Raw genomic sequence first — 60,948 nt, forward strand, 5'->3', positions numbered from 1 at the left:
TAAATATTAACAACTTTATACTAAAATATGTATACAAGTATTCTTAAATTGTGCGGCAATCAATTCCAACAGAAAATAAGGGGACACTTTTGAAGTCAAGGACACCTTTGAAGTCTTAACACACGTGTATTGTACCATGGATGTACTACGAGTACGTCCATGATTATATATAATTCATTACAAAACGCATTAAACAAGTTAAATGACTACTGCTATAAATGAAATCTCCATGTTAATCTCACAAAAACAAAAGTAATAATTTTCAGAAAAGAATCAATGAAGAGCAGAGATGCATTTTATTACCAAGCTTGGTATCTCTATTCAATGTAATGGTAAATTGAATGAAACCAGAAAATATCTATCAGATAAAGCTATTTGAGCTATATATGTGTTATTGAATTCATCACCCAAAGAGGCTAACTGTAGAACATATCTACACTTATTTCAAGCATGTTTAAAGCCAATACTGTAATATGGTTGTGACGTTTGGGGTGGTGACATTTTGGAAAACTCAAAATGGGACAAAACAAGTATTGAACAAATACACATAAAATTTTGCAAAAGTTATTGGGGGTAAATAAGCTCTCTTCAAATGCAGCAAGTAGAGCTGAACTTTGTGAATTCCCACTGTTGATTGATATTAAGGGAAATCTTATAAAATACTGGTCTCCTATCAAAGAGCTTCCAGAACACAATCTCACAAAACAAGCCTTTCATGAACAGAAGAACTTAAACTTGCCATGGAGGAATTCTGTTGAAAAGTGATAAAAAAAAATATCTCGATGAATAACCAGTCAGACTTATCAGCCAGGGATATTAAACTTATTACCAACAACATCAAAGAAAAATTCATGGATTGGTGGAAAGTAACCATAAGCAACCAAAATGGCAAACTTCGGACATATGCAAAACTAAAACAAACATACACCCATGAAAAATATTTAGACACTCTTAATTTAAAACAAAAACATTGCATGTCCAGATTTAGAATTATCAACCATCCATTAGCAATAGAGAAAGGTGGACATGCTCAACCAAAGACACCCCTAGAAAACAGATTATGTATACATTGTTCAGAGAACAAAATAGAAAATGAGGTACATTTTTTTCATGGAATGTCCAAAATATTACAATAACAGGCAAAAACTATTGAGAGATGTAATAATTCCAAACACAGCCCACAACATTAATCAGAAATTTATATACCTGATGAGTTGCAATGATGTTGAAATTATAAGACAAGTGGGTGAATATGTATATGCCACATTTGACATTAGAACAGAACATCCAATTAAAAGATAATTCTTACTTTTATCACTTTTTTTCTTTCTTTTGTGTATTTTTCATTTTTTCATGTATTTCATTGTTATTGCTTTTAACTGATGAAAATTCATTTCAAGGATGCAATAACTTTAGTTATTATTATTATTATTATTATTATTATTATTATTATTATTATTATTATTATTATTATTATTATTATTAACATAATTCATAATTCGCGTGAGATCTTCATCATCGCCATTCACACACTTGCAATACCATCATGATCTTCAGCTCAGTAGGTAAACAGAGTTTGAAAACATCGTTTGAAAATCACTCAAAATCCGGCGCTGATCCACGTATTATTTTAACAACCGTTTGTTTGTGTCAGCGACAACTCAACGTAGCTCTAAACTGAGTCACATTCATTTAAATTAACGGCAGTTTTGTACAAGTTCGTGCTCGTCACACTTTCCCTATTTTGATTGGCTGATGACTCACTAGGTCAAGGGTCATTAAATTCTCGCTTTTTGACAACATTGAAAGGAACAACTACAAGTCATTTATCACACGACATTGCTACCTTGTACGACCGAATATCGGGCTTTAGCACTGCCATTGACGATCGAAGAATTAGCTTTGTAATATCAGGACAACAAAGAAGACACGGTGAAAAAAATCGACTCAATTTAGAGGGCGCTGTGCTCAATTGTGCTTACAATGAGCAAAACAAAGGTGAAAAATCGTTGTTACTCTATCGCTATTATTGCCTGCTAACCGTATACATTTTGGGTGTTCATGCGATCACAAAGATTCTGTATTTTAGTATGATGGTCAATATTTTGTCTTCCACCATGTTTTAGCCCGATAACTCAGGTAAATGCCACTCTTTTGGAGATTCACTGTTATAAAATGATCGTCTGTTCGATTCAATTTCAGCCAGAAAAGGTCATCGACCGTATTACTATGTCATTCATTCGTTACCGGGGTCCGCATATCATTAATTATCTCGTATTGTGTTATCACAGTAAAACGCAGTTGCGTATGTCCTCGTTGCCATTAATGTTAATTACAATATTATGTTAATTTTAGTGTCATATCCATTTTTCGAATGCTAGAATGGAAATTGGAACGACCTCATTCTTATTTTAGTTGCGCCTATATGCACAGCAATGTAGCTATTAAACCTGTACATTGTATTATACTATACTGTGTTATGTTTATATAATTCAGACAGATATATGTATTATTGTAACAGAGGGTATCATAATTGTATTGCTAGTGCTACTGTAAAACATGTTTAAATAGCTACATGCCATTTTAGCGAATATGACTCCATACATGAATTAACGGAATCTTAATTTAGCTAATGTGTTAATAATCTCATTGTGAGAATATACTTTATTTTAAATTAGTGACATCTTGAATTAGCGAAATTACAGATTAGCTAAATTAGCTAAAATAAAATGCAAGCTAAAAAGACGTGTTTTACAGTAAACAGGTACTGGTATCACCGTTTTGCACACAGCCATTGTCCTAGAATTAACAAGCTAGGTTTGAACATGGAAGGTACTAACAGTTGCTAATAATTAAAACATGCGAAATACGGGAAGTCAAACATTCATCTGTTGAATTTCCGGCTGTGAAATACGTATTTTGACCTTTCACACCTAAACAAACCAAGTATGCATGTGTGATGACCGTAGTTTCATGATGCGCATACATTTTATGGTCACATTTAAAAATCGGCAAGGTTGTATCATATTCCGCTAACTCTTTACTTGTGTAAACAATCGCAAACTATCATCGACATCAAAGATGAGCAAGACAATGTCCTCATCAGAATTAACTTGGGTTGAAACAAAAGAAAATAAGCCTGTTAAAAAGCTTAAGTGGCCACCTGAGAAGCGTCGTGGCTCCTTTCGTTAGTACCTTCCATGGTTTGAGGATGTAATCAGTAATGATGCTCTCAGAGCCAATGTAGTTTAGTGCGATCATGGAACTATATGTAATTGTATCTGTAGTTCCATGGTAGGATCACAGTACAATCTTATATAAGCCTTCTGGGACGTGATCAGAGCTACATGCATGCTTGCTCTTGCTTAATCAGGATATGAAAATAAAATTGATTTGCCAATTACATCTAGTAATTTTTCTAATTTCTGAGACTGTGGTTACATTTATGTAAATATTTTTATATTCTTGGGGAGCAGCGATTTTTTACCAAACCGAAAAGTCCCGGGCCTAACGTCGCAGTTCAAAATTAAGTTACAAAACGATTGAAACTCGATGTAGATAAAGGTTCCCAAGGAAAAGTACTTTAAATTATTTTTTATTATAAATTTATTTATTTATGAATCAGTGAAAATAAAATCCAATAAAATTACCTTTTTTTCTATAATTTACATTTAATTCATCCAAAATCTGTGAAAATGAAATTCATAAAAACAACCAAGATGTCTTTTCACCAAAAAATTATTATTTTAAAGTATACCCCTGTATATTGTTTTAAACTACTATATATCAGCAATTCTATTTTCCAGTGTATCAGTATCATGAACACGTTATGATTGGACGAGACAAGATTTATGTGAACTGTGGTTAAAAATAGACATGACTGATACAAATAATAAAAACATTGTTTAAATATTAGATGTCATCATTTGAAGCGTAAAGAAAGCAGTATACTGGTACTGTTATCCTAGCTGGATCAACAGTTTTTACATTTTACTGTTTTATGTGGTGCAACAATAATTTCCACATATTTTTTGGGGGTTACTGCCTACTAATGAACAATTCCCCACCTGATACAGATATTGATGTGTACATAGGGTTGTACAAGTAAGATTTATCAGACGGTGTTCTCTACGTGCTGGCTTTCTTCTGTTTTATGCTGGAAAAATGAACTAAAATGATGAATAAAAGGGGAAATCATTTTATTGAAAAAAAAAAAGGCGAATCCAGTATAATATACTGTTGCCTGCATTGGTTGATACAGTGAGCATCACGGCTGTTAATAAATTCACTGTTCCTGTGTGATGTAAAATGGAAAAACTTTTATTCTTTCTCTACAGGAATATGTTCGTGTAAAATTGTAGCTATTTCTGTTCCATAGCTTTGTATTAAAGTAATACAATCGTGATAGGTGGGATCCATGTGACAACTACAATGCATGTAACTTAATTGTTTGTTTTACTAAATTTAAATGAGCACAGCATGATGAATTTGCTGCTTTTGTTATCACCTCCAACACCATTTTATCTTAAAGTGCTCACTTCAATATGGTTTGTAAATTTGGAATTTGTTCTGAGAAATCCAGGAGATCATTCTCCTTATTGCACACAAAAATTATCAAATTATTGATGTTTATTTTTAGGACAAAGCTGAGAGTGAGCACGCTGTACATCCACCGCCACCGAAGCGTACCCGAGGAGCCGGACCGGGAGGTGATAACGAAACCATGAAAGACAAGTGTGCAGTAGTAGAACATGGCACACCGTTAGATCTCACGCTTACGAAAAACTCAAACCACGGTGGAAACTCTGAGACGCAGCTTTCTAGGACAGATACCGAGAAAACAGCGATATTGCTTTCAAGGACAGACACAGATACCTCAGCAATGGACATATCTATTCTATCATCTCAAGAATCATTCATGCAAATATCGCAACAGAGCATCCCTCGACTTGACCCCAGCTCTGAAGAAGAAAGCGACTCAGAAGAATCTGAAACAAGTTCTGTTAAAATTAATTTAACGCAAGCGACAACCAAGGACTTAGAAGCTGAGGAGACATTGTTAAAACCGAACATTGATAGGTTTGTCGTTTTCCCAATAAAATATCAGGATATTTGGAAATATTATAAAAAAGCCCAAGGTGAGTACCGGTAATACATGCTTAAAATGATAAACGGGGAGGAGTAAACGAGTCCCTCCCTGATCTAGCAATTTTTTAGTTCTCCCTTTTGATGAACAAACGGATCCAACAGCCCTTGTAATCTGATAAAAGAGGCCCTCCAACTTATTGACAAATATGTGCATGCTAGTCATATTATTATTCTGTTCTCCACCAACTTATAAGGTTAATTTTTTATATTAATATTATTTTGTTTTCCACCAACTTATATTGTTATAATTTTTTTCTTCTCACTTGACAGCATCGTTTTGGACAGTAGAGGAGGTGGACCTTGGTAAAGATTTGCCAGACTGGGTAAAACTAAAAGTAAGTAATATCTACTGAATGTGAGAAATAAGTTTGCGAGAAAATTAATAAGTGAGAAATCAGTTTGTGAGAAATTGTAAGATTTACATATATCACATGTGAAATCAGTTTGTGAGAAATTGTAAGATTTACATATATCACATGTGAAATCAGTTTGTGAGAAATTGGAAGATTTACATATATCACATGTGAAATCAGTTTGTGAGAAATTGTAAGCTTTACATATATCACATGAGAAATCAGTTTGTGAGAAATTGTAAGATTTACATATATATCACATGTGAAATCAGTTTGTGAGAAAATGTAAGATTTACATATATCACATGTGAAATCAGTTTGTGAGAAATTGTAAGATTTACATATATCACATGAGAAATCAGTTTGTGAGGAATTGTAAGATTTACATATGTCACATGTGAAATCAGTTTGTGAAAAATTGTAAGATTTACATATATATCACATGTGAAATCAGTTTGTGAGAAATTGTAAGATTTACATATATCACATGTGAAATCAGTTTGTGAGAAATTGTAAGATTTACATATATCACATGTGAAATCAGTTTGTGAGAAATTGTAAGATTTACATATATCACATGAGAAATCAGTTTGTGAGAAATTGTAAGATTTACATATATATCACATGTGAAATCAGTTTGTGAGAAATTGTAAGATTTACATATATCACATGTGAAATCAGTTTGTGAGAAATTGTAAGATTTACATATATCACATGAGAAATCAGTTTGTGAGGAATTGTAAGATTTACATATGTCACATGTGAAATCAGTTTGTGAGAAATTGTAAGATTTACATATATATCACATGTGAAATCAGTTTGTGAGAAATTGTAAGTTATACATATATCACATGAGAAATCAGTTGTGAGAAATTGTAAGATTTACATATATCACATGAGAAATCAGTTTGTGAGAAATTGTAAGATTTACATATATCACATGAGAAATCAGTTTGTGAGAAATTGTAAGATTTACATATATCACATGTGAAATCAGTTTGTGAGAAATTGTAAGATTTACATATATATCACATGTGAAATCAGTTTGTGAGAAATTGGAAGATATACATATTTCACATGAGAAATCAGTTGTGAGAAATTGTAAGATTTACATATATATCACATGTGAAATCAGTTTGTGAGAAATTGTAAGATATTCATATATCACATGAGAAATCAGTTGTGAGAAATTGTAAGATTTACATATATCACATGTGAAATCAGTTTGTGAGAAATTGTAAGATTTACATATATCACATGTGAAATCAGTTTGTGAGAAATTGTAAGATTTACATATATCACATGTGAAATCAGTTTGTGAGAAATTGTAAGATTTACATATATCACATGAAAAATCAGTTTGAGAGAATTTTACATGTAGCACATTCAACATCTATTCTGTTATTGTTTCTAGGAAGAAGAAAGACGCTTCATATCGCATGTATTAGCATTCTTTGCTGCCAGTGATGGTATAGTGCTTGAGAACCTGGTACAGAGGTTCAGTCAAGAAGTCCAAGTCGCTGAGGCACGGTGTTTCTATGGTTTCCAGATTGCAATGGAGGTACTGTCAACATCCCCATACACATATAGACTTAACAATCACTATTAGATTTGAAGGAATTTTTGTTTGTTTGTTTGTGGGGGTAGGGAGGGGGAGGGGCTGGGGATTCAAATTGTATTATGGGTCACTCTATTAAATTTTTCTTCTATGTTTGTACGTATTTTATCTTCTACGTTTATGAGATATAGACACTTGATAAAGACAGGCCATTGGTTGAGTGATATCTGTACGTTACATACTTAACGTGGGGGGAGTCGTCACCTGCGCATGGTTCAGATGGTCATAGCGTGTCACTGTTTACAAACAAGCGTCTACACATTTTGCATTTTTTGCATGTATTGTTATCAACGCTTGGTACTCAATTTCCGCGTGTGCGCAGGTGACTCTCCCGCTTCATTATACATGCAATCAAACCTGTGTTTAGTGACCACCCAAGGGACTTCATTAAAATAGGCACGTGGTCTTTATATAGAGGTCAGATTTTTTTTTTTATGAATCGCCAATTTATTACTTTTACATAATATTTATTCTGTTGCAAGAAAAAATACATTCCAGTTGGTCAAAATCGAATAAGTTTGACTTTGAAATTAAAAATTGTGTCATAAACAGAATGCTAATTATTGTTTTGGTTTTTGAACAAAAGACTATCTGCACAAGTACTCCGGTTATGCATATTTTATGCTATGGGACTGCATAAAATTGGTCACTATAAGCAGGTGGTTTTTATACAGAGGTGGTCACTAACACAGGTTTGACTTTAGTATATATACCGGTATTAAAGTTTATTTCATGAAGAGAGTTAAGTAGTAATTGTAACAGGTTATCTGTGCTTGGAATTGTTTGTTAAATGAGCTGATAATATTCAAAAAGAGTTGATACATTAATTTACATATTCCCTTAGAGAGTGTCATTGTTTTCCCTACTCTAAAAATGTACTTTTTAACGTTTTCAGAATGTGCATTCTGAAATGTACAGTTTACTGATCGACGCATACATCAAGGAACAAGAAGAAAAAACTCGACTGTTCCATGCAATAGACAATAGTAAGTGCTTAATGTATTGCTGTGATTGTATAGAATTTTATAATAATATGATGTTATTTTGAGGATACATCAAAGTATGCACGAAGACAGTACAGCAGGAATATTGGCCGACGTGCAATGGAGGTCGATGTGAAAGCGTACTGTGTTAGTGCATACTTTGAGGTATCCTCGTAATAACCTTATTATTATACATCTTTTCCTTCCAAGGATACATCATGGGAATGCCGAAAGCCAAAATGTTTAGAACAGAATCAGCGAACTTCTTTGTGTGGAGTCCGGTCAAACTCTGGTGGCAGCCATGTTTGTTTTTATTATTAGAGGACGCTTACACACGTAATCATTCCATATTTGGAATTTGCATTTCCTTATATGGTAGGATAAAAGTACCCCGTAAAATACCGCAAAATTGTGGCATGCTGTAACTTATGGCGTTACGGTGACAGATGTAGAATAATAATATTTATTGTTATCATATCCTCCTGTGCATCTTAATAAAATGGAACATTAAAGTAGATAAAAAAACAACAGAAAATATCAAATAAAGCAAATATTGTTCTCACTGTTCTCCTAATTTCTAAATATTCAAAATTCAAAGAAATTATCATAGTTACATGTATGGAGCATGACTTAAGGTAGCAACAGGGAAAATACGAGTCAAAATTAATCAGTGATTAAAACATTTTCTAAAAGTTACTAAGCATGTTACCATAACAACCAATGCATCTTAGCTTAGGTAGTGCAGATACCAAACCTATGTTTGCCTAGGTGGTTATCTAAAAGCCGATTTTGTAGGTTAAATAATTTTAAAGTGGTTTCATGCTTCGCAGAGAAAAGCACACATAAAATTTAATGAAAATATATATTTATTTTTTACTCAGTGCCTTGTGTTAAAAAAAAAGCTGATTGGGCTATAGAGTGGATCCAGTCGGAAGAGAGCAGTTTTGGTGAAAGACTTGTGGCATTTGCTGCAGTGGAAGGAATCTTCTTTTCAGGAGCTTTTGCATCAATATTCTGGTTCAAAAAAAGGTTAGTACTTATTTTTGCTATACTGTAGAATACTTTATTTTCGCTTGGAATTTATTTTCGCTATTTTCGATGAAGTGATGATTCCAAGAAAATAAAATCCAGCGAATATACTTTTTTTCCTATATTTCACATTAAACTCATCAAAAATCAGTGAAAATAAATTCCATACAAAATGCTCAAAAAGCCTTTTCAGCGAAAATTAATTCCAGCGAAAATAAAGTATTCCACAGTATTGATATCTATTCATATACATACTGTATTGTGTAGAATAACCACATTAATCCGTTCTCTGCTGATTCAACCAGGGTGTGTTATAACCATCATGAATTTCTTATTAAATTAATTAATAGGAATACTCAATAAAACTTCAAATTCCAGAGTTCATACCATCATGTAATTGGGGTGCCCGAATTGATAGCATTTGTGCGTTCAGCGTTTGTGCGCTTGCACATACATGTATTGCGTGACCTGGGGGTCAACAAGCCGGAAGGTAGGACAGATTTTGGACGTTCTGAAGCACACAGAGTTGCAGTGCACCGAACTGAAACTGAAACTGCCATCATCTTTCAACTAACTCATACCAGCCTTTGAAAATTTGCACACTGTTCTGCCTATTAAAGCAAGAATAACGAGCATGCAAATTATCTTTGGCTATAGCGTAATATTTTTTGTGAGAATTGTAAAACTATGTCACTGTCATATTTTACTCTGTTACACATACAAGAACCATCTCTATTTCAGACCATTTTCTCTAAAAAATCATCTTTTTCAACTGGAAATCCACATTTCTCAGCTGTCTTAAATAGTTCTTCTAGCTGCCCTCGTTTGTACCCACCCACATTCACTCTGCTATCTTTAAAAAACTGTTTAAAATATGCCGGTGCTCTTTTGACTTCTTATATTTTTGTCCTACCCTCGCCCTTCGCATGTAGGTTACGCATGTGCAAATAGAATTACATTGCATCTGATGGTAATTCGGAAATCAGGAATTTTGATTACTAAATATTATGAATATGTATGAAGACATGTTAGCAGAGGTTGATGCTATACTAGCTTTGTGGCATTCATATGGTACCCGGTAATCTTACTGTAAACGCATTAATTATTTGCTGGATTTTAATTCTGATATTTTAGCTGATAACTGAGTTTGCTAATCCATGTGAGCATGTACAATAACAATACCGGTACAACTCATTGTTTGCCTGCCAAGTTCATACACTTAAAACCCAGTGAAATACTGTGGAATACTTTATTTTCGCTGGAATTAATTTTCGCTGAAAAGGCTTTTTGGGTGTTTTGTGTGGAATTTATTTTCACTGATTTTTGACTCCCATGTGCGAAGCACAAAATGGGAGTCTTTGCAGTTAGTGTGTGTGGGTGTGTGTGTGTGTGTATGTGTGTATGTGTGTCCGACTGTTCCACTGCTATCTCAAGAACCATACATCGGTTTTTGATGAAACTTGTTGCATAGATGCTCTGGGCCAATGCGCAGATTTGATTAGGTTTTGGTAAAAATCCATGCTCGTTAATTACCTAATTTGCATGATAATTAGCTAATTTTTAGCTGTTCTATGACTGTTCCACTGATATCTAAAGAACCACTCATTGGATTTTGATGAAACTTGGTACATAGATGCTCTGAACATATGCGCAGATTTGATTAGTTTTTGGTAAAAATCCGTGCATATTAATTACCTAATTTGCATGATAATTAGCTAATTTTTAGCGGCTCCATGACTGTTCCACTGATATCTAAACAACCACTCATTGGATTTTGATGAAACTTTGTACATACATGCTCTGAACTAATGCTAGGTTATGATTAGTTTTTGGTAATAATCCGTGGATACTAATTACCTAATTTGCATAATGATTAGTCAATTTTCGGTTTTTCCACTGATATCTCAAGTACTAATCATCACATTTCAATGAAACTTGGTACATAGATGTCATATGACACTGCACAGACCTGATAGTTTTTATGGTAATATCAGTACATATAATTACCTAATTTGCATAATTAATTAATTTTCAGCTTTTGATATAAGTAGTGAGCATTACATTTCAATGAAACTTGGTACTTACATACTCAAGGACTATGCAGAGATTGATTGTTTCGGATAAATATTTGTGTATATTAATCACCTAATTTGCATAATTAGTTAATTTTCAGCTTTTCCACAGGTATCTCAAGTACTAATCATCGCATTTCAATGAAACTTGGTACATAGATCCTTTAGGACTATGCAGAGACCTGATTAGTTTCAGGGTAAATAATTGTGCATATTAATTACCTAATTTGCATAATTAATTTTCAGCTTTTCTACTGATATCTAAAGTACTAATCATCACATTTCAATGAATCTAGAATTATGCAGATACCCAATTAGTTTTTGGTAAATATTTGTGCATATTAATCACCTAATTTGCATAATTAACCAATTTACAACTTTCACACTGATATCTTGGGTACTAATCATCACATATCAATGAATGTTTATACATGGATGCTGTAGGACAATAGACAGACCTGGATAATTGTGGGTTAAAATCTGTACATATTAATTACCCAATTTGCATAATTAACCAATTTTAAGCTTTCACACTGATATCTAAAGTACTAATTTCCATTTTAATGAAACTTAGTACAAAGATGCTCTAGGATAATGTACAAACCTAATTAGTTTGGGGTAAAACTCTGTTCATATTTCCCTAATTAGCATAATAATTCATAATTTTTTGGTTCTAATCACATTTCAATTAACCTTGGTACATAGAGTTTTTGTTACATTGCGCAGACCTCATTAGTTTTACAATCAAATCTGTTCATGTTAATTTTCTGATTTGCATAATTAGTTTTCAGCTAAGTAATTTCAAATTATATTTAATGTGTCTCCAATACTCTCAGCACATGGGAGTTCTTTCTAAGCTTTCTTTGATTGATGAGTTTAATGTAAAATATAGGAAAAAAAGTATATTCGCTGGATTTTATTTTCACGGAAACATCCCTTCAGCGAAAAAAAAGCGAAAATAAATTCCAAGCGAAAATAAAGTATTCTACAATAGTTCAAAGCATAAAAATGGTGAAATTAAATGCCATTAAAAATAATATGACAGAACCCCACACCCTCCCCGTGGCTTTCGTTGCGTATGGAAGTTATTTTCACGAGTGATGCGGTGTATCCTGCGGCCGTACTTTCACGAGCGAAGCGAGTGAAAGTACAGCAGAACACACCGCATCTCGAGTGAAAATAACTTCCATACGCAACGAAAGCCACGGGGAGGGTGTGGGGTTCTGTTATTATTACATATGTTCCATACTTGATTATTTCGTATTAAAGAAAGAACGTGCAAACCGGGATGGAATTTAGGTCGGGGAACCCCCATTGCCCATTAATATGTTCCAATATAAGTGTTACGCCCTAGCAGCGCGTGTCAGTGTAGAACGCGCCCGGAAAACGCGTGTCACTGTTTGTTTGAAATTAAAATAATCAGACGTCTAATCTGAATCACTGTCCAAATAAATAACTCGTTGACGTTTAGTTGGGACCACGGCAGAACCAGAACTTGAACTGGACAACTATGATACACAGTTTATGTTGAAGTTAAAAGTGCCGCCACAGAATTGTGCATTGGCAAACATGCCGTGCAACTGCGATACTCCACAGACGGGATGACTTTCGTCGACAGCGGTTGTCGCTTAGCTGCACCACAGTCCTTCGTTGAGGGACTGTGGCTGCGCTACACCTTGGTGTGTGATGTTGCTTGCTGGTCGTGGATTGACTGAGTCTTGATTACCAGATAAAATGTTGCTCTTTTGGCGTTGGTAATTTTTATTTGGAAATGAGTAACGACGCAACGTCGCCAGCAGAAACCTGGTATCTCGATGCTGATGGTTGCGGCTGCATAGTAATCGCTGATTTTACTGCTGGTGGATCTTCTGAGAGCCCTTCAAGGTTTATAAAACTCAGTTTCCAGGTGGTCAACACACATTAAGTTCTCCCAATCGTAGTATTCTATGTGATGTACACCTGACATGCCAAAAATGTTGTTGAACGATCTGAACTGGATAAAAATAGCAGACGAAAATGTGTTTACAAAATAAAAATAGTTCGGTAGCCAATAAAAATACCATGTTCATTTGCATATCGACCGTGAAAATATCGAAAACATTATTGCACGGGTGATATGCAAATTAGTTTGGGCCAAAATAAGTGACTGCCTAAAAGTACCATTACTGTTGTTCAAATTTCATGTCACTCGGCAAGTATATTCATGTACCCCAAGAGGAAAATATCGTACTTCTAAATATTGTTTATTCCGAAAAACTGTACTCCTGAAGGGACTACTTTGTTTGCTCTTGGACCTCATTTGCATATGGGTTGTGGAAATACCGATTTTGATTTCAGGGACGAATCAAAATAAACTGCAGTACATATGTAATAAATAGTTTTACAGTATACATGCTGGAAAAGAATTTCTACCTGTCCAGACATTCACCCGATTAATAGGATTCTATTCACACACAATGCTATATTCTTGCCATGTACCATGTACTGGAGAAATAGGATGTTAATGTCATGATTTTAATTACCCCAAATAATAGAAGTATGGTTTTTTACTGAATGCTAAATCCTGTTGTGTACAATGGTATAGATGTGTAGTATGAGGAAAGATAGTAACTGAAATATATTATAGAAAAAGATTTTGAAATTTTTTGATTCTTGAGTTTTTATAAAGTTTCAAAGATTTGTTTTAAACCTAATTGTATGGGTTGTTTTTTCTTAGTTTTTATTAATTTTGAATGCACAAAAGTCAATTACAATGCTTTATGCTTTACATGTACCCGCCAAGGCACATCTCGCCACTTTTTTAGCATTTTGTTATTGTTCTATAACAGGCTTAATCATACCTTAAATTGTTAAGTGCAGGGATGTTTTTAAACAAGGGAACAGGAGAGCAGCGCCCTCATGCCATGACCATGCGTCCCTTACCCTAGGAAGCAGATCCTCAGGCAACTATAAAATTCTGATTGACCAGGGATCACATGTGGCCACAGTCTTCAATTGTGACCTGCCTGATAGTAATTTTGACCCTAAGGAAGCTATAGAATGCTCCATTTTAACTTAGAATTATCAAAAACTCCACACCCTGGTGGGAAGAACCCTATCTCCCCCACTTGGTGGTGCCGCTGAATTGCACTGCTCCCTCTTGCAGTTTTTTTGTGGAAAAACCCCTGTGCATGCATGCATTGCGAGATATGTACACACAACTTTTCAAAGATTTTCATTATCTCTGAATGTTGGTGCCTGCTCTGGCTTACCATTTTTGACTTCCGTGTGCAAAACACGCAATGGGAGTCTTTGTGGTTAGTGCGTCTGCGTGTGTGTCTGTTCCACTGATATGATCTCGAGTAGTATTAAACAGATTTTTAATGAAACTTGGTACATAGTTGTTCTGGGACAACGTGCACACCTGATCAGTTTTGGTTAAAATTCTGTGCATATTAATTATCTAATTTGAATTGCAGTGCTCCTTGTTTTTCTAGCATAACCCCTGGAGTGCATTCAGTTACAACTACTTGTATTGGTTTTGGAAAATAATTGAGAAATTTGCACTCATACTATAAGGGGCTAAAATTTCAGTATGTGAATGCACGCAATTTCAAGTGCAAAAAATTACTGAAGGTCATCAATGCATTCAGATCTAAGCAATTGTCTCCATTGGCTTTGTGAATTTCGAGCTTTGTAGTGTATTTGTTTCTCGTAAAATAATCTCATGTGCATGTATGTCCATTAGCAGTCAAGGCCTATTGCATCATTTTTATATTATTATTGTTACTTTTACAGAGGTCTGCTGCCAGGGTTGACGTTTTCCAATGAACTCATCAGTCGCGACGAAGGCTTACACTGTGACTTTGCTTGTTTAATTTTTTCACACTTGACGTACAAACCAAGTAAAGAGAGAATAAGAAATATCATAACCCAGGCGGTTGATATCGAGAAAGAATTCTGGAACGAGGCATTGCCAGTAGGCTTGATTGGCATGAATGTGACGTTAATGAATTACTATGTAGAGTTTGTAGCAGACAGGCTACTGCTAGAATTGAACTGTGACAAGGTGAGTGTCTGTCATTGTCATTGTAATTATAATTATTAATTTTTATTACTGGAATTGTTTTTTTAGAATTAAATGAATTATGTACAGATATAAAGGCTGCATCTTAGCAGTTAAGGCCAGACTTTATTTATTCCTTGTTTCTCGAGTTTTTATAAGGCAATTTTTTTGAGGAGGGCGGAAAAAAATAAAATTAATTCTTTTTCCATTAGATTTGTGTGATTCTCAAAGAACTGTAAGTGAGATCATTGATCAGAGTGAAGAAATGAAATAGAATTTTATTCCATGTATAACCTTGTTTCTCAACTGCGCGAGACTTCAGTATTTTGATCATGATACTCCCACGAAAATGGCGGAAAAAAATAGCTTTTAGCAAGTCGCTGAAATAAAATTTCATTTTTATTTCATTTTCGGCTCCTGTTTATCGGCGGGTTCGCAAAACAAGGGATAATATGTCTGGCCTAACTCTACAGATGTGTTTCCAATACTGCCAGTGCATGTGATTGGGGAGAGGTACCGGTAAAATGATCATTTAAAGAAATGCTTGCTTTAATTTCACGAGACATATTTTCATGAATATCATGATAATTTTGTAGCAGTCAAAATTTCTTCAAGATTCTACAATATGGAGTGTCAGTGACAATCATGAAATTTTGTCTTTACGATTGGCTTAGAATCATCAAATAGTGAAAATTCCTAGCAGTGCTTTCATACAAGGGTTTTTCTCCCTAATTTGTTATAGTTGCATTAGTAAGTGAATGAACGTCTGCTAGGTCTGTATGGGTTTCTTTGCAAGACAACTATCTAGTCTTGTCCAAGATGTAACATTGTACTAATTGCAATAAATTTAAGGAAAACAATTCAGATACGACTGACTTTAATAAGTCTTTTAATTAATAAAATCTTCAGTGACACCATGGCACTCAGCTCATTCATTGTATGAATCTATTGTCTTCTCAGGTATATCACAGAGAGAATCCATTTGATTTTATGGAAAACATATCGCTGGAAGGAAAGACCAACTTCTTTGAGAAGAGAGTCGGGGAGTATCAGAAAGCAAATGTGATGTCAACGGTGAATCAAAGGCAGGAGTTCACGCTTGATGCGGATTTTTAGTGAGAATCAAGTCATCATAAAACATGTAAAATTTTAACAGAATGATCACGAATATATGAGCAGTACTGAACTATGTTACCCACAACCCTTCTATACTGTCGGTGTTTTTTCGTATTATTATTTTTAGAACATAATTGATATTTGGCTGCGTTTTTCTGCGAATTTCTTTTTCAATTTGTTAATTTTTATACTGTGCTGAAAATCCAAGCAACAATACCCAACTATAATCCAAACAATCAATGTCAAAAGGCAATATTTACAAATCTGAGAACACACAGGCGACACACAAACAAAACAAACAACACACTGCCAAATTGGTAAGAGAGATACATGGACCTCGAGGCACAAACCAAGAGGTGATGTCAGGTGTTTCGAAAAGAGTGAGCACATCCTGCTCCACATGTGGCACCCGCCATATATCTCTCTGAGTCACAATCGTGAATTTTAGGTCATCCTCGTGCAAGACAATTAACCTTTGTACTCCTATGTTTGGAAAGTAAAATTTTGTACAAATTTATTTCCAGCTATTCTCCATTAATAAATAAATGCAATTTGACAACAGAAATGTTACCCTTGGTGCGACATTGGTAAATTTGACTCAGTAACTCATGGATTGAGAAATGTAGGAGGGTGTATGCTAGACTTAGTTCACTGTATTTGCTCTATTAGTATACCCCGGAACACATAAATTACTAAGCTGTTTCTATGGTCAAAATAAGTAATAATTTAACGATTAACGAAGTGTACAACAACAAATGCGATTTAACTGTTGGAAATGTGTTATAGCGCAAATACAGCATTCGCAATCGAGGCTGGTCATTTTACTTCTAAACTTGTTCTGTGGTTTGCAATAATTTCAGTGAAATCAACATCAATAATATGTTACCTTTGGTTGTGTAATGTACTAGTGGTAAAATGTTCCCAACCTTTATAGTTGTATTTTTAGTCGAAATCTTTATGAACATGTAATTACATATTAACATATGTTCTGTAAAATACTTTATTTTCACTTAGAATTTATTTTCACGAAAGAGCTGAATCAGTGAAAATAAAAATACCTTTTTGCAAATGTTTCAAATTCAACTCATCAAATAAATGTCATACAAAACAGCCAAAATACATTATTTTGTATTTTTGACTGAGCATCTATCTCATTTGTTACAATAAAAGGCTTGATCAATATTTTAGGGCAAATATGAAAGACTAAATATGAAGAAAATGATTTTTTATTGAAGCGGAAAACTAAATCTTGTTTGCCAGTTTAATTAAACAAAGACATGGCTCTGATGATTATGACTGTTTTTATTTTCTGTCAGAAATTTCTATTGTTTCTTTTTTTATTAATTCTCATTATTAGTGACTTTACTGTCAGTAATTGGGATGTTCTTAATAATAGTTACAATTTATCATTCATTATTCAAAAATATATTGTTAAAATTTTACATTTAAAAAACACAAATATGTCTGTTATTTTCTGATATAGAGTTACCGGGTAATTCCAAACCAAATGCTAAATATTAGATAAAGTAGACAGAAGTAGATACCGGGTAATAGATAAAGTGAATACCGTTAATAGCCAAGGTGGTTTATGTTAAGATGCATAATAATTAATGTGGATAATAGTTAGCTGATTAAGTTAAGAGAAATAAGATTAATAATAGCTGAGCTGATTAGGATAAGGGAATTGAGGTTGATAATAGCTGAGATGAATAATAAGTTGGATCATCAATCTAATACGCAACTGTATCTCTACTATTCATGCATAGACATATGCAACAAACAAAATTCCAGAACTTTTGGTCATTCTATGTGATTTCAGTTTCAATTGTGCATGTCAGGGGAACTTGTACTAGTACACCAGTCACTAATAAAAGGTCGTGGTCGATGGGTTTTGCGTACACTGCTATATGCAATACAGCATCAAGCGAAGAAGTGAAAGGTCTTAACTAGTATTATCATCTTTAAAGAACCAGGAAAAAAAAATAGTCAATATTTTGTATTTACCAACTTGCTTATAAATGTAAAAACCAAGCTTTCTTATCTGCTGTCTAAAAATGCCCAATTTCTGAACATTTGTGTTGTGGTGAGTCTCACTCATTGTTAACATGTGTCATGCCAGTTGACTTGCCGCAATGTTGTATAAATTAGATCTGAAAATCCTGCGGATCTCCGTCACATGTCATCCCAACTGTGAACCCTTTTTTTTATCCACCTTTGAATACATGCAAATATCCAAAGTTTTCAGGTCAAATAAATTAAGTTAACACACAGTCATCTATTGTACTTTCTATAACCATAATATTATTTAAACCTTTCAACAGGCAATTTTTATCTGCCCAGTTTTTGTTCCAAGTGTTTTCTGTAATTTAATAGGTGTATGCAAAATGTCCTGTGTGTGTATCATGTATGTATAATTCTGCTAATAAGATTTACATAATTAGGCTTAATTTTATTTAGAGTTGTCAGGTATTGTTTACATTGTTCAGTTTTAAATTTATGAACTTTTCTTATTTATTGTGTGCCAACATTGAAATATAGATGTACTGAATTGTATTTCTTTGAATAAATAAAGTACCAGTGCTGATATGTTTTAAATGAGTTTGTGTTACTTTTAAACCTGTCTGTCTTTATTTTGAGGGTAAGTTTTTGTGTGAATACTGGTAATAAATGTTTCCAAGTGCATACTTAAATATCAAATATGGGTGATGCACCTTGCGATGTCTGGATAGTACGACATAGATGTATACAGTGAACCAGTTAAATTTCAAGAAAGACGAAATTTAGTGGGACTCTGGAAAACTGAATCAATTTGTAGTATTGAAGATTTCAATGGGATTTTTAGAACAGTAAGTCTTTTGCTAACACTTAAAATTATTTCTATCTGTGAAAGTTTATTCTTCCAGTTTAACGACCTTATCATTTCCATCCAAAATATTTGACAGCCCTTAAACGTTTTTGGGGATTCATACGGTTAATTACTAAAAAATTTGATCATTTTGAAAACACAAATTCTTGATATTTTGCTGAGTGAAAAGTTCTGTAATATAAATGACAAAGAACAAATAGAAATTGTGAAAAACCAAACTTGTTTCCATGGAAACAATCACTTTGCTATCTCATTGTAGCATTAAACCCAAATTTGATGTCCATTTTGGATTGGAAAATTAGCATAATACATACCGTACATTTCATGATTCAAAAAATAGTTTTTTCATCTGAATTGAAAACAGCCAATAAAAAAATAATTAAGCAAATTCTCAGGAATTTCACTTTCCAAGTTGGGGATAACCTGATCCCCCCATCCTTAACCTGTTGGACTCAAATAATAGTAGCGGTGGCGTCGCAAGTGCAGAGGGGGTGGTCGCCCACCCAAAACATTTTTTGGGGCCGTCGCCCCCCCAAAAATCAAGTTGAAACCCTTTGTGTCAGCAAAATTTGACCCTCAAAATGGAGGAAACAGTGACTCAGAGGGTCAAGATTTCGGATCTAGCCCCCTCATGTAAAATTTTGTCTTGCCGCCTCTGAATATCATTTGTCTAACGCATGTCCTATAGAATAAATTCTAATAGAATTTCTTGTTTTTCAGGCATAACAAGTGTAACATAATATTCAAAGATTTATTAAATATGTGAATGACCTCATCAAACCTTATTAATTATTTACATAACCATGTCAAATACTATTTTTTGGACTAAAAATATATGATATTTAAACAAAGTGAATTTTTTGGAACAACAGACATCTCTCATAAACTTGAGAACATAATTGTTAGAATAGTTTAAGACACACATTCCCCCCAATTTTTTTGTTGTTGAAATTTTAGTGTTGAAATACATACAATATGTGTGTTATATGCGTTCATAAAAACAGTATGATCTTTGCGCATCTGTCTGCATGGTAAACCTAAAAAAAATAAATAGAAACCAGCTTGATAAAGCAGTCAAAACTAGATTTTGTATTTTAGTATCTATGAAATGAACAACACAGTTGTTCTTGAGATACATTGGCATGTCGTATCATTATCATAAAACTTCAAAAACGATAAAAACAAACACCAATAGCAAATTAACATTCATCTATAATACAATGATCCTTTTCTGTCATTTTCTATCGTAGAAATACAAAGTAATATGGTAGTACGTCCGTATGTTTAGCACGGTAGAATAAAAACGAAGTAGAACCCAGTCTTCTGATTGAGGGCACATTTTTAAAACCCGGAAGCACACCTGATACTGAGGGATTATGGGAATTTAAGGTCAACGATCAACAACATGGCGGAAGCATTTGGAGAGGATATATTTAGCGTTTTCGAAGAAGATGGTCCATCAAAACAAGATAAAAGTAAACGTTGCAAAGCAGAAGACGTGTAAGTTCATGCACATTGTACCCGATCGACTTAAAATAGTGCAAATTGCACAATGTAATTAATATACCTATGTGTAGAGTAATATAACAGAACAGAACAGAACAGGTACTTGTCGATTTCCGTTGAAATCACACGTGTTTGACTGCCTGTGTGTTGTTCAACACCTAGTGTATCTAAAAGCGGCATGTGAGATCATGTAATGATGCATTCCATTTTCCAATCACTCAACATGTTTACTTACTGTGAATCCGACCAGCAATATTGCTGTATAGCTCACTGTATTGCCGAGAGTCGGAATTACAGTAAGCATCTCTCGGTACAGAGTACAATGTACTAGTAGCTGTGTTGATGCTTACCATTACACACTTACATTTGAAATATCATTATTGTTATTTCGTTTGCAAAATAATGAGCTATATTGCCATGCAATACAGCTGGTTGGGTTGCTTCTTCATTCACAGTAATATGAGTGACTCGCTGTTGTGTTTTGTAGTTTTTGTACTGTGCTACGAGTAGGGATATGGTTGGAGTTATTAACTCCATTTTCATTTTTTTATTAACACACAACATCCCCCGAAGGAGATGAAAAGGGATACCAGCGATCATACAGTTTTTAAACTTAAATTTGTAAAAAAAAAAATTGAATTTAAAAAAAGGCAAATTTAATTTATAAAAATACCAGCTTGGAGAATTTTGATTGCTCTCTCAAATTTCACCAACGCCTTTCCTCCACATTACCAATATCTGTTGAATAAATCATAGCCCTTAAAATAAAGTATTTTAATGCCTACTAAAGCATACCAAAATAAACAACATTTACCAATTTTGAATGCAGGGATTTTTTTAAAACAAGAGAACTGGGGCACAGTGCCCTCATGCCATGGCCAAGCGCTTCCTCACCCTGGAGAGCAGATCCTCTGGCAACCATAAAATTCTGATTGACCAGGGATAACATGTGGCCACAGTCTTCAACTGTGACCTGTCTGAGAGTAATTTTGGCCCCAAGGAAGCCATAGAATGCTCCATTTTAACTCAGAATTATGAAAAACTCCACACCTGGTAGGGAGAACCCTATCTCTCCCACTTGGTGGCGCCACTGAATTGGAGTGCTCCCCTTGCATTTTTTTTCTAGAAAAACCCCTGTGTATGCGCCGGTCTATTGTATGGCCTCTTTAGAATTGTATCATGTACAGTGAATGAACCAGCATGCATGGAGTGAATTAATTAGTTGCCCTCTACTTGCAACCTAGGCGTCGCATATTTGATTATAATTCCTGTGCTGAGTGGGCTACCTGTAAATTTAAATTTTGTTTTGTTTATTTGCCACCAGTTTTGAATAATGTATCAACGTGCATGGATTCACGTTAATTTACCTCTGTTTTCAATTACAACGGTAGCGACCCACAATAATTCATGTGCAAACCCAGGAATTCTCAAATATGTCCTTTAATTTATTCATGCTATTGAAATGTTTTACATAAAAATATTATAATAACTGTATGTTTCAGTAGTTCATCCCATGCTCATGTCGGCAATGTGGTTGCCAATTCTTCTGGCCTGAAAAGAGAGTTACAGTCATCCGGGGAAAGTGAAAGTAAAAAGCCAAGACTAGCATCAGCACTGTGCATAGCTGAAGATTTAAAGTAAGTCCTTGCTCTTTCCTGTCATGTTTGTATCAGTAAATTTTTATGATATTACATTTGACTGTAAATTCATTGTTTCTGTTTCATGGTCATATGTATAGGTGTATCCTTGCTGTATTTTCGTTTGCAAGAATTCATGAAAGTGTTGGGTTCAGGGATGCACACCCAATTATGTATCAAACAGAACAATATGTTACCGGTGGTTAACTTGTGACGATAACTTGTGCATTTACATGCTGTTTTAGTAACAGTCATGACAAAATCGTGTTGGAAATGTATGGACTTGGTGGCGTTGTTTCATTTTTTTGTACATACATACTGTTATCCTACAAGACTGAATTTTGTTAATGAAATGCTTCCAGAAGAAGATCATAGGATTGTTGTGACTCTTTGTTATCATTGTGATCAAAGTTAATTTTTGTCATTTCTTTTTTTCCTTTAGTCAATCGGAAATTTTGCCTCGAGTGAAAGTATTGCCAGTTGAAACACTAGAAGCATGTACCCATGAAGTAGCTGTGCCGCATGACGCTGAATACGAACCATTGAAACCAACGGGTAAAAAAGCTGCTAAGGTAACTATGGTAACCCACATATTTGTGTCTAATTTACACACATTGCTTACTGGTAATAGTTGCCAGTGATCGAGTAAGTCTAGCCATTTTTCACGCACATATAACTTTTAATTTTAAATAAACATCAAATATAATTTTCAGGGATCTCGCCATAATTATAATTTATAAAAGCATAAAAAATGAAATTTAACAGGTTGCAGTATTTTTGTCCAAAAATGAAGATATCATTTTGTCATAAGATAAACAAATATGAGAAAGTACCTGACTGAACTGCAAATCAGATTTGTGGTTTTTAAGTAGAATTGTAAAGTTGGTGGGCACGTGATAATGGATGATGGTTTCCACGTAAGTCTTAATTTGAAGCTCAATATGCATACAAATATTCTTAATTTGCTTGTTTTGTAGGAATATCCTTTTATTTTAGATCCTTTCCAGAAAGAGGCTTTGAAATGTCTGGAAAACAACCAATCAGTGCTGGTGTCTGCGCATACATCAGCTGGCAAGACTGTGGTGGCCGAGTAAGTACAAGCAAGGGTTGATAAATTAAAGGGCTTGGATACATTTGGGTGTTTCATTGTGTGACTCTCCTCTCATCTATTCTCTACCTTTAATCACTATACTTGCCATTTAGATAATCAATATAATGATTACTAATCATGATTGTGTCGATCGAGGAATTATAAACAATGTATTTAAATGAATGAAATGTGTCCCAGACAGAATTGACACTTCCTTTGATTAAACTTATCTCAGGTACGCGATAGCCATGTCATTACGTGATAAACAGAGAGTGATTTATACGACACCGATCAAAGCTCTGAGTAATCAGAAATACAGAGAGTTATACGAAGAATTCCAAGATGTCGGTTTGATGACGGGAGATGTGACGATAAATCCAACAGCCAGCTGTCTTGTCATGACAACAGAAGTAAGTGTTTAGTTTCAAATAACCACTAACCTGATAAGGTTTGTTATCTTGATTTGTGAGAATTTTGAAAACTAATGGATTGTTTTGCCATATCTTCAGTCATCGATGTGCAATGCCTCTCACTGCATCCGGACAAATTACTTTGCAAATTAATCTCAACCTGATAAGATTTCCCAACCAATCAAAGCTTGCCTTACAAGACAGTCTGGCTTGGTTATTTTGTCGAATTTAGCGAGAGGGTGGTGTATACTGATATATGAGACACTGGGACTTCTACCAAAGTAGGGCTATTTTGCTTATTGTCCATTTCACAATTTTAACCCGCAAACTCAGTTGTATCACTTTCAAACTTATTCAAAATACTACCAAACATGTTGATGACATTTGAAAACAATGACCTTAACATTGTAAGTATATATTTTCCCCGTAGATTCTTCGTAGTATGTTATACCGAGGTTCTGAGATTATGCGAGAAGTTGCGTGGGTGGTCTTTGATGAGATTCATTACATGCGAGATAAAGGTATGCTATTGACACATGTACAGCAGAGTGACATACTGTCATGTTGTATCACTGTCACAAAGTTTTCTGGAAGAAAGCGTCACTATTTTACAGTTTATACATAGTGCTTAGTTCTAATAGTACATAATAATCTAACTTTTACTTCCAGAACGTGGTGTGGTTTGGGAAGAGACAATTATTCTGCTTCCAGACAATGTACATTACGTATTCTTATCTGCTACAATACCTAATGCTAAACAGTTTGCTGAATGGATTTGTCATTTACACAAGCAGGTAAGCCACATGTCACTCCATAGATTCAAACTGTGATTCCCGGTACATCTGATTCTGACTGCTCAATATATTGTCAAGTACTGTGAAATACTTTATTTTAGCTGGAATTAATTTTCGTTAAAAAGACTTGGATTGGGTGTTTTGTGTGGATTTTATTTTCACTGATTTTTGACAAGTTGAATGTAATAATAAAGGAATGTATACGAAAAAAGTATTTTCTTTTTACTAAATCATTCCTTCAGTGAAAATAGCGAAAATTAATTCCAAGCAAAATAAAGTATTTTACAGTACTAGTACTTGCTAATGCTATCTTATGATGTTACCCAATAGAACATTTTCCGTACACTGCGAGAATCACGCGTTATGCGTGAAATCGAACGTAAAAACAGGACAAACAAAGGTCATAGCGTCGTAGTGGCGTCAAACATTGTGTGGGATTCGACAAATGCAAAAGTATTTCGGGGACATTTCCATGCTTAATAATGTGCTGTCCACATTTGATGATAGGCAATTTTGATTAAGTAAGGGTATTCGGAAGCAATATTCCTCTGTCGAAGATCGGCCGGTCAATGTAAGCTACGAAATAAGGAATGCATCTTGTGAGATCTTGCAATCGTACGGAAAATCACCTATTCACATACTGTACTTTGTTTTTCTGGGATGGCAACAAAATAATAATGTCGTCCTAATCAAACTTTTTTTTAAAAACAGTTCATAAATTGATCATGTTTTGCTGTTTTATTTCACAGCCTTGTCATGTGGTATACACTGACTATCGTCCTGTACCATTGCAGCATTACATCTTTCCTTCTGGTGGTGATGGATTACATCTTGTTGTCGATGAAAATGTAGGTATATTTAGCCAGTATGAAGAAATTATAAATATTGTAAATTTATTGTAGCTGTTGATTAGAAACCTGGATGGCATTCGTGAAAAAAGAAGTTACTGAGAATGTGACAATAACTATCTTAAGAATTCCAAGAAAATGTTTACTACTACACAATTTAACAATTTTGTTTACAGTATTAGTGGGCACATGGTGCTGATCAGTGGTGGGCATTTACAGAACTTTTTTCAGTTCATGCATAACTTTTAAATTTTAAGCGTTACAATCGATTTCATCAATAATTTCTTATTCTTTGTAGCATTTTCCTAACTTACTGCTAATATACATACTTGTATGTAGGCTGATTACTCTCATAATTATGATGATGATGGTTTTAAAATCTATGCTAGTTTTAAGTCAGCTAAAATCTAGCTCATTATGTTACACTTTGATAGTACCTTACAACTGTAATCTCAAGTCCTGTAAATTATTGTACGTATGTTATTTATCTGAGATTTAGAACCCCCCCCCTCTCCTTTTATTTTGTAAGCATAGTACGGTATAATTAAGAAATCATATATTTAATTGCTGGTAATTAATTCAAGTTTGAGGTATTGTTTGAACGTCAAAGTTAAGCCCTTTTTCTTTTCATAATTTAGACTGATAAAAAATGGAATCAAATCTTTACGCTGTTAGAAATTACAGCATATTAATTTTGTTCAAAATTATGAAAAGAATTATAGAAATTATAGAACTATATTGTTAAAGCGAGGGAGTCATCACCTGCACATGCGTCAGCTTGCCATAGCGTGTCATTGTTTACAAACAAGCATCTACCCATAAGCCTTTGTGTTTTTAGCGTGTGTTGTTATTGTCGTTTGGGACTTAATTCCCGCGTATGTGCAGGTGACGGCCATCCCGCTTTAAAGAAAAATTTTACACTAAAATTTTGTTTACAAAAATGATGCTAAATGGATAATGTAATTGTATTTTGCATCCTCTGTTTCTTAGGGTGAGTTCCGTGATGATAACTTCAATGCGGCAATGGCCATCCTTCGTGATGGCGGGGACGCGGCAAAGGGAGACCAAGCTCTGAGAGGAAGGAAAGGTGGCACCAGAGGTCCATCAAACTGCTTCAAGATCGTCAAAATGATCATGGAGAGGAATTTTTCTCCCGTAATCGTGTTCAGTTTCAGTAAAAAAGAATGCGAGGCATATGCAATGCAGATGTCAAAGATAGAATTTAATACGTCCGCTGAGAAGAATTTGGTGGAAGAAGTATTCAGTAACGCTATTGATTGCTTGTCAGATGAAGATAAAAAGTTACCGCAGGTAAGTAATCCATGTGCTGGTTAGAGTTGTCAAACTTTCATGCCTTGGAGCAAATCAAGAACAATACTGTAAATGCATTAATCATTAAACTGCGTTTTAATTTCGCTATTTTCGCTGATACCTATAATCCGCAAATTTAAGTCTGCGTGAGCATGTAAAATAACAATGAAACTCATTGGTTTTTTGACAAATTCGTGAAACACCGTGAATATGCTCAAAATAGGGAACATCAAAATAGTGAAATTAAATGTCAGTGAAAATAAATAGTTTTACAGTAGACAGTTCTTTTTTAAATGTAAGAAACTTTGTAAAGATGAAGTAAAGCACCAACATTTCTACCAAATGGTCATCCTAACTAACTGTTGCAGTTCATTTTCAGCCACCATGTTGATAAGAAACTGGAAAATCACAAAAGTGGCACTGTTGACCTGTGCATGTGCATGTGGTACAATCAACTTTTCTCTTCACTGGTTGGTCTTTACTTACATCGTGCTGTTTGCATTAGGAACAGTTCAAGACAGACCTATAAGAATGCTTACAAAAAAACAAAACAAATATACATAACACATAATTTTAATGAGGACAACATGTGCTGACGTCAAGTCACTGACACATAATTTGAAGTCGCTTCTGGAATATATTTTTTATTGGTAATTAGTAACCATGGTGATTATTACAGGTTGAGAGCGTATTACCGCTCTTGAAACGAGGGATTGGTATACATCATTCTGGATTATTACCTATACTCAAGGAAACGATAGAAATCCTGTTTTCAGAAGGTTTGATCAAAGCACTGTTCGCTACGGAGACGTTTGCGATGGGTCTGAACATGCCTGCGAGGACTGTCTTGTTCACGAATGCAAGGAAGTTTGATGGTAAAGACTTCAGATGGGTAGGTGACTATTTACCTGAAAGTGTTCTCATTTATGTTTATTTCTTTGTGTTCTTAAGGATACAGTATAGGTTTTCTTGCTTTGAAACTCAAAATTCCACTTTTTTGTATTTTTCAATGCTGGGTTATAAGAAGCAAACGCTCAGTTAGTGTGAATACAAGGAACAAGGAAAACATAGAATTGGTCGTTTTATAGGGTGTAAAAATCTATTTTTATTAATTAAAAACAAACACACATGTCATTGTTTTGAAACCTATGTTTTAATTACTGGTAATCAACCAAAAACATAATAGACAGCTAATTAGCATTACAAACACCACCCATAGCAAATATACATAGTCTCTTGCATTTGTCCACAAATTTAATTTCTTTGAAATTCTCACTTTCCAACACACATGAAACATAGACGAAAGAAAACAAACAAGAACGTTGACAGTATGTAAAATCATTTCTTCAGGAAGTATTCAACAATTTAAATGGGGGGAGGGAGGGGGGGGGGTGAATTTATGCAGGTGTGATACTGTGTTGAGTGTATGCCGTGCAGTAATAGTTGATCTCAAAATTTAATGCATCAGATAAATGCATGTGAAATACTTTTTGTGACATGTAATTTGTTTGATACTTTTTGACAGTGAGAATTAAATATTTCTATTTCATTGGCTCAATAACATGTAATTATATTTTGATATGACTGAACAATAAATTTTTTATATATCATTGACTTTCTGGCGTATCTTATTTGCTCTAGCACATGTGCTTGTGTGAATTTGTTCATGGTTCAAATAATATATTTTGATCATTCTGTATATACTCAATACCATTCTTGGTTTATACATGTGTATTCTTCTATTGGAGATGTACTTGTAATGAAGCAATTGTATGCATGAGTTAATCTGACATATGTGTCATCGTTTATTGTAGATCACATCCGGTGAATACATTCAAATGAGTGGACGTGCTGGACGACGTGGTTTAGATGACCGGGGTATCGTCATAATGATGATTGATGAGAAAATGAGTGCGGGAGTCGGTAAAAACCTTCTACAGGTTAGTATTTCACTCAGTCTTTTTTTGTTGATGTTTTTCAAAAATTGTTGCCAAAAACACAGACTTTGTACAACCTCATTTTGTGAAAAATTAAATTGATTCTGTCAAGTCAGATCAGATTATAAACTGGCTTACAAATTTGCATAAATTAATGAATCATAGGTGCTCCACAAATAACGCGAGTATCATTCCTCAAATTTTAATGAAACTTGATACATAGGTGCTTTTGGATAATCTGCAGATCTGATTACTTCAGGATTGAAATTTATGCATATTAATTACTTATTAGAGAGGTACTACATGTGGACCTCTCTCAGATTTGTTTATTTTGTAATGATATCTTTAATTCTCTAATTTTGATGAATATTTTCGTAATTTTGGGTGAAAAGTGATATTTTTGAATTCTTGTTGAAAACAGCAAGTCCCATTGCTTTGATACTATACATATTGTTCATTTTCTAATGATATCTTCTGTTCTTTAATTGAAATGTGCATTGCTAACAGCGGAGCTATCTCAGCCGACTGGCTGCTTGTTTTTCATGCCTCCAATACCCGTAGCACACGGGGAGTTCTTTCTAAGCTTTTCTTGATTTTTATTATCGACAGGGTAAAGCGGATGCCCTGAACAGTGCGTTCCATTTAACGTACAATATGGTGTTGAATCTACTCAGAGTAGAAGAAATAAACCCAGAGTACATGCTAGAACGATCGTTTTATCAGTTTCAGAACTACGCAGCGATACCAGAAATGATAGACAGTGAGTATGGATATTGTTAAAAAAAATAATTACTTTGTTTATCTCATATTGATTGTTCTACTGAGAACTATGCTTTGTTCTAGAGCTGAGCTAATTAAATTTCATATTGGTGTGGTCTCAGAAAAAAAAATATAATTTTGATTTTTTTTGGTAGAATTAAAGAAACTAGAGAAAGATTATAATGGCGTGGTGATACCAAATGAAGACAGTGTTGAATCTTACTATAAAATAAGACAACAGTTAGATAAGTTAGGAAAAGAAGTCCAAAGGTTTATAAATCTTCCAAAGTATTGTCTGCCATATTTACAGCCTGGGAGGCTTGTCCGGGTTAGTATTTAATCATTATGATGTCGATTGCTATTTTTACAACGCTGCTACCTATTGGTTGGTAGATCTTGTTATGTTATTGTGTGTGTGTGTTATTAGCCAATCAGATGCGGTGTAACATACCAGTTTAAGGGTGTAAATGTATCTGTATGTATTAAGAAATGTATCTGCAGTGCACAGTTCTGTACGAATTATCAACACTTCTTCTACATTTTGACAAAAATGAGTACTTTGTGAAACCAAAAATTGATTCTATTGTCAGTGACAAAACATAGAATGTAATATCTTGTGTTTCCACCCAGTCAAAGATGGCTGACATGGAATATGGCTCTGTTTTTGGAGAAATGCCTAAAAAAAATAATATGTACCGGTATCTAACTTGTTACCATGAATGTGTTCTGTTTATAAAGCAGTTTTGCACATAATTGTGTTTTACTTGTCTGAAGATGGCTGACTGGTGGCCATTTTTTTAAAAATTAAATATAGTCAGATGTTTTTTTTTTTCGTAATAAAAATTGATAACTTTCATCATGAAACTGAATAATGATTTCATTTCCAAACACTACAAATATACATTTGTATCATCAGCACTTGTGTTAGTGACTCCTAGATATGAAGAAATAATAATATAATTTCAATTCACTTTCAGGTTAGAAACGACGATGAAGACTTCAGTTGGGGCGTTGTTGTTAATTTCCAAAAGAAAGCAAACCAATCAAACAAAAGTAATCCTAAAGAACCAGTATATGTTGCGGAAGTCTTGTTAGAGTGTTCAAAAGACAGCATCAAAAACTCTGCATCCGAGTCTGCCAAACCTCCAAAACCTAATGAAAAGGGAGAGATGGTGGTTGTCCCGGTGATGCTACACTTATTGATACAGATCAGCAGTATAAGACTTTATATTCCTAAAGATTTGCGGCCGTATGATAACAGGCAAAGTGTTCTCAAATCAATAAAGGTAGGTTTCGTTTTTCTCAATTTTAACTGCATGCCATGAGACTATCAATTACTTTTGGGTGAAGCTGGTTTCAACAAAATTGCGAACCAAATTTGTTTACTTACTAAGCAATGTATATACCACTAGACACGTTGGGACGATTCCAACTTAATTTAATAAATGTAGTGAAGAATTTTTAAAATAAAAAACTGTACTTTGGGTTAGTTTTTGAAACTCCTATAATAAAAACTACTCCTACATGTGCAACATGTATAAATTTGGTTGCTCAGGATTATTTGAGTTTGTGCTGTTTTCCTGACTTTAGAAACTGGCTTTTTGACTGGTGTTCCACAGCAGCTTGCATCTAGCTCATAGGAATACATGGTACAGTGGTGCACATCTTAGCACATAGAATGTTCTGTGATGTAGCTCCGCCCACATGTATAAAGCAGAAACCAAAATCCTAAATGGCCAAAATAATGATGAAAATCTTGGTTTTGCATTTCCATACTTCACCCCATGTATGTGTAAGGCTTAGTAAAACGTTAACCGTAGGGGCACCGTCCTTCTTCATCAAAATGTTAATTGAAGAAATACAAAAGACAGTAGCGATGATTATAATTCTATTGTTGTTCAGCTACCAATATGAGAACCTGGTTGTTCACATAAAAATATAGTTGTCCACAACTATATTTGAATACAACTTTGAAGCCAACTTCATCCCAAAAAATTTAAATAATTTTTTTGGCTTTTTCAACATCAGTCAACCATGTTAGCATCTGGCTTTTCAAATAACTCCTCAAAAAAGTTGAAAACTGCTTTTATGTTCAACAAAAACATAGTTACCATGGTGATATTACATTGTGCACTGTAATAGTGTGATTTTTGTATTTATTTTTTTTGATTTGTCCAAATGAGCAACCAGTTTTCATATGTGGTTGCCTTGTGATAAAGCCGTTGCCAAGGACGATCAGACAATTGCCAGTTATGTAATGATTCACAATAAAGAATTTCTACTACCAGCTGGCTATTCATGAATATTCATGAGCTGATTTGAATAATTTTTGTTTTAATTCCAGGAAGTTCGAAAAAGGTTTCCAGATGGTGTACCGTTATTAGATCCTATAGATGACATGGGAATAAAAGAGTCTGGGCTGAAAAAAGTCATTGAGGTAAAATAATGATTATTCGCAGATAATGGCCAAAACATGCGAGTCGTCACCTACGCATGCATCAGGTGGCCATAGCATGTCATTATTTACAAACAAGTGTCTACCCATGAGCCTTTGCGTTCTTAGTGTGTAATGTTATCATCACTTGGGACAGTATTCCCGCGCTTGCGCAGGTGACGATCCTCTCGCTTTAATATGAATTTTAGCATGCTTAGTAATGCAGGGATAAAATATCAATGTATCAGTTGTTCTTGTTCCATGTTAATATTGATGCTGTTCTCCATTGCTGTTATTAAACGACAGTAGTCATTGTGGTACTCATGCTACTGATTTGTGTCAATAATCTTGATGCACGTCATTGTATTTTCAGATTGTATTTAAAATGGCCAACTGGCAGCCATTTTGTTTTAATGAATGCAGTTCTCGTGCCATATCTCTGCCATTCTTTGACTGATTATGTTCAAATTTTATATATTCATAGACATAGATATATTGCTTTGACTATTTGATTCAAAATGGCCAAATGGCAGCCATTTTAGCCATATTGGCGTTGTTCGCCATTGCTGTTATTAAACGGCAGTGGTCATTGTGGTTCGCATACTACAGATTTGTGTCAATAAACATATTGATTTTTTGCACAAGTCACTGTGCTCTATTTAACAATTCAATATGGGCGAAATACTCAGTGGATTGTGTGTACATAAACCTTGGTATTGTCTCTTTTCTTGTACACTCAAATTTGGACTGCTAATGTGTGCTAATTGTGTTGAGATAAATATTGTCAAGAATCTTGTTCATGTAGAAATCATATCTAGTGCATGTGATTAGCGATAACTGTCAATCGTTAAATATACATGTATGTGTCCAGGCTAATAAAACAGCGCATGGTCAGTGTTGTCATAGTTGATTATGCAATACTTCCAATTCATGTGCGATATTTTTTAACTGACATGCAACGCTGGATGGCAACAATGTTAACTTAGTATTTACTGTGATTTTTGTATTCACTTGGACTACAGAATAATTTAGTAGTTTTGTTCTTTTTTTTGGACAGAAAATTGAGGCGTTTGAGCATCGTATGTATTCCCACTCACTGCATAATGATCCCCAATTAGAGAAGCTGTATGATATGTATGAAAAGAAAGCACAGGTATGTAACACCTTTTGTGATTGGCTGGTTTAATCACATACAACAATTTGTCCACATACATATACTGTAATATTTATTACAGCTTCATTTCACATACAACAAACTAATTTCATATGACAGTATTACTTTTCATTTTCAAATATGATTTTAAATATGCTCACAAAATTGCTTTCAAATAAAAATTAAAAATTTTTCTGTTCATTGGTACTTTGCTTTGATGGCTGCTGTGTGTTAGTTACTAACTAGTTACCTTTAAAGTAAAACAAAAATAATAATATTAAATGTTTAATTTATTATATTATAGTGATTTAAGTTAAGTTATGTCAATGCATTATCACATTGTCATCTTCACCTGTAGCTTGCGTCAGAAGTGAAAGCAGTGAAACAAGAATTGAGGAAAGCCAAAACAGTTCTTCAGATGGATGAATTGAAATGTCGGAAGAGGGTGTTGAGGAGGCTGGGATATGCCACCGTATCTGATGTGATTGAAATGAAGGGGAGGGTAGCATGTGAAATCAGTAGGTGAGTTTGATTTCCATTTTCATTCCGAAGAAGACAAAAAAAATGTAGGGGCATCACTATTACCTGGAATCTCTAACATTATTATGACAGAGGCCCCATACTCTGAATATCTTATATTACATATGTAAAATATTCAGTTTGCTCTATTAGTAATGCATGTTTGTTAATTACAGAGGTGTTTCTATGGTCAACATACGAAGGCATCAGTATGTTGTTCATATCATGGATGATTATTGTATTAATTGAGCATCCCATACATGCTTATACAAACACACATTTTATACATTTTTTAAAGCAATTAGCATTGTTTTTCTTCAATTGAAACTATGTTTATCTTTTCGTTTTCTAGTGGAGATGAGTTACTTTTAACAGAGATGATATTCAATGGTGTCTTCAATGAATTGAAGTGTGAGCAAATCATAGCATTGTTGTCAGTGTTTGTATTTCAAGAGAAAGCTAACGAGATGCCAAAATTGACGGAAGAACTTTCTGGACCACTTCGGCAAATGCAGGTGTGTATTAAAATGTATTATTAATTATTAATTGTTGTAATCACTGAAGGTCACTTTATTCTATTTAGAAATTCTTCTTAATTCAATTTCAAAACCCAAAGCCCAACTGTACAAAACCTTCCTTATGATGAGCTCGAGAGAGGTTCTCTGCACATACATGGAGGGAATATTTAAATAAATGTGTACTTATTATGTTTGGTTGAGTAGTTGATTTATTTTATTCTGTAGTCAGTAGAATAAAAAATGTCAAAGCTAATTTGAAACTAGAAAAATGTTTAATATAAAAAAAAAACACAGATTAAAAAGTTTAGCTAGTTTTATTTTTTTTAAGAGAATGATTGATAGCATTTGAAATTGTAATTTTCGTGCCACGTTGTTGAATCGTTAGAGAGAAATTATAAATTATTATTGTAGAAAATATCTGGTGGTTGTCTTAAAGCAGGGGAGTCGTCACCTGCACATGTGTCAGGCGGCCATAGCGTGTCATTGTTTACAAACAAGTGTCTACCCATGAGCCTTTGTGTTTGTTGTTATCATCGCTTGGGACTCAATTCCCGCACGTGCGCAGGTGACGACCCTCTCGCTTTAATTGAGAGGGGTCCAACTCATTGAATGTCTACAGTACTTCCTGTTTGTACAGTACTTCCTGTTTGTTGAATTATTATAGGAATCTGCTCGTAGAATTGCCAAAGTGAGTTCTGAAGCCAAACTTGAAGTTGATGAAGAAGACTACATAGAATCGTTTCGTCCTCATCTAATGGATGTGTGCTATGCCTGGGCCAATGGTGCCTCGTTTTTACAGATTTGTCAAATGACAGACGTATATGAAGGTAACAAACAAGTACATTTCATTTGATGTTGCATTTCTAATAGAGGAAGTCTTATTCATCCTAAAGTATATAAATCTTGCCAGTTGAGTGTAACAAAGCAGTGTAATAATTTTCTATAACTATGGAATAACAATCACCTTAATTATTCTTCATATGTATTGATGTAACAGACTCAAGTTGAGTGGACAAAGACCAGGAGTTAGAAGTTCATCTGTATCCATTAGAATGCACACAGATTAAACTAGTGTAGTAATTTTCATTTGTTCCAAGCATTTTTTCATTTGTTTCTCTTCAAGCTGAATTGGTAAAATTACCTTTTATGGGTACTCACAATGCTGATGGATAACAAAAAGTAATTTGTAACAATCAATTCAATATTTAAAGGTCGGCAGTTGTCGCGCTGCGCATGTGCGACATTTGTGTTGATACACATTAATTTTCCCACAATCCAAACGGAAATCACGAGTATTAGGTTTGATCTGTGTGAGACTTGCAGTAATTACCGCCAGTGACTCCGGTGATACCTTTCAATCACCTGAAAAAACCTAATTACAATTTGGTAATGTCTCAGTTTGTACCTGTCGATCTGCGCAACAGTCAAAGTCGCCATCTTTATTTATATGAGACCCATATATCTTGTGCATTCATGGCGCGATGACTACCGCCTTTTAAACTTCATGGTAGTTTTCCATAAGACTTGTCACTGTTGTTTTATCATTGTTTAGCAACAATCATGGTTAACTACCCTATTTGCTCCATTAGAATCACATCTCCAATAGAAATGCATAAAAAACAAAAATCACATTTTCTGAATCATTAAGATATTAATTATTTTGACCATAAACACACCTCTAATTAGTCACGTAAGTGCATATGCTACTAATAGAGCAAATAAAGTGAAAACTTATTTTCATGACTCAACCCACAACATGATTTGAAATTTACATCCCAAAACACACACTTATTTTAATAGTATCATCTTTAGACAATTGTTTTCAACACTTTTGATGTTTGGTTTCACAGGCAGTATTATTCGATGTATGCGGCGATTGGAAGAACTCCTTCGTGAGATGTGTCAGGCTGCCAAGGCAATCGGTAATACAGACCTTGAGAACAAGTTTGCCGAAGGTAAGTTGACACCCCTGCTAGCGCAATGGTTTATTCCACAGAGTGCATGGTTCCAGTCAAGCTTCATGCAAAATCATCTCTGTTATAGGGCTCTCAATGCTGAACACATCTACAGGTTAAATTGAACACCTGTGTAAAAAAAAATGTTGCGTCTGTGCTGTCAATACTATAACTGGCTTCAATTTCTCAAGATAAATTTTCAGTAATTTGGGGAAAATCAGTCAAAGTTTCTGATAATTAGGACATTTTGTAGCAGTGAAAATTAAGTGGTTCACAGTATTTTGTGTTGACATAGCAACTGGCTCTGTATTCAGTGACATGCCTTGATGGGTACGCCTTTCTATCATAATCTTGGAGTATAATTTCAGCTACCTGTGAATAAATAAAGCCTAAACCATAACACAATACCTGCTGGGAATTGGGAACACAAATGGAAAATTGAATGTTCTTTTGTTTTCCTGATTAATTCCTTTTAAATTCTGAGAGACCAAATTAACCTGTTTTCTTATCTTTACTTTTTTTCAGGCATCACAAAAATCAAGAGAGACATAGTATTCGCAGCAAGTCTATACTTATAATCTGGGAAGAAGCCGTCTATTGATTAATAATGTGAATAAAGCAATCATTCCATTAGCCTGACACGTGCTTTCTACAAACTTTGTTACCTTCATATACAGTTATATTGTATTCATTATGTTTTGCTTTTGGGATAAGTTTGGATGACTTGAACATGCATCATGCTAAAATAAAAACACCATGTGTGATTGCTAGGTATGCATTATCTGTATTTGTGTTTAATATTCATATTTAAATGCTGGATTAAGTTTTATTGCCACCTAAAATATTGTTTTTGTCTTGTTCAAAATTTACAAATTTAAAGCATGTGCTCCCTCTCCCTACTGGTGAAAATTGTCTCTAATTTGAATCGGAACAATGTTCACAGGGTTGATTTGTTTAGATTTGTGCTCATCTACCAACAAAAATAGTTTTTCATTCAATATTTAAAACAACAACATCGTAACCAGAGTTGTCTTTCTGACATTGTCATATTCGCTAGGCACCTTAATGGAAACTTGTATTTTATATTTTACTCTATCATAGAACAAAATGCCTTAGTGTGTTGAAGCAAGAAGTGTTTTTTACTTTACAATGAATCACAATGCAATGCTTATGTCATTTTGCAACATTCAACAAAAGTATTTTAAAATTAATAACATTCTACCAGTGAATTATGCCAAATTGTGACTCAATGAACAAACCAAAGTTTTCATGACAATGTAATAGCTTACAACATGCTTCTACTGTCATATGAATTGATTTACTACCATATGTAAAACTTTAATTTTAGTTGGGAGGGGGGGGGGGGCACTTATGCCAAGAAGACCTGTTTCTCTTGTTGACAATGCAGTTATAATCTTTGTACATTTCACTTAGATTTTCTTAGTGTAAAGAGATTATGGATGAGTGTTCTAATGAATGAATGTTTATCTGTGCATTTGTTTTGAATTTTATTGAAAAGGATAGGGGAATGGGTTGCATTGTGTTTATTGAGAGTGTGATCCTACTTATGTCTCTGATCGTTGTAACGATGTACAGATACAGGTCAATTTGTTTTAACTTTTTGTTCTGATATTTTTGAATAAAACTCTTTTTTTAAACATTGCCACTATGAGGAGTCTTTATGTCTGTTTTTGTGACTATTGTAAAGGGGTTAATTTTGCTTATTTCGCTGACTGGAAAATGCGCTAAATTTAAACCCAGTGAATATGTAAAATTTACCATAGAACACATTATCTAAATGATAAAACCGAGAATTTAAAACCCACTGAATATGCCTGAAACAACAAATCAGCGAAATTTGAATCCAGTGAAAATTATTCATTTTACAGAAATAAATGAAGGGCCCAATAAACTCAGTCTCCATATCTTCGAGTTGTATGGCTTAACTACGGGGATAAAAGTCCTGTAATTTGAGCATACATGCTCAGGGTTGAAGCAGGAAGTGAAATGGGTTAATTATAGATATAGACTACAGTATTACCGCAAATAAGAATTATGGCAAGTGTTACTGTAAAATACTTTGAATTAATTTTCACTGGAATGATTTAGTGAAAAAATAAGAATTTCCAGCGAATGTAGCGAATTTATAATACTAGAATTGCCCTGGCAAAATGAAAATTGATCTTTTGTGCATGCCAGGTTGACCATGGTCTGATAGTTAAACCCATTTTAAATGTTATTTCGGTTCATAAAAAAAATACCACATTCTCAAAACATAAAAAGGATGTTCTTGTGGCTGCTGCACAATTTGGTTTGCTGATATTCAGTACTTGAGAATCCAATTAAAACTGATTAAAAATTGAGAGTTAAAAAAGACTTTCTCCCAGCTCAGACTACCGGGTAATATTCTATATTAGTCTGAGCTCCCAGTGATGTATAAAAGAAAGGCATTAATATCTTGCCGTTGGCGGCGTTATTACTGAGGTTGCAAGATGATTGGAAATGTTTCGTTTAATTTACACGAACTGCGTCCATTTAAAAATGTATATAGATACCGTCAATACATTTATGAAATTTTATTCAACAAGTTTGTCTGGGTTCAGCGTTTTCTCTACCTTTCGGTAAGCATGACGTCACTGTGTAATAGGACCGCAAAACTGTGACGTACCACGCATGTCCGCCATTTTGGATAATTTGGGCTCTGGGCAGTTTTGGGTTTTCGTGAAAATAGTTTATTTTCATCTACTTGGTATCACACGTACCAGTAATATTTATATAGGTAGTCTTACACATTTGTTATCAATATGTTGGAGCCAATATTGAGGTAAGAAACTCCACCTACACGGTCATGTGTAACAAAACCGACGACCTCGGTTAGCTGCCATTAGTTTGTTTATGTTGACATGGTAATAGGGACAGCTGTGGGATCAACTTTTCTTCGCTGATTTCGTCTTGTAGCTTTCACAAATTTCAAGCTATTGATGCTTGACTATCTAAGTATGGTTGCTTGTCCACGTCTAGCAGGAAATATTGCTTAGAAATGATAAAAAAAGATCCGAAATTACTGCTACCACGATATATGCAGGGGTCCTGCACTGAATGAATTTACTATAAATCATTTCGGAGCAATATTTTCTACTTAGACAGCCAGCCGCATACTTAGGTCGTCACACGATATGAATAGGTTTGTTTCCTATATGCTCAGCGATTTATGTTTGTTTTATTAACATTATGATGCATGGTGGGTTCAACCACAGTCGCCTGTAGTGTAAAATGTATTGAAATGTATCACAAGCATGGCCGTATCATTGCCATAAAGTCATCCATATTGTGTAATAATTTGATCTTCGACATTTGATCCTTGCCGGTGTATGGATCAGTTACACAAACAGCAAGTATCATAAAAACCCAAACGTTATTCTTGAGGCGTAGATGATGTGATCAAGCAGGACATCTGTGGTGTACAATAAACTGTTCATACAACTGAAACAAACAATATAAACACAAACAAAATATTTATTATTTAAAAGCAAAATTTGATTGGACTGAACTGTAATTATTATGCTATATTAAATTTGAAGTCATGCTTAAATGACAAAAATCTGCATGTTGCTTCTGACGTGTGCTACTAAGCCATCACATTCTTAGTAATATATCTGTAATAAAACAAGCAAATGATTGTCAATGACCACAATGATCAGATCTGAATGGTATAACATGAACGTCAACAAGATGGCTTAACAAACTTACGTATGCACGCTAAGTGTGTGCACTGTTTGTTGTCTGGATTTTTGTGTGCGTACTGGGTGAGTTAGTAGTGGACTTTGGATAAATAAACTTGTGGGACGAATCAACATGGGACAAATCAACTTATGGGACAAATCAACTTGGGACAAATCGACTTGCGGCTGAATCAACTTGGGACAAATGTGTTTTGGGATGAATCAACGCCCACCATGTTGCCAGTACGCTATGCCTCTGTCTTTAGAAATTAAACACATATGGAGACACAACCAATTTCTGCATGTAGTATAATCCAAAAGAGGAATTAAAGCATGGCTACAAGAACATTTGACTATTTGTGGTATACCCAACTTTCACTTATTTGAAATTTGTGTGTTTATTTGCCAGATTAAATGAAATAGAAATTCACTTCTTTGTTTTCATGCACAGTGTCAAACATGGTGTGTAACCCAAGCAGAAATGGTGTGCATGGTATAAGGTAAATGCAAAAGATTTAACACTTTATCGTCCATGACCTAGTATGTGTTGGTAGTTTCAAAATCAAACACTTTTTTTGCTGTGGACATTCTACGGCAATGAGCGACATACCACCGTATGACCTTCAGGCATATCAGCCTCCTCCATCACTATGGAAACTAGTTGAAGAAAATGTATCTCCTGAAGAACGGGAAGAAATTCAAGAAATTCTTGGTGATAGTTTGATTGAACAAAGTTTAGAACTTCATTCTGAGGTGAGTCTGATTTTCATGAGTTGATGAGACCCAGGAATGGATAATTTTGTTTGCCTTGTTTCGAGTATATAAAATAAAGGAAAACATATTTATTGTAAAGTCGATTTGTCATAGTCACTAGATGACAACTTTTTGCAAATGCACAATGCTATAAAAGAAGAAAAATTGGATGTGGTTTTGCTTGGATATTCACTATGTTTTGAATTCAAATTTTTGAATTCAAATTCAAGTTTTTAATCTGTTGTATTTCGCCTGCATTAAATAATTAAGGTTTTTACTATTTATAATATGTGGTGAGAAACAAACAAAAACATGTTGTGAACTCAGTGAAAATTCATTGCTTTGTTTTTTTAGCTCCGCTGTTCATATTACTGATTGTCCGTTGTCGTCAACTTTACAATTTCAACTTCTTCTTCGAAACCGAAAGTCAGAATGTTCTCAAATTTAATATGCAAGGACCTTGGATTGTTCTTTCTCAGATTTGTTCATTTCCTGATGATATCTTGAATTCTCTAATTTTGGTGAATATTTTTGTTTTGGTAAAAAGTGATATTTTCGACTTCTTGTTAAAAACCGCAAGTCCAATTGCTTTAATATTACATATATAGATACTACATGTGAACCTTTCTCAGATTTGTTCATTTTGTGATGACATCTTAGATTCTCTAATTTTGGTGAATATTTTTGTAATTTTTAGTAAAAAGTGATATTTTCGACTTCTTGTTGAAAATCGTAAGTGTGATTGCTTTGATACTATGCATATAGGTACCTCAGGTAAACCTCTCTCAGATTTGTTCATTTCGTAATGATATCTTCAATTATCTAATTTTGATGAATATTTTTGTCATTTTTGGTAAAAAGTAACATTTTTGAATTCTTGTTGAAACAGCAAGTCCGATTGCTATACATACTATACATATTGTTCATTTTCTAATGATATCTTCAGTTCTTTAATTGAAATGTGACTGCTAACAGCGGAGCTATCTCAGCCAACAGGCTGCATGTTTAAATTGTCCCTGACTTGTGATTTTCGTGAAAATATACCTCATAAATAAAGCTTGTTAAATAATTACCTTGGCAGTCACGTTCCAAGCATGGTGACTCAATATGAAGGCATGATGGCTAGTTCTCACAGCATGATCGCATTGCCATGCTATTGTATACTTTAGGAGAACCCTATCCTAACTGCACAAACAGAAGAGGTTACGCTTGATGGTCAGTTAAATTGTACTTCACTCACTATGTTTTGGTGATTCCATTCACAGGTAGACACATTGATAGACATATGGAGAGAATTCAGAGAAGAAACAAATAGTATTGTGCCAAAAAGTAATCCCTTACCAGAGCCGCCACGGGTTCGAGAAAGCCTGGTAAATCATATACGTCTACTACTTGGTAGTTTAAAAGATAAAAGAGATGGTGGAAGGTAAGATGACCAATGTTCTCTAATAATTAAGTCAATATTGAGGATGGGATCATGGAAGATTTTGATATAATATTTGGAATGTAACATTTCTTGATTTTTGTTAGATGTTGAATGTTAATTTTCTGACATAACTGTCTTGATTAGAAGTTTGCTAACATTGATAAATTATCTACATAAATAAAACTATAATTATCTTAATGATGGAAATGTTTAATGTTTATTTCTAGGGATTCTGGTGTAGTCTTAGCAGATTGTAATATTGATGTTTTAGACTATGTATTACATGACACAACTAGTTCAGGTGAGTACAGTCTAAGTGTTCAGCGAAAATTGATCAATATCATTGAAAAAAAAAATTTTGATTTTGTTTTATCGTGAGATACAAGTAGGTAGGTATATGGTCATAGTAGAATAGCATGGTATGTTTTTTAGAAAAAATATTAACTTTTGTGAGCATCACCGCCATCATTAAGTTTGCCATGCCTGTGTGATGTAGTAATGTGTGTGATATTTTTCGGCAACTACATTTTTTTCCAAAATTTGGTTTTACTTTATCAAATCTGAAGTATTCAAAAATAAAAACATAATTAAAACTACCACAGGTTAGAATTGATGCTACTGTAAAATCTGTATTAGAAGCTGCCGCTTCTATTAAAATAGTACAATACAACAGAGGGGATGCGGCTTCTATTAAAACATCTACACATGAAAACGGTGAATTTTTGGTTCTCAATAGTGCAAAAAGAATGGGTGCGACCTCTATTAGGGATGCGGCTTCTAATACAGATTTTATGGCAGTATTTGTATCAAAACATTAAAATGATGATTCCAGTGCCTATTCTACTATGGATCAGGAATGTTATTAATTTTACAGTGAATTTTGTAAATGAATATTATTGGTAAACCATTTAATTTTTGCGGCTATAAATTTGATTTTCATTCCTGGAAACAAAATTATGTGAATGCCACTGACTCCCAAAATTTGCAAAAATTAATTTTTTTACAAAATTGAAGTGATTCACAGTAGGTCATTAGTATATGTACATGTAGTAATAAACCTTTTTTTTTATTTATTTATTTCACCAGTTACATAGGAAATTAAATAAATACTAATGTACAGAAATGATGATTTCTGGCCAGTTACATTACCTGGCCAGTTATACAATTTAATATGTGTATTGCAAATAAGCACCAATCCTTGTACATATTTGTCATATTTCTGTGAAAATACTATTGCCTGATTAATTATCTGTTTTATTTGATGTATGTACTTTGTTTGGTATTACTTTGCAGGCTCTAGTGCTAGTAGTACACCTAAACGACCATCAACAGCTGCCAGTGTGAGAGATGGTCGAGAGACGCCGCTTAGAATCACTCCATGTAGTGATGCAGATATGTAAGTACTAGAGTTGAAGTGTTTACATAATTCTCAGTAGACATATGCAGTGTGTGTTATGTATCAGTAGACTGCAGAGTCATGATATCATTGTTTGATATACATCTACATACGTTTATTATTACTTTATTATAATAATAATAATAATAATACGTTTATTCATTCTGAAATAAGAAGTAAGAAATACATTATTGTCTATGTCACAGAAAATGGGTGAAAAGGGCTTCAGAAAATAGCTAAAGCTAGTCTAGTCTGAGCCCAGCCTTTGTAAACAAAACTAAGTATATGAGGGACTTGCAGTATTTTAGGTAATAAGTGAATTAATAAATGAAAGAATGAAGGAATGAATGAATAAAATAAATAAATAATGGCTATTATGTGAGTTATCACCTGCGCATGCATGCTTAAGTGTCTTTTTTAGCATGTGTTGTTATCATCACTTAGGACTTAAATCCTGTATGTGCGCACGTTACAACCCCTTTAAGATACTGAAAATGACTAAAAAAAATTGGAACAAATTTGTTAGAAACAAAAGTAAAAAAATGTTCAAAATTTGCATTTTTGCAATGGTTTCTATGGTGAGATTATTCCAAGATTTGTAATATTATTCACAGTTCAAAGCAATTTATATTTTATAATACACAAGCGCAGTATCATGCTTAGGCAGTAGTGCAAAATTCAAATTGGGCTCAAACTCCCTTAAAATCAACATAAAATGTCATTTTGGATCATCTCTGTCTATTGTTGACATTTTGATTATCCAAATCACTTCCACCTCCCCCTCTCCCCTCTCCTCTCCATTGACATACTAATTACTCATGGTATACAATCGTTTTTTAATTTCTGCAGGTTGTCAATGACGTCAACAGTCAGTGATCAAGTAGAAGCTGTTAAAGATCATTTGAATATTCTTCAGATAGATGAAGTAGTGCAACAACTCAGGTAGGTATTACACTCTTTGTAATCCTGGTTACCTTTGTATTATATCATTGGTCCCAACTGCTAGTTGCCACAGAGACAAAAGTGTAACTGACCTATTTATTCTGACATTAGAATAAATTTATTTGATTAATGAGCAAAATGAAGGTAATATTTCGAGTATGGGAAGGCCGAAGGACCCAAGAAATAATAGAAAGGTAACCAGGCGAATTCCTTGTAGTCGCTACTATCGTAAAATCTGTATTAGAAGCCTCATCTCTAATAGAAGTCGCACCCATTCCTTTTGAATAATTGAAAATCAAAAATTCATCAGTGTAGATGTTCTAATAGAAGCCGCACCCCCTCTGTTGCATTGTACTGTTTTAATAGAAGCCGCGGCTTCTAATAATACAGATTTTACAGTACTAACTGAAATTTGTATGTATTTTTTCTACTATTTCTTTGTTAATTTTGAACCAAATGGAGAAAATTTCTTTTTAGCTTTAGGTCTTTTGATTATTGGAGACGTATTTCAATGGACTTGATTTGTGGTCATGTGGTAATGACGTAAACATTGACTCTCCAGTTTAGGCGAACTTGTCTTTCTATACTCAGGTTTTCGAAATATATACGCTAAATTACGGTTCTGAATGAGACAATAAACAGAGAATGCTTTAATCAAAAACGTCATCAAACCCTTCTTGCTACCTTAAGACAAAATTTTGAAGTAAAAAGAAATTATGCGAGTCTAATCTGTGAAAGCTGACAAATATTTACTTTGCTATTTAAAGGGTCAAGGGTTGAAAAGGTTAATGTTAGTTGATGTTGGAATTCAGATATTTACAAAAGTATTTTGCACAAATAGAGGGAAAAACAGCACCTTAACTAACATATGCTTTGTCTGTACATTTAAATTTAGAATGGCATGTACCGTAAAATCTGTATTAGAAGCCGCATACCTAATAGAAGTCGCACCCATTCTTTTTGAATAATTGAGAATCTAAAATTCACCATTTCTCATATGTGTATATGCTCTAATAGAAGCCGCATCCCCTCTGTTGCATTGTACCATTTTAATAGAAGCCGCGGCTTCTAATACAGATTTTACAGTAATCAAACTGATTTTAATTTTCAGAAAAGCTTTGGAAGATGAGGTTGAAATGTTGCTGAGGGATATAACTTTTTTACAAAACTGTCTGGAGGAGGAGTCTGATTTTAGATGTCAGTCAGTGATGTCAATCAGCAGAGAACCTACAATACAAGGTGAGTTAGTATCATGTGCATGATCATGATCATGATCTAAAACAAAGGTGATCATAACATCACTAATCAGCGTACAGTCAACATCTCATCCATGTTTCTTGGGCAATTTACTGCTCCTATAGATTTTCTATGGAAATAAGTTTAAAAAAATCCAATAAAATTTTATAAAATTTGGCTCTAATTTTATTGCCTTTTTATGTTTAACATCTGTCAAATTTTCATGAAATTCTATATGATTGCCATTACTGGTAACATTAAATAAAATTCTACAGAGAATGGAGTGCAATTGATTTTTCTATAGAAATACATAGAATTCAATTGCATTCCATACATAGAATTCTATTGAACCTATTGAATTCTATAGTGTCTTTTTTATGGCACATTGTATGACTTGTCTAATATCAGACAATCTTTGGTTGTTATTTGCACAGTAATTAACCCTACTACGAAATGTTGTAAACTGGGACACCAAATGCTTCCTGGTTGTTTGAGAGAATATTTTGTTATTTTTCAGATTTGAAAGAAGAGAGATCAAAACTACAGAAAGTGGTTGAAAACATTACAGACAGTCCACAAATTCCAGGTGTTAAAAAGTCATTCCCATCACCAACAAGGTAAACATTAATTTATATAAAAACAATTATTCAAGTATTTTTGCTATAAAATGATGTATATACTGTATGTCTAATTAACCATTACGTTACTTTTACAACTTGTGTTTGAATTCTTCTGAACTGTATGCAGAGAGTTGATATTGTTGATGCGTTATTAGAAACATTCACATTGACTGTAGACAGCGCTTGGAAGCATAGCTCTGGTAAAAAGTACTTGCTTACAGAAGTTCTGAAAATTATTCAGTCAGTTAGTTAGTTAGTTAACAAGATGACTTACAGCTTAGCAAAACACTTTGGTTTTCATTCAATCTAGACTTGATGACATCATTCCATTGATACATGCACAGTTTACATCATTCCATTATTATAGTAGACGAGGATAGATGTTTAATTACTTTGATACCTTCTTCAATGTAGGAAACTTCCAGCTCCGTTAAAACTTAACAATACCAAGAAAAGAGCTCCAGCATCCTACAGTAGTATGAATTCCAGAACTCCACTCAAAGCATCACATTCTATTGTTCAAGCTACCACTATAACATTACCGAAGAATGCATCAACAGTAAGTGGTGTCAAGAATCCAACATTATCCAGGGTAATAATACTGTTATTTATTTATTTATTTATTTATTTGTTAGTCAACAATAGTTGTAACTTTCCTGTAATGCCACAGATTGCTTAGCATATAGGATTCAAATTATGTGTCATGCATCCTGGTGATGTTGGCGATGGTTTTCACAGCAAATCTAAGAATCTTTTTCTTTATTCTGTAACCATCAAATGCTAAACAGCTCTAAAAAATATTTTAAAGTTTTACAAGACTGAAGATTATGCATAATGTTTTGTTTGTCAAATCTGCTTTAGTCAAAACCAAAGTTATCAGCAAATTAGTGAGCAAGTTTGCTAACTTGTAATGATGAGTGGTTTTGATGGCATGACAGGATTATGTTAAAAGAGGTCTACATGTATGCTCTGCTGTAGTAGTTATGATTGTGGATGATTCCAGTCTAGGAAGTAATGAAAGGACACATTTTTAGATCTGAAGCTATTTAAATATTGACCACTTGCCTCGGAATAATTTATGGTATGATCTTAGTCTCTGACATAATGTATTGTTGCCGAATCTAAATGTGATTTGCTGTTGATGACTGGTAAATTGTAGTAAGTACTCCCATGGTGCATCTCACTTATTTGAAATTATAGAAGGATGATTATGTAATTCCTTGATTGTCTGGCACTGGTTTGTTAGTATAAAAATCACTGTATTTGCCCTAGTAGAAGTGCATTTCTAATAGAAGTGCACATAATTCAATTACATTTGTTATAAAGTATCGGTACACAGCTTATGTAGTAGTACCTTGATGAGTCACCAGGTACTTCTATTCCTAGGTTGTAGTGTTCACTACCTTTTAAACACAATGGTAGTTCTACTGCTTACCCTCAAAAAAATGCAATCATATCTCATTCATCCCTATCAATTTGTTGTAACTAGACAATGCAGTATCAGTTATGTATTCTAGGTATTGCAGCTAAATGCATGTAGAAATAAATCTGGATGAAACTAGGAACAGAAAGTTGAAAATAGTATAATTTATTTCTAGCCCTAATCTTTAGCCATGGGTAACTCAGATACATTTATTCCAATTTTTGTGACATACTTTCTTGTTTCATTATAGGAGAGAGTGGTAATTATAAATGCAAACTCAAAGAACACAACATCTCCGGACAAAGCATCCTCATCTCCATCGTTTCGACCTTCTCCTCCATCTTCAGCGAAACCTACAACTGTACGACCAACGTCAGCCGATAGGTTCAGAAAATTAGTTCTGGATAACCGTCAAGGAGCTACATAGACATTGCCACTGCAGTTGTGGACTCTTGTGCCTGTCTGTTTATCAGCATTTTGTCACATCATGATAACTTGCTGTATTTGGATCTATTTCAGACCGACTTGGATTCTAGTATTCTATACCTTGTATATAAACACTAGTCTATCATGGACTACCATCTATGCATGTTTGGTAACATTGTGGCATATTATATATTTTATTTTGTATAACAACTGAAGGGTACTTATTGATGTCCTACCAAGTACCTGAGAGACTGTGGATAATGAAATTGCGAACACAGAAAACGAAATTTCTTTGTTTGAGGTGGACGGTGTCAAAGGTAAATACTGTGCTCAAAAATCGCACTGAGTTGTTTTGTTTTTGATGTTTGCACTTTTTTTTTGCAAATTTTTGTTTTAGGGGTTGGTGTTGGGAGGAGGGTTGAATGTTAAATTAAGAGATTATATTTCAATTATCCACAGCCCCTTAGTATGCTACAAAACACTTGTATTTTATGAGTTACTTTCCTCAGCTGTTTTCTGGAAACTGAATGCCCTTGGATATCAGAATTCACTGTTTTTTGAATAAATGCATGACATATTTCACAATGTGACATATAGTATTTATTGTTTCATCAAATTTATGGCCGTCAAACACATTGTTTACAAAAGTCTGTTTTATTTTTACTATGCCTTTTTTTGTCAGTGCAACTATTACAAACATTATATTTTGTGTTTTGCCTTGACAAGTATTGAAGTTAGTCTTTGTAATTGAAATATATATATATATATATAGCATATATAATTATGTGCTAGGCATTTGTATTTTTTGCCAAATAGTTATAAAACTGTTGAGTACATATGACTATCACTGGAGGGGCACATGTCTTGTCTCAAATGTGCACTTGTATATAATATTCACTTTGCATAGCAATAATAGTGCCCTCTAGTGGTATAACAAAAATTCCATCCGTCCATACACATACTTTCAATGATATCCTTCAGTTGTCTTGCTGTATGTATTTATGTATATAGTCTTTTTCACAATGCAGATTTTTTTTTCTGCATATGTAACATAGAATTGAAGTGAATAAAGATTTCAATAATGTACCATGCCTTGTGTAGCATTTATATTATGATTTAGAAATGTTTCATCATCCGATAACTGTTGCTCTTTTAGTTCACATATCACGAATACACTAGTTGTCAGTTCTTAATAGATGGTTGAATAATTGCTGTGAAAACACCTACAACAAAATTATGGAAAATGCACAGGAAACCCAGACATGTAATCATTTCATAATTCACACTCTAGAGGAACTGACAGCATCATTACATCTGTCATGACACATCAGCTAAATAATGTAACAATGTAATTAAAATAACATTTTTCTTAAATTGAATAGCCAAGTAGGCATGAGTGAAAGTAATAGACATTGAATAAAAAAAGACCAGGGAACACAATTACACAAAGTAGACTCTGACCTTTCAAATGTTATATCGTTATAACAAGAACCATACAACCGTGTACAACAGTTATATTGTTGCAAATGTGAATGCTTGGACGGTATACATTTTTGAACATACAAAATACCTGGTAAAAGCTAACACAATGTGTAGATGCTAAATTTAGTAGGTGTACTAGTGATAATTGTAACAAGTGGTATTCAGATACCGTAGTTTTATATATTTAACCTTTGACATGATTATGTTAATGTTGTACGCATGCGTAGTATTGTGTTGTTCTTGAACGGCATGGCCGACACTCAGTAAAGTGTAGTTGTTTACCGACGCAGCAAAGACACTGTTCACGTTGTACTCGCTTCCGTTTTCGTCCAAGATCTATCTAAAATAAGCGATCTTGGAACATGGTGTCAGAAGTGGCGGACTGGAAAAGAACTGAAAATTAAAAAGACAGAGAAAGAAACAATTTGCAGTTCGCCGTCCGTTCGATAATAATGCGCGTGATTACGGCATGGTAACAGAAAACTGTGAGTAAACGAGCCTTATACAGAACAGTGCCGATTGCACATAGCATCGTTGTGATTACATTTGGGCCATTTGGAAGCTATATGTCTTTGTGAACATTGCACGGAAAGCACAGAAATCACCTGTTACACGTGTATGTGGCGAGCTACGGTAGCCCACAACAGCAATCATTGTGCAAGAAAATACAGTGTCCCAGAAGTACAATAATAATTCACAGAAAGTTGCATTACAGCAATTTTGAAGTAATTCTTGATACAGTTGAAAGTATTAATGCATTATGGAGCACCTTAGAGCACCAGACACGCTTGATGTGAATGCAAAAAATCTATCTTTAGTTTGGAAAAGATGGAAAGAAGAATTACTGCTGTATGTGGATTTAGCAATGGCAGGTAAACAGGAAAGCCAGAAATGCAAGCTTTTCCTATACCTTATTGGCAGAGAAGGTAGAGAGATTTATGAAACCATGCAACTTACTGGAGATGAAAAGGACAGGAAGCTGGATGAAATAATAAAAGCTTTTGACAGCTACTGCAACCCTAAGACAAATGAAACTGTGAAACGCTACAAGTTCTTCACTCGTAACCAGGAGCCAAATGAACCACTGGACAAATATGTCACAGATCTGAAAATCCTAGCTGCAACATGCAATTTTCTGACTCTACAAGAATCACTAATTAGAGACAGAATAGTTTGTGGGATAAATGACTCCAGACTCAGAGAAAGACTGCTGAGGGAATCTGACCTGGACCTCACTAAATGCATACAGACATGCAAAGCTGCAGAAATATCCAAAGAGCAGATTAAAACATTAGAGGCCCCAGCAATGGTTATGGCAGTGAAACAGCAGCAACATAGATTTAAGAAACCGCAGTGGAAACAAGCACAAGACACAGTTACTTGCAAATACTGTGGAACAAAATACGAGAGGAGCAAAGAGAAATGCCCAGCATATGGCAAGAAATGTCTCTACTGCAAGAAGATGAATCATTTCGCTAAATGGTGTTTGAAAAGAAACCAAAGGCAGAAAAAGGTTCACTGTTTGGCAGAAGATACGGAAGACAGCAGTGACGATGACAATTATGAAGAAATCCAGTCAATAACATTAGCTGAAAATGAAGAGGTGAACAAGGTAACAGAAAGCCCTTACGCGAAACAAGTGTTTGCTACTATGAATATAGACAAACACCCTGTGAAGTTTCAACTAGATTTGGGAGCAACATGCAACATAATTCCTAAATCATGCTTAAGCAAGATCAATGATTATGAAATCACGGATTCTGGAAAGTTACTGATCATGTACAACAAAGCAACATTGAAGCCATTGGGACATACCAAAGTGAAAATGGTAAACCCGAGTAATGGGAAAAAGTATTTAGCACCATTTGTAGTCATGGATGATGAGCAAAGTACCCCACTGCTCGGAAGCAGAGCAATACAGCAAATGGGTTTAGTAAAGATCAGCTATGACCAGATACACGCCGTAAATGACAAAAGTGAAGAAAAGTCAAGTCAGGCGCAAGCAGTGGTGACTAATCAGGGTGTACAGCCAATTACACCAGCACAACTTCTAAATGAATATCCCGACGTTTTTGAAGGAACTGGATTACTTGAAGGGAAGTACCATTTGAAAATAGACACAAATGTAAAGCCAGTTGTACATGCACCCAGGAAAATGCCAGTAGCCATCAAAGGTCCAATGAAGAAGAAACTGGACGAGCTTGTGAATGAAAACATTTTAGCTCAAGTAACAAAACCTACACCATGGGTTTCAAGCTTAGTGGCAGTCGTGAGACCAGACAAAATTAGAATCTGCATAGATCCCAGAGACCTGAATACTGCCCTCCAGAGAAGTCATTATCCAATGCCAACCATAGATGATATACTGCCCGATTTGGATAATGCAAAGGTGTTCACGGTATTGGATGCCAAGAATGGATTTTGGCACATAGAACTTGATGAAGAGAGCTCTTATCTGACCACCTTCAACACACCTTTTGGCCGCTACCGTTAGTTACGAATGCCCTTTGGTATTTCAACGGCACCAGAGGAATACCAACGTCGACAAGATCAAGCCATTGAGGGTCTTCCAGGAGTCAAGTCCATAGTGGACGACATATTGATCTATGGAGTTGGAGATACGGTTGAACAAGCCACTGCAGATCATGACATCAAGTTGAAAGCCTTGATGAAACGTTGCAGAGAACGCAACTTGAAACTCAACATAGAGAAAATCAAGCTCAGATTAAGCGAAGTTCCATATATTGGACACATCATCTCAGAAAAAGGACTCCTACCAGATCCGAAGAAGGTTGAGGCAGTGAGACAAATGGAAAATCCTGAAGATGTAGCGGGAGTACAGAGATTCATAGGCTTTGTAAACTACCTAAGCAAATTCATACCAAAACTAAGTGAAGAATGCAAACCACTTAGAGATCTAACGCTGAAAGGAACTGAGTGGTGTTGGTTGGAAATACACGACAAAGCCATGGAAAGAATCAAACAGCTAGTTAGTGACCATACTGTGCTGAAGTACTATGATGAAAAAGAAGAACTTACATTACAAGTAGATGCATCAGAAGCAGGACTAGGCGCAGCATTGACACAGAAAGGTCAGCCAGTAGCATTCGCGAGCCGAGCCCTGACAGATACTGAGAAGCGATATGCTCAGATTGAAAAAGAGATGTTAGCTGTTGTGTTCGGAGTGGAAAAGTTCCACCAGTATACCTACGGCAGAGAGGTCACAGTACAGTCTGATCATAAGCCTTTAGAAGTTATCATAAAGAAACCACTGCATAGCACACCAAAGCGATTACAGAGAATGTTACTAAGATTGCAACAATATGACATTAACTTAGTATATCACCCAGGGAAGAAAATGTATCTGGCTGACACACTGAGCCGAGCATATTTGACAGATCAGCCACCAAAAAATCCGCAAGTGGAAATAGAGTCAGTCAACATGGTACAGAGTCTGCCCCTCTCACAGCCAATATGTCAGGACATCAAGACACACACAGAAAGCGATCAGAGCCTACAGCTCTTGAAAAGTATGATTCAAAATGGGTTTCCAGAAACCAAGGCTGAGATGCCAGTAGCACTAACACCATATTTCCAGGTTCGACATGAACTCAGTGTCCAAGATAGCATAATATTCAGAGGAGAGCGAGCTATAATCCCTAAGTCACTTAGACATGACATGCTTAAACGTGTCCACTCATCACATCTTGGAACAGAGGGATGTCTCCGAAGAGCAAGAGAATGCTTATATTGGCCTGGAATGAATGCAGAAATCAAAGACTACATTGACAAATGTGACGTGTGTCATACGTTTGGAACGCGGCAACAAAAGGAGACTTTGATCACACATGAGGTCCCAGTCAGACCATGGGCCAAAGTTGGAATTGACCAATTCGTATTTGATGGAAATGACTACCTTGTCACAGTAGATTATTTCTCCAACTTTTGGGAAGTAGACTACCTACCCAACACAGAGAAAAAGACCATCATCAGAAAGCTCAAAGCTCACTATGCCCGTCATGGAATACCAGACATTTGTATTTCAGACAACGGAACACAGGAAGGATCAGAGGAATTTGAGAAATTTAGCAAGACTTGGAACTTTAAACACATTACATCATCCCCAAGGTATCCACAAAGCAATGGGAAAGTAGAAAATGCTGTGAAATCAGCAAAGAGCATAATGAGAAAATCCAAACTAGCAGGAACAGACCCATACCTCGGAATACTTGACTTCAGAAACACACCAACTCAAGGCATGACTACAAGCCCAGCACAACGACTGATGAATAGGCGAACCAAAACATTATTACCCATCACTGACAAACTCCTCAATCCAGCAATTAACCAGAGAGTGAGTCAGGAAATAAAGAAGAATAAGGATAGACAAGCATATTACTACAACAAGGATGCCAAAGACCTACCAACACTAAACCAAGGAGATACTGTGAGAATGATGCCTTACAACAAATCAGATAAAGTATGGAAAAAAGCACAAGTAGATCGCCAGGTCAACATAAGATCATTTGAAGTGACAACAGAAGAATGCAGAACATATCGCAGAAACCGCAGACACCTGCGGAAGACATCAGAAACATACCATCCAAATACAAGTGATGTCTACTCAGAAATTTCCCGACCACCACAATCGAGAGAAAATCAACAGAAACATGCGGAATTACCAGTGAATAATGACCAATCAGAGATTAAGACACGATCAGGTAGAATTGTTAGAAAACCTGCATATCTGAAAGACTATATCGAGAATTAAGAACACTAGTTTCGAGATTCAGTAAGAACACTAGTTTTGAGATTCAGTAAGAACACTAGTTTTGAGATTCAGTAAGAACACTAGTTTTGAGATTTAGTAAGAACACTAGATTTAGGATTCAGTAGGAATATTATAACCCTACAAGAATATTGACTTATCACTTATTTCATAAAGAAGAAAGGATGTAACAAGTGGTATTCAGATACCGTAGTTTTATATATTTAACCTTTGACATGATTATGTTAATGTACGCATGCGTAGTATTGTGTTGTTCTTGAACGGCATGGCCGACACTCAGTAAAGTGTAGTTGTTTACCGACGCAGCAAAGACACTGTTCATGTTGTACTCGCTTCCGTTTTCGTCCAAGATCTATCTAAAATAAGCGATCTTGGAACAATAATAGCCCACATTGCTTACACCAAGATTCATAAATTTAAACAGTTGCCTCCTCCTGCTTTTGACTCATGTTTGAAGCACTCAATGGGAGTTTCTATTTGTTAGTCTGCTTGTGTGTATTTGTGATTGCTCCACATATTTCACTGTAAGTGAGAGAGGGAGATTAGGAGGTGCCGTAAGTGAGAGAGGGAGGCTGAGAGGGGTTGTAAGTGTGAGGGAGAGGCCAGGAGAGAGGGAGAGGTCAGGAAGGGGTGTAGGCGAAAGGAGGAGGCCGGAAAGTGCATACATGATAGGAAAATCCTGTAAGCGAGTGCCTGGGATGGTGTTGTAAGAGCGAGGGACAGGCCAGAACAAATTGTATGCAAAAAAGGGTCAGGAAAGACTTTAAGTGAGAGGGGAGGCCGTAGGTGTGTTAGGTAAGAAGGAGAGGCTGGGTGGGGCAGTAGGTGCCGGATGGTCGGTAAATTATTAAAGGCGAACCGATATTATAAATAATAATATATAAACCGATAATATATATAAACTTTGCTTTATTTCAATATGTTAGATAATGAAGCAAAGTTTATATATATTATGGGCAACATACATATAGAACTGGCAATTTATATTAACGAAAGTGCCATTTTCTAAACCATTTTCATCTCTTCTTTTTTTGTTGTTGTTATTTTTGTTTTGTTTCTTAGAATAGTGTTTGACTATGTTCTATTCAAAATGAATAATGTCAATAAAGTTATTATTATAAATAAGAGGCAAGATGGCCACTGTGTATGCTAATCCGAACCAAGCCGCTCACATCGTGGCGGGAGCTCCGTGAAATGTGCCATTTACGATGTTTGGAGATCAAGCTGTGATTCCAAATACATATCTCCGGGGCATGAATATGTACGCTAGCGATTACACTCATCTGGTTGGGCTTTTGATGTATAAATGTTGCTGTTTTCGTTCAAAACGTGCCGCGACAAGTAAAAATCACTTATTTAAAATGGCGGCTAATGTATGCAAAATGCCTGTCCATCACAGTTTGAGTAAACGAAAATGTAAATCCCCTAGCTGGTTATTCAAGCTACAAAGCTTGTTGGTTTACAGACAGCATTATCGTTATGTAGTTTGTCTATGTCTAACCTTATACTTATACTTTATTAAACACGTAAAATTCCCCAGGAGGAACCATCGGTAACACTGGGACATAACGCTGTAAGACAGTAAACAATGTCAATAACATTAGGTTACGGGCTCTCGGATATCCACTGCAATAACAGTTACTGTAGAAGTAGAAATTATTCGCGTGGTCCAAAAGCGCGAAAATAAAAACACGCGAAAATGTCTTGTTGGAATGTAAAACTCAATACCCAAGTCAAAGCAACACTCACTCCTGGCCCACATCACCGAGAAGACGATCGGGAAAGCGATGTTTGAAACCAAAGACCAGTCAGTGGAGAGAGGGAGTTTGGGCCAGACTCGTAACTCAACTAACTATATGCTACCTAAAATTACAATGAATTTGAATAAGTTATACATACATGTAATATCGTCTCTTTTAATATAATATGTAACATAATCACCCAAACCCAAATAGTAGGGTGCAAGTCGCTCATGGAAATTCAAAAAATCAAAGATTATAAAACCATGAAAACAAGGCTATATTTGTAGAACAAAAACGCAAAAGCATTCCAAGTTAGCTGTTGTAGATTTTTTTGGGACGAGTGAACGAGAAGGCTATGCAAAATAGTGATAAATGCTCTAAAAATTATCACAGAAATGTTGAAATAAAAGTTGAAATTACTATTTGGTCATCATACAACCTAATACTAAAATCATAGGGAAAGTGTGCCAACACATTGTGCAGAAAAAAATAACAAACAACTAATGCGTTATTTTAATGTTACTAAATCATCATATATTGGTTGTATAATATGTTTATAACAGCAAACTAAATTGAACTTTAACCCGTGGTAACGAACATTTATATATGAAAATTTGTTTGAAAATACTTTTTTTTTGCCTTACTGACTTGTTTAGGTTTAATGGTGAAACCTTTCTTTAATCAGCCGTTTAATTGTGCCAATGTCCTGTTCATGTAATTTTAGCATTCTTTTCGACTTTCCAGTTGGGTTAGGCTCTTTTATTTTGCACAAAATATCTTCACTACAACACCATATTATATCCGTTCGTGACGGCCATTGAAATAACTGTTTTTCTTCTCCATAAAGGTAATTTCAAAGGTATTGTCAGTTTTGTCAACAGTTAATACTTTTCCCACATACCAATTGTCTTCATAAATTGCAGCTACGTAGTGCCCGGCTAATATGTCAGTGTCTGAGTCAGTCATTGTCGGTTGCTGGAACCCCTGTTTGTCTGCAGTGCCTGGTACTCTGTTACCTGCCACTGACATCTCAGATGTTCTTAAGTCGGCAATAGCTGGTACATCCACCAAGACGTCTGAAGCTGGTGTTTCAGTGATCCCCACGTTTTCTTCTCTTCATTTGCTACACAGCTCACGCGATACGCACAAAGGGCAATAGCAGCTAACTTCACTAACTGCAATACATGACTCACCCTTACCAACTATTGCATGTAATCTCATGGTTCCCTTCACTGTCTGCAGTCTCATACTATCTATATTCCTGGATACATCTTTACACTCTTCACTCTGGCAACAAAGATAAACTTCACACTTTTCAATCATGTTAGAATTGCTTGCCCATGAAAAGAAGTCACTGGCTTCTGAATAACACATTTACCACTGCGAACAGCTTCATCAGCCATACGTCCCCCAAGGCATCACATGGCCCTTTGCCGTGACCTGCTTGAAAATATTTCCAGCATGCTTGTATTCCAAATATCATCTCATGGTTAGCAACAGTATTGAATATTACTTTGTTGTGATACTGACTAGTAGGTCTATCAGTTCAGTAGTGAATGGTCTCAACACGTTCAACCAGAGTCTTTATGTTCAGCATTACTTTATGAAGTATTGCAAGAACTATTGCTGATGAATGAGACGTTTCGTCTGACACTGCAACAAAGCTCTGATGTTCAAGTTGATTTCCATCTCCTCTGAAGTGCACTACAATTGGGTGCAGTGTAACACCAGCTTAATTCCAGTATGCACCCTAAATTTCATCTACTGTCTTGCATGAATAATTTTCTGCAAAATCCATATGAACAATGGCATCATTTCAGTTTTCTTATCTCAGTATACTGCGTTCTCACACGGTCGACATGATTCTTGAATTCTGTTGGCTGTTTCTCAAATTCATCGACAAATTCACCAGCTCTTATCTCTGTGTCGACAATTCTCATTACAGATTTAATCTTCTCCTTCTCCTGTATCGTAACTCTTATCCACTGACTTTTGACAAAGGTGCTTGGAAGTTTTCCCACAACTTGATCGGTTTTATGAATTTCTTTCACAAGTGTTTCCGGATTTAAAGGAACAGAAAATTCTTCTCGACACAAAGATTTCATTTGGAGGGCCATATTTTGATGTTTTGTACAAAGGCAGCTATGCCGGCTTATTAGTAATGTCAGTAATATATGCTTAGGTCGCATACGTCTGAATCTCTTGAGGTACATTTTTATGTCAGGGTTCTCTGACTGAAACCTAGCATACAAATTTGAAATATAATCTGTCAAAACTCTAGTTTGCAAACAGTGGCTTTGTGTTTCTCTGTAATCCGAACACGTTTACCTTTTGACCAGGTAATTCCTGTGCTGGATACATTTGGCAAGCAGTTGCGACTAAATCCAGTGTTAGTACTCAACAATTTCATGCATCCATATTTCTTAACTATTTTGCCAGCAATGACGCGATGCAGAACTTGAATTTTTTACTTTGAAGTTTGGCTTCTGGTTAACGAGACCTCTGCTAAAACAACATTGCTAAGAAGAATTTGTTTTCTTACACGACTTGCTTGGTTCATGCCCAATTGTGCTTTGCGTATAAGTGCATCAGTTTTGCTTCCGGTTCTTTAAACGTTTTCTTTCTTTCGTTCTAGACGTTTTCTCACAGTTTCATGTCGTCTCTGCAGCTGTGTATATTTGCCTTCTAGCTTGGCTATTTTCCTGTAAGCACTGGCTAATGCTCTTCTTGTCCTTCGCTGAAGACCAAATCTACGAGCACTGGGTAATGGTAGCTTAATACGGAGAGGCATGTGAGAGGTGGACACCCCAGGACTCGAGTATCCATTAGTCTCAATACCAGTATTTGATTTAAATCCTGAGCAAGAGCTGCTAACAACTGTTTTCTTTTATTTCTGTGCTTCTTAAGCCTTACTCTATCCTGCTCGTTTCTTTTGATTCGCTGGGCACGACCGAGTTCTGAAGATGGAATGTAGTTTCTTCGTCGTCTTTCTCTTTCTTTAAATAATTGTCACCTTCGCATTCCTTCTTTCCCTCCCTCATGCTGAATTTCTGATCTGGATTTCGTCATTATATCTGTAATGTAATATAGTTACATTATTCTATAGCAGTTCTATTAGCTATGGGCGTAGGCGATGCTTTGGTTGAAATGTACGTTACAGTGCATGACCAATTAAGTGCTGTAAGAAACATAAGTATTTCATGTTGATATTCACACAATTCTGAAAAATAATGTAGTGGAAAAAGGCAACATCAAGATTGCCAAAAATATCACCTTATATATATTTTATTATTTTTTATTATGCATAGTTTGACACAATACAGATTTCACTAAACTGCAGTAAAATTTAATGTACAAGTCTGGTAAACTTGCATACATTACATGACATTATACTTCGAATCCCAACTCTATAATCGATGAGATTTTGAAATAGAATAATGTTGGGTGTGAAAACAGTAAATTCCTCAAGGGTTTTATATAAAAAACACAGAACAGGTGCATATGAAGTTGATAACATATTGGCTGAAATGTACGCTACCGTTCGTAACGTACATTTCATCCAAGTGTACTGCATTTCTATGCAATATACACTACGTTTTTGCAGTTTAAACCTGTTTGTCAAATGAATTGATTTACTGACTATTTACAAACACAACAATCAAAACGGGTATGCACCAATATAACTGTCTTTACAAACATTACTCACCACATATGTCGAAGAGTTCGTAGTAAAATGGTAGACGACAGAAGTCTTGGTTGAACTTTTATTACAAAGTGTTTACATTCTTAGTATTGGGACAGTAACGTACATGTCATTTTAGACAACATTCATTGTTACTTTCATTCAATTTAAAAAATCCAGCAAAGGCGAAACTTGTGTTATTCACAGACCAGTGTATACCCTTGCTTTAGCACATATTATACCAATGACCACTTCTCTCATATTTTGGTTAATGACAAGGATCTGAATTTGCACCCAAATATTGGGTTTGGGTGAATCATGGAAGGTTCTAACGGAAGGAGCCACGACGCCGATCAAGTGGCCACTTAAGCCTCTTAATTGGCTTATTTCCTTTTGTTTCAACCCAAATTAATCCTGATAAGGCCATTGTCTAGCTCATCTTTGATGTCCATGATAGTTTGCGATTGTTTACACAAGTAACGAGTTAGCGGAGTATGATACAACCCCGCCATTTTTTTAACGTGACTATGAAATATATGCGCATTAAGAAACTACGGTCATCACACATGCGCACTGGGTTTGTTTAGGTGTAAAAGGTCAAAATACGTATTTCACAACCGGAAATTCAACAGATGAACGTTTGACTTCACAAATTTCCCATGTTTTAAATATTAGCAACTGTAACTAGAACAAGATTTCGAGTGCATACAACAACAATTCCTAAGGACTCCTAAGAAATATTATCACAGAGAAAGTGTCGAGGCATACTCTTCTTTCGATACTATCTTTTCTGTTGGTGTTCGCCGATGTCCGGAGGTCAAAAATTTCGACAGTTTCGGGCGCCAAAATGGTACCATTGAATAATGCAATCGTCACAAGCAATCATTGATTAACTCTCATTACCATTACAAATACAAAATTCACGATATTTCATCAGAGTTTCTTCAATCAATGTTATATCTGACAATTTTCCATTAAAGTTCGCCATTTTCAATATTGTACATGCGAGGTACGACTATCGCTTCCGAACATGCTCTGAATATTACCGAATGCTCGAGATTAGCATAACCCATTGTACGAAGGTGTTAAAAGCTAACAAGAACAATGTTTGTGAACAAACATTGACAAACGATCATGGGGTAAAGCTAAAACAATAGCGTCGTGGCTCCTTCCGTTAGTACCTTCCATGGGTGAATGTACAATGATAA

The 60,948-nt window shown here is 34.9% G+C and overlaps 4 protein-coding genes across 5 annotated transcripts; all 4 read left to right on the forward strand.

Moving 5' to 3' along the window:
- Nucleotides 1–1,786: 1,786 nt before the first annotated feature.
- LOC100378792 (ribonucleoside-diphosphate reductase subunit M2 B-like) lies at nucleotides 1,787–18,959 on the forward strand. Its single transcript, XM_002741995.4, has 8 exons — nucleotides 1,787–1,998; nucleotides 4,640–5,138; nucleotides 5,419–5,483; nucleotides 6,916–7,062; nucleotides 8,015–8,105; nucleotides 8,984–9,131; nucleotides 14,981–15,251; nucleotides 16,209–18,959. Exons 1-8 carry the CDS (start codon nucleotides 1,984–1,986, stop codon nucleotides 16,362–16,364), a joined length of 1,392 nt encoding a protein of 463 aa, XP_002742041.1. The 5' UTR covers nucleotides 1,787–1,983; the 3' UTR covers nucleotides 16,365–18,959.
- Nucleotides 18,960–20,610: 1,651 nt separating this feature from the next.
- LOC100379085 (exosome RNA helicase MTR4-like) lies at nucleotides 20,611–37,767 on the forward strand. 2 transcript variants are annotated; one of them, XM_078006170.2, is made up of 21 exons: nucleotides 20,611–20,730; nucleotides 22,239–22,373; nucleotides 22,816–22,945; nucleotides 23,351–23,463; nucleotides 23,699–23,873; nucleotides 24,304–24,394; nucleotides 24,543–24,667; nucleotides 25,417–25,515; nucleotides 26,506–26,826; nucleotides 27,506–27,718; nucleotides 28,641–28,766; nucleotides 29,373–29,523; nucleotides 29,678–29,850; nucleotides 30,500–30,808; nucleotides 31,867–31,959; nucleotides 33,014–33,109; nucleotides 33,468–33,631; nucleotides 33,981–34,143; nucleotides 34,811–34,973; nucleotides 35,997–36,101; nucleotides 36,627–37,767. In XM_078006170.2, the coding sequence occupies exons 1-21, from the start codon at nucleotides 20,636–20,638 to the stop codon at nucleotides 36,677–36,679; spliced, it is 3,093 nt and encodes a 1,030-aa protein (XP_077862296.2). In that variant the 5' UTR covers nucleotides 20,611–20,635; the 3' UTR covers nucleotides 36,680–37,767. The 2 variants fall into 2 exon arrangements, with proteins under 2 accessions (XP_077862296.2, XP_085359464.1); XM_085503338.1 differs by having other exon boundaries at nucleotides 22,242–22,373.
- Nucleotides 37,768–38,781: 1,014 nt separating this feature from the next.
- On the forward strand, nucleotides 38,782–49,131 carry LOC100366431 (coiled-coil domain-containing protein 24-like). Its single transcript, XM_085503791.1, has 10 exons — nucleotides 38,782–38,925; nucleotides 40,275–40,576; nucleotides 41,842–42,002; nucleotides 42,230–42,303; nucleotides 43,296–43,398; nucleotides 44,248–44,340; nucleotides 45,452–45,579; nucleotides 46,094–46,193; nucleotides 46,611–46,788; nucleotides 47,870–49,131. The coding sequence occupies exons 2-10, from the start codon at nucleotides 40,421–40,423 to the stop codon at nucleotides 48,044–48,046; spliced, it is 1,170 nt and encodes a 389-aa protein (XP_085359917.1). The 5' UTR covers nucleotides 38,782–38,925; nucleotides 40,275–40,420; the 3' UTR covers nucleotides 48,047–49,131.
- A 1,156-nt stretch (nucleotides 49,132–50,287) lies between these two features.
- On the forward strand, nucleotides 50,288–52,021 carry LOC146739014 (uncharacterized). Its single transcript, XM_085504035.1, has one exon. The coding sequence runs from the start codon at nucleotides 50,288–50,290 to the stop codon at nucleotides 52,019–52,021; it is 1,734 nt and encodes a 577-aa protein (XP_085360161.1).
- The last annotated feature ends 8,927 nt before the right edge of the window (nucleotides 52,022–60,948 follow it).

Source organism: Saccoglossus kowalevskii, chromosome 9 (genome assembly GCF_978046115.1).
Source record: "Saccoglossus kowalevskii chromosome 9, keSacKowa6.1, whole genome shotgun sequence".
In the NCBI taxonomy this organism is placed as follows: domain Eukaryota; kingdom Metazoa; phylum Hemichordata; class Enteropneusta; family Harrimaniidae; genus Saccoglossus; species Saccoglossus kowalevskii.

Bases quoted from the DNA above. Each gene is read 5' to 3' on its own strand.
- LOC100379085 (XM_078006170.2), top strand. From the start codon at position 20,636: ATGGCGGAAGCATTTGGAGAGGATATATTTAGCGTTTTCGAAGAAGAT. The intron at 29,524-29,677 runs GTGAGTATGGAT...TTTTTTTGGTAG, and splicing joins GATACCAGAAATGATAGACA to AATTAAAGAAACTAGAGAAA. The intron at 33,110-33,467 runs GTATGTAACACC...CTTCACCTGTAG, and splicing joins TGTATGAAAAGAAAGCACAG to CTTGCGTCAGAAGTGAAAGC.
- LOC100378792 (XM_002741995.4), top strand. The intron at 5,139-5,418 runs GTGAGTACCGGT...CTCACTTGACAG, and splicing joins ATATTATAAAAAAGCCCAAG to CATCGTTTTGGACAGTAGAG. The intron at 15,252-16,208 runs GTGAGTGTCTGT...TTGTCTTCTCAG, and splicing joins TAGAATTGAACTGTGACAAG to GTATATCACAGAGAGAATCC.
- LOC100366431 (XM_085503791.1), top strand. From the start codon at position 40,421: ATGAGCGACATACCACCGTATGACCTTCAGGCATATCAGCCTCCTCCA. The intron at 44,341-45,451 runs GTAGGTATTACA...TTTAATTTTCAG, and splicing joins GAAGTAGTGCAACAACTCAG to AAAAGCTTTGGAAGATGAGG. The intron at 46,194-46,610 runs GTAAACATTAAT...TCTTCAATGTAG, and splicing joins TCATTCCCATCACCAACAAG to GAAACTTCCAGCTCCGTTAA.
- LOC146739014 (XM_085504035.1), top strand. From the start codon at position 50,288: ATGGAGCACCTTAGAGCACCAGACACGCTTGATGTGAATGCAAAAAAT.